The following is a 54,770-nucleotide window of genomic DNA, read 5'->3' on the forward strand; positions in this document are numbered from 1 at the left end:
CGATTCTCCTGCCTCAGCCTCCCTAGTAGCTGGGATTACAGGCACCCCCCACCGTGCCCAGCTAATTTTTGTATTTTTAGTAGAGATGGGCTTTTACCATGTTGGCCAGGCTGGTCTTGAACTTCTGACCTCAGGTGATCCACCCGCCTTGGCCTCCCAAAGTGCTAGGATTACAGGCTTCAGCCACCACGCCCGGCCTAATTTTTTTTTTTTTTTTTTTGAGACAGTTTCGCTCTTGTCACCCAGGTTGGAGTGCAATGGCACGATCTCGGCTCACCTCAAACTCCACCTCCCAGATTCAAGCTATTCTCCTGTCTCAGCCTCCCGAGTAGCTGGGATTGCAGGAGTGCGCCACCACACCCAGATAATTTTTGTATTTTTAGTAGAGACGGGGTTTCCCCATGTTGGTCAGACTGGTCTTGAACTCCCGACCTCAGGTGACCAGCCCTCCTCGGCCTCCCAAAGTGCTGGGATTACAGGCATGAGCCACCACACCTGGCCCTCTTTAAAGTTCTAAAATGCTTCTAAGCTTTAAGCTGTCCTTGTTCATTCCTGGGCTTAGGCCAAACTAACTTTGGGAAGGAATTCAGTTCATGGTTTGACTCTGAAACAAAACTGATAACAGCCCTTTCCCTAAAAGACCTACTTCTTGCCTGGGGACCAGTCTGCCTTTGCAGGACTAATAAATTAGCTACAAGATTAGAAATTACAGTTTAGGAGTCATGCAGCCTCTGGGTCCAAGAGTCTGAACGTCCCCAAATTGCTCCCAGAGGTAGCATCACTATTGTAAAACCTAAAATCAGTGCTTGAGATAGTTTGCAGACCCTGCACTCAATGGATCAGCTGACACCACCCAGACCATCAGACCAGACCACTCAAGATCATGCCATTGCACTCCAGCCTGGGCAACAAGAGTGAAACCCCATCTCAGGAAAAAGAAAAAAAAAAAAAAAAAAAGAAGGAAAAGAAAGAAACTCTACACTTCCTGTCCTTATTCCTGGGAATTTATTTAACAATTTAATTTCTCACCATACCCGAGGGAAGGCACAGCCTATTGCAAAGTCATTTTGCACGAAAGCAAACTGGAGCCCAGAGATCCAGGCCTCCAGTCAGTGCTGGTGTCATGGACAACCAGGCTGAGGGCCCATGGCAGAACCTGTTGTATGACATGGCTGCTCTCCCTGAAGCCAGTGAGGCACAAAGCCTAGGGGAGTGGACAAGGGACAGGAAGGCGTGGTTTCCATCCTGCTGTGTGACCTTGGGGAAGTCACCTAACCTCTCTGAGCCTCGGTTTTCTTTCTTTTTTATTTATTTATTTATTTTGAGACAGAGTCTCGCTCTGTCGCCCAGGCCGGAGTGCAGTGGCGCGATCTCAGCTCACTGCAAGCTCCGTCTCCCGGGTTCAAGTGATTCTCCTGCCTCAGCCTCCCGAGTAGCTGGGATTATACGCGCATGCCACCTCCCCCCGGCTAATTTTTGTATTTTTAATAGAGATGGGGTTTCTCCATGTTGGTCAGGATGGTCTCGAACTCCTGACCTCATGATTCGCCTGTGTCAGCTTCCCAAAGTGCTGGGATTATAGGCATGAGCCACCGTGCCCAGCCTTCTTGTTTTTTTTTTTTTTAAATTAAAAAAAATGTATTATTATGGCCGGGCACGGTGGCTCACGCCTGTAATCCCAGCACTTTGGGAGGCCAAGGTGGGTGGATCACCTGAGGTCAGGAGTTGGAGACCAGCCTGACCAACATGGCAAAACTTCATCTCTACTATAAATACAAAAATTAGCTGGGCATGGTGGCGCGTGTGTGTAATCCCAGCTACTTGGGAGGCTGAGGCAGGAGAATCGCTTGAACCCGGGAGGCAGAAGTTGCAGTGAGCTGAGATTGTGCCACTGTACCCCAGACTGGGCAACAGAGACAGACTCTGTCTCAAAAACAAAACAAAACAAAAACCAGAAGAGATGTGTGGTGCATGTAAAATACACACGAGATGAGATTTTGAAGGCTGATTTTGAAAAAAAGAATGCAAAATATCTTGGCCATAATTTTCATCAGAATTACTTGATTTGTATTTAAATATCATGGCATTTAGTTTATGGGGGATTTTTTTGTTTTAATTTACCTTTTTTCTTTTTTTCGAGCAAATGCTTAACATCCAAAGTTTATGGTTATATGTTTGAGATGAGATCTCATTCTGTTGCCCAGGCTGGGGTGCAGTGGCTCACTGCAGCCTCTACCTCCTGGGTTCAAGCTATCCTCCCACCTCAGCCTCCTGAGTAGCTGGGACTATATAGGTATGCGCCATCACGTTTGACTAATTTTTAAATTTTTTTGTAGAAGCCAGGCGCAGTGGCAGACGCCTGTAATCCCAGCACTTTGGGAGGCCAAGCCGGGCAGATCACTTGAAGTCAGGAGTTTGAGACCAGCCTGGCCGACGTGGTGAAGCTCCATCTCTACTAAAAATACAAAAATTAGCTGGGGGTGGTGGCACGCGCCTGTAATCTCAGCTACTTGGGAGGCTGAGACAGGAAAATCTCTTGAACCTGGGAGACAGAGATTGCAATGAGCCAAGGTTGTGCCACTGCACTCCAGCCTGGGTGACAAAGTGAGACTCTGTCTAAAAAAAAAAAAAAAAAGTGTTTTGTAGACACCGAATCTCACTATATATGTTCCCCAGGATGAACTTGAACTCTTGGGCTCAAGTGATCCTCCCATCTCAGCCTCCCAAAGTGCTGGGATTACAGGTGTGAGCCACTGTGCCCAACCCATAGATGCTTGTTAAGGGAAAATCCCAGCACTTTGGGAGGCCAAGAAGGGTGGATCACCTGAGGTCAGGAGTTCGAGACCAGCCTGGCCAATATGGTGAAACCCCATGTCTACAAAAAATACAAAAATTAGCTGGGCTTTTTGGCTGGTGCTTGCAATCCTTGAGAGGCTGAGGCAGGAAAATCACTTGCCTGTAGTCTTAGCTACTTGGGAGGCTGAGATGGGAGGATTTGCTTGAACCCAGGAGTTCGAGGCTGCAGTCAGCTATGATAGCGCCACTGTAATTCAGCCTGGGCAACAGAGGGAGACCTGGTCCCTTAAAAAAAAAAAAAGACATTTCTCAAGAGGGCCTTCTACCTTCCTTCCTTCCCTTTGAAAAACCTAGGAGGGAGTTACAGATGTTATTGTTCACCAGCTGTATCCTAAGGAATTCAGGTTCTGTCCTAAAGGAAAATGCCTTTTCCCCTTTCCTCACCTCATTTTAGATACTCTCTGGAGGATTTTCCTTAGATTCTCGCTGAAACCTGACTCTCTCCTGATAATGCAAACATTCCTGGGCTCTCTATGGGGAAGCTGCGGCCCTGTGCCTGACCCCAAGGCACTGGGAGAGAAAGCCTTTCCTGACCCCAAGGTGTTACAGGAAAGGGGTCCCAATCCAAACCCCAAAAGAGGTCTCTTGGATCTCAGGCAAGTCCGTAAAGTGAAAGCAAGTTTTTAGGAAAGTAAAGGAATAAAAAAATGGCTACTCCATAGACAGAGCAGCCCCAAGGGCTGCTGGTTGCCCATTTTTATGGTTATTTCTTGATGATATGCTAAAAAAGGGGTGGATTATTCATGCCTCACCTTTTTAGAGCATCTGAGGTAACTTCCTGATGTCGCCATGGCATTTGTAAACTGTCATGGTGTTACCGGTAGAAGATGTCCAGGTTCTTGGCATCCTAAACAAAGAATTGGACAAAACACACCAACAAAGCAAAAGCAAGGAAGGCAGAAGCAGGGATTTTTTTTTTTTTTTTGGACGTAGTCTTCCTCCATCATCCAGGCTGGAGTGCGATGGCGCGATCTTGGCTCACCGCAACCTCCGCCTCCCGGGTTCAAGTGATTCTCCTGCCTCAGTCTCCCGAGCAGCTGGGATTACAGGCATGCACCCCCATGTCCAACTAATTTTGTATTTTTTTTAGTAGAGTTGGGGTTTCTCCATGTTGGTTAGGCTGGTCTTGAACTCCCGACCTCAGGTGAACTCCCGACCTCAGGTGATCCGCCCGCCTCGGCCTCCCAAAGTGCTGGGATTACAGGTGTGAGCCACCGCGCCCCAGCCAGAGGCAGGGATTTATTGAGGATGAAAGTACACTCCACAGTGTGGAAGTGGGCTGGAGCGTAGGGGCTCAAAGGCCCCATTACAGAATTTTTCGGAGTTTAAATACCCTCTACTTGGGGTATGCCCTATGTAAATGGAGAGGATGAAGTAAGGTTACAAAGTCGTTGACTTGGCTTCCGCCCTTCCTGTCATAGCTGAAGTGTGAATCGGCCTTATGTTCTTGGCCTCCAGACCCTATTTTCCTGCCTTGATGACACTGATGGGAGTGTAGCAGTGAGGACGACCAGAGGTCACTACTGGGGCCATCTTGGTTTTGGTGGGTTTTGACTGGCTTCTTTTTGCAACCTGTTTTATCAGCAAGGTCTTTATGACCTGTATCTTGTGCTGACCTCCTATCTCATCCTGTGACTTAGAATGCCTTAATCGTCTGGGAACACAGCCCAGCAGGTCTTGGCCTTATTTTACCCAGCCCCTACTCAAGATGGAGTCGCTCTGGTTTAAACATCTCTGACAAAGGCATTCAGAGAGAAAGTCTGTCCATGTGAACATTGTCTCCTAAGCTTGCGGGGTGCTCCAATCACAGCCATGGGCAGGACATGTGACAGCTGGTCTCCCCCTCCAAGACTCCCAGACTAGAAGGCAAATCTGACATTCCAGAAATCCTTAAATAGTTCATGGGTGACACCTGAAACCTGCATTCTGCTGGGGGAGGCGGGGACGTGTCTTGGCCATGTCTGGGAAGCAAGATTTTTAAAGCTCAGGCCTGAGCTGGAAGAAAAGACTGGAGGAAGAGGGGAGGGGATGGGCAGGATTCCAACTCCCCGGGGGGAGTTCCAGGCTGGGGCAGCACCGGTTTCACTTTCTGAAGTGGAGGGAGGTCTCTGTCCATCTCCTGCTGACACCCACCCCACCTGGGCCTGGCTGCTACCCGAGGGTAACATCTGCACCCAGCCACGCACTGCACCGCCGTTCCCACTGCCCATGACTCACTCGGCCCCCTGTGCGTTCTTTGTTCTTCCCCTCCTTCCCCCACCTCCCTGCAGATTTACGCTTTGCAGGCCTAGGTCTTAGTCATCTCTGGGAACGGCTCCAATTTTCTTACAATGATAAGCAAATGGATCATTCTTTAGCTCGACTAGAATGTCCCCATCTTTATTCTCAGAGCAATTCCTTGCACATAGCTGCATGCCCTCATCGTAGGGATTTTGCCCTGGTGCCACCTTGCCCTCTTTCTGGTCCCCTGTTTCATTTTTGAAGGTCTTTCTTCTTTGAGACAGGGTCTCGCTCTGTCCCCCAGGTGAAGGGCAGTGATGCGATCATAGTTTACTGTAGCCTCCAACTCCTGGGCTCAATTGATCCTCCAACCTTGGCCTCCTGAGTAGCTGGGACCATAGGCACCCGGCTAATTTTTAAAAATTATTTTCAGAGACAGGGTCTTGGCCGGGCACGGTGGCTCATTCCTGTAGTCTCTGTACTTTAGGAGGCTGAGGTGGGTGGATCACTTGAGGTCAGGAGTTCCAGACCAGTCTGGCCAAAATGGTGAAACCCCGTCTGTACTAAAAATACAAAAAAAAAGGCCGGGCGCGGTGGCTCACGCCTGTAATCCCAGCACTTTGGGAGGCTGAGGTGGGTGGATCACAAGGTCAGGAGATTGAGACCATCCTGGCTAACATGGTGAAACCCCGTCTCTACTAAAAATACAAAAAATTAGCTGAGTGTGGTAGCAGGCACCTGTAATCCCAGCTACTCAGGAGGCTGAGGTGGGAGAATGGCATGAACCCAGGAAGCAGAGCTTGCAGTGAGCTGAGATCATGCCACTGCACTCCAGCCTGGGTGACAAAGCGAGACTCCATCTCAAAAAAAAAAAATACAAAAAAATTAGCCAGGCGTAGTGGTGCATGCTTGTAGTCTCGGCTACTCAGGAGACTGACGCAGGAGAATCACTTGAACCCAGGAGGCGGAGGTTGCAGTGAGCCGAAATTATGCCATTGCACTCCAGCCTGGGAGACAAGAACAAAACTCTATCTCAAAAACCAACCAACCAAACAAACAAAAAAACTCAAAAGAGACAGGTTCTTGCTGTGTTGACCAGGCTGGTCTCGAACTCCTGACCTCAAGTGATCCTCCTGCATTGGCCTCCCAAAGTGCTGAGATTACAGTCGTGAGCCACCACACCTGGCCTCGTTTTGAAGGTCTTGAATCGTATATTACCTTTTCCTTGAGGCCTCCCTAAACCTCCCTATTTAAAAGTGTAATCGTCTGCACAAAAAGACACACAAATGGCCAGGCGCAGTGGTTCATGCCTGTAATCCAGCACTTTGGGAGGCCAAGGTGGGCGGATCACGAGGTCAGCAGATCGAGACCATCCTGGCTAACAGGGTGAAACCCCGTCTCTACTAAAAATACAAAAAATTAGCCGGCCGTGGTGGCGGGCGCCTGTAGTCCCAGCTACTCAGGAGGCTGAGGCAAGAGAATGGCGTGAGCTTGGGAGGCGGAGCTTGCAGTGAGCCGAGATCATGCCACTGCACTCCAGCCTGGGCTACAAAGCGAGACTCTGTCTCAAAAAACAAACAAACAAACAAACAAACACACACAAATGTTCATAGGGGCATTATTTATAACAGCCAGGAAGTAGAGGCCTGGCACGGTGGCTCACGCCTGTAATCCCAGCATTTTGGGAGGCCAAGGCGGGTGGAGCACGAGGTCAGGAGTTCGAGACCAGCCTGGCCAACTTGGTGAAACCCCGTCTCTACTAAAAGTACAAAAATTAGCCAGGCATGGTGGCTCGCGCCTGTAGTCCCAGCTACTCGGGAGGCTGAGGCAGGAGAATCACTTGATCCTGGGAGGTGGAGGCTGCAGTGAGCCAAGATTGCACCATTGTACTCCAGCCTGGGCAACAGAGCAAGACTCTGTCTCAAAAAAAAAAAAAGAAAGAAAGAAAACAGGCCAAGTGTCGTGGCTCATGCCTGTAATCGCAGAACTTTGGGAGACTGAGGTGGGAGGATCACTTAAGCCCAGGAGTTTGAGACCAGCCTGGGCAACATAATAAGACCTCATCTCTACTGAAAAAAGAAAAAAAAAAAAACCTAACAGGGCTTAATGGCGTGTGCCTGTGGCCCCAGCTACTGAGGAGGCTGAGGCAGGAGGGTAGCTTGAGCCCAGAAGTCGAGGCTGTAGTGAGTTATTGTAGCAGGACAAGCTGCAGACAAAACCCCTCAGACACCAAGTTAAAGAAAAGGGCTTTATTTGGCTGGGAGCTTTGGCAAGATTCACGTCTCCAATAACGGAGCTCCCCGAGTGAGCAATTCCTGTCCCTTTTAAGGGCTCACAACTCTAAGGGGGTCTGTGTGAGAGGGTCGTGATCTATTGAGCAAGCAGTGGGTACATGACTGGGGGCTGAATGCACCGGTAATCAGAACGGAACAGAACAGGATAGGGATTTTCACAATGCTTTTCCATACAATGTCTGGAATATATAGGTAACAACCGGTTAGGTCAGGGGTCGATCTTTAACCAGGCCCAGTGTGCGCTGCCGGGCTGTCTGCCTGTGGATTTCATTTCTGCCTTTTAGTTTGTACTTCTTCTTTCTTTGGAGGCAGAAATTGGGCATAATATGAGGGGTGGTCTCTTCCCTTACTATGATTGTGCCCCTGCACTCCAGGCTGGTCAACACAGCAAGACCCTGTCTCAAAAAGAAAAGGGATCTAACATCTTTTTAAATTTACTTATTTATTATACCTTTAGACTCTTAAAATTAGAATGTCAGGGATTTTTGCATGTTGGTTCATTCACTGATCCTTTGTATTCTCAGACCTGGGGCTTGTCAAGCACACAGGCACTGAATGAACATCTGTTAAGGAAATGCTGAGTGAGCCAAGCATGGAATTTGTAAGGCTCTTGTGTCGGTTCGAACCCCGAGAGCAAGCCAACGAACAACATGAGCTGGTGTGGAGCAACACACTGTTTTAATGTGCACCTGGGTGCAGACAGACGTCTGAGGCCTAAAATGGCGTCAGCCCCAAGTGAGGACGGGGCAGGGGTTTTATAGTCTCCTGTAAACAGCAAGTGTCCCAGTCTGATGTAATTGCTACGTGGTATCCGGATGGCCTCTCTCTTGATCTTCAGGGGTACGTGTCTTCCGGCCAGGGTAGTGTCTTCCAGCCAGGGTAGGTGTCTTCCGGCCAGGGTAGGTGTCTGCCGGCCAGGATAGGTGTCTTCCGGGCCAGGGTAGGTGTCTTCCGGCCAGGGTAGGTGTCTTCCGGCCAGGGTAGGTGTCTTCCGGGCCAGGGTACACATCTTCCGGCCAGGGTAGGTGTCTTCCGGCCAGGGTAGGTGTCTTCCGGGCCAGGGTACACATCTTCCGGCCAGGGTACACGTCTTCCGGCCATCTCTCTTCCTGCTTCTGCTATCTTGCTGGCGCATGCTGCTGGGGCAAGTGGCCTCGCACCTTGGGACTGGGCCTGAGAAGGGAGGAGTTATTCATCCCCCCAAGTTTTCAGGCCTCGGGGAGAATCTTTCAGAATTATTCTGTCAATATTGTTTCTTCCCCCTTACCCTGGCTCTCTTCTCCCAGTCCTGCCCTGGTCCCCACTCTGCAGATGAGTAGACCCACCTTGTCCTGTGGGTGCCTGAGACTTGACTCCATCAGTGCTTGTGGCTGCTGTAGTTTTATTTGTTTTTGAGACAGAGTCTCACTCTGTTGCCCAGGCTGGAGTGCAGGGGCACTATCTCAGCTCACCGCAACCTCTGCCTCCTGGGTTCAAGTGATTCTTCTGCCTCAACCTCCCGAGTAGCTGGGATTATATAGGCGTGCACCACCATGCCCAGCTATTGTACTTTTAGTAGAGACAGGGTTTCACCATGTTGGCCAGGCTGGTATCAAACTCCTGACCTCAGGTGATCCCCCCACCTCGGCCTACCAAAGTGCTGGGATTACAGGTGCGAGCCACTGCGCCTGGCTTGTAGTTTAATTTTTATTTTTTTTGTTTTTGTTTTTTTTTTTTTTGAGACAGAGTCTTGCTCTGTCAACCAGTCTGGAGTACAGTGGCACAATCTCGGCTCACTGCAATCCCCACCTCTCAGGTTCAAGTGATTCCCCTGCCTCAGCCTCCCAAGTAGCTGGGATTACAGGCGTGCACCACCATGCCTGGTTAATTTTTGTATTTTTAGTAGAGATGGGGTTTCGCCGTGTTGGCCAAGTTGGTCTTGAACTCCTGGCCTTAAGTGATCTGTCTGCCTTGGCCTCCCAAACTGCTGGGATTACAGGCTTGAGCCACTGCACCAGGCCAATTAACTTCTCCTAATCTACAACTAAGGTCTGAGTCCTGAAGACCTTCCTCTGGAGCCTCAGTAAATTTACTTAATCTAGATGGGTCCAGGTGCCAGGGGTAGTTACCGTTATCTTGTCTCCTGCTAAATCTTAGAGTCTGGGGAGTTTCTTCAGACTCCCAATAAAACTTGTTTAATCCTAAACAAGTCCATTAAGAATTCCTTCATTATCTTGTCATGCTTCAAGGCCCAGGAAAGGCCTGGGCAAAACTCTTGATGTGCTTTTGTTACATTCCAGCCTTTGTCTAAGGGCACTGGCTCTATCATCTTTAAATATTTAACTTAACCACGCAGTCAGTGCTGAAACAGTTGTTAAGAGAGGCCTGTGTTAGTGAGACCTGGCCTGCCACAGCGTCTCTCTGTCTCTCTTTCCCTCCCTCTCTCTTATACTTGCATAACTGCAGTATCTCTCTGTCTCTGTGTGTGTGTGTCTCCCTTTCCCTCTCTCTCTCTTTTTCTTGCATAACTGCAGTATCTCTCTCTACAGCTCTCTCTCTGTCTCTTTTACTCCCTCTCTCTTTTTCTTGCATAACTGCAGTATCTCTCTGTCTCTGTCTCTCTCTCTCTTTGTCGCTCTCTCTCTGTCTCTCTCTTTCATTTTTCTTTTTTCTTTTTATTTTTTTTGAGACAGAGTTTTGCTTTTGTCGCCCAGGCTGGAGTGCAATGTGATCTCGGCTCACTACAATCTCCACCTCCCGGGTTCAAGCAATTCTCCTGCCTCAGCCTCCCAAATAGCTGGCATTACAGTCACACACCACCATATCCGGCTAATTTTTTTTTTTTTTTTTTGAGGCGGAGTCTCGCTCTGTCGCCCAGGCTGGAGTGTAGTGGTGTAATCTCGGCTCACTGCAACCTCCGCCTCCCAGATTCAAGTGATTCTCCTGCCTCAGCCTGCCGAGTAGCTGGGATTACAGGCGTGCACCACCATGCCCGGCTAATTTTTGTATTTTTAGTAGGGACAGGGTTTCACCATGTTGGTCAGGCTCGTCTCGAACTCCTGACCTCGTGAACTGCCCCCCTCGGCCTCCCAAAGTGCTGGGATTACAGGTATGAGCCACCGGGCGCCTGGACTAATTTTTGTATTTTTAGTAGAGACGGGGTTTCGTCATGTTGGCCAGGCTGGTCTTGAACGCCTGCCTTCAGGTGATCCACCTGCCTCGGACTCCCAAAGTGCTGGGATTACAGGCGTGAACCACCAGGTCCGGTCTTCTCTCTCTCTTTTTCTTGCATAACTTCAGTATCTCTCTGTGGACAACAGAAACCAGATGGCCCCAGTCCTGGGTTAGGTGGGAAGAGATTCACCGAGCCCAGGGGCTGGGGTGGGAAATTTGGAAAACGTAAGGCCACTTTCAACCCTTTCCCAGTGTGCCTTAACTTGGGAAGCCCCTGGGCTGTAGGCTTCTGGCTCCCCAGTGGCCAAAGGCACTGAGGTCAGGTGGGGAAAGGTACCAGGATTAAGCAAAATGTCTGCGCTAGGCGGGAGATGCTGTCTGTGAAAAGTGCCCAAGGGACTGGAGCACCTGAGACGTCCTCGCTGCGTGTTTCTTCTGCCCTCGTGTGTCTCCATTGGAAACTGCAGTAACCCAAGTCTAGGTTTTTGTTGTTGTTTTTTGAGATGGAGTCTCTCTCTGTCGCCCAGGCTGGAGTGCAATGGCATAATCTTGGCTCATTGTAACCTCCACCTCCTGGGTTCAAGCGATTCTCCTGCCTCAGCCTCCCGAGTAGCTGGGATTAACAGGCGCCCACCACCACGCCCAGCGAATTTTTGTATTTTTAGTAGAGGTGGGGTTTTGCCATGTTGGCCAGGCTGGTCCCAAACTCCTGACCTCAGGTGATCCGCCTGCCTCAGCCTCCCAAAGTGCTGGGATTACAGGTGTGAACCACCGCACCTGGCCTTAAATTTATTATTATTATTATTTTAGACAGCATCTTTCTCTGTCACCCAGGCTGGAGTGCAGTGGTGCAATTATGTCTCATTGCAGCCTGGACCTCCCAGCCTCTGGTGATCCTACCTCCTCACCCTCACAGGTAGCTGAGACTACAGGTGTGCGCCACCAGGCCTGGCTAATTTTTTTTTTTTTTTTGGTAGAGATAGGGGTCTCACTATGTTGCCCAGGCTGGTCTTAACCTCCTGGGCTCAAGCAATCTACCCACCTCTGCTGGGCACGGTGGCTCATGCCTGTAGAACCAGCGCTTTAGGAAACCTTTATCTCTTAACACAGAGCAAGTTGGAGATCTTTTTGTTAGGCTGACAGAATCTTAGGAGATTTATTGGCACCTGAGGCATTTCTCATTTCACAGGGGAGGGAGGGGTCTAAATAAATGCTTCAGCTCAAGCTGGATACAGAGGGAGGGATTTTCCCAAATTTCTGGCAGCCTCCAGGTTGTAACAACTTCCCAAGTCTCTGGCAATTCCAGCCTTCTGCCAATCAGCATGTAATCACCTGCGTGCCTATGGCAGGAGGGTGTAGGGAACTTGCAAGGAGAGAGCTGTAGTTTCACTTTCCTATGGTTTCTGGTTACTCCAAAAAGGCCCTGACCAGAATCATGGACTCTCCATGGCAAACTCTCATCTTATTTTATTTTTATTTATTTATTTGTTTATTTATTTTTGAGGTGGAGTTTTGCTCTTGTTGCCCAGGCTGGAGCGCAATGGCATGATCTCGGCTCATCGCAACCTCCGCCTCCCGGGTTCAAGCAGTTTTCCTGCCTCAGCCTCCTGAGTAGCTGGGACTATAAGCATGCACTACCATGCCCTGCTAATTTTGTATTTTTGGTAGAGATGGGGTTTCCCCATGTTGGTCATGGCTGGTCTCGAACTCCCAACCTCAGGTGATCCACCTGCCTCGGCCTACCAAACTGCTGGGATTACAGGCGTGAGCCACTGCACCTGGCCTATTTTATTTTTTGTGTATTTTATTTTTTGAGATGGAGTCTCGCTCTGTTGCCCAGGCTGGAGTGCAGTGACATGATCTTGGCTCACTGCAACCTCTGCCTCCTAGGTTCAAGCGATTCTCCTGCCTCAGCCTCCCAAGTAGCTGGGACTACAGGTGGGCGCCAGCATGTCTGGCTAATTTTTTTGTATTTTTAGTAGAGACAGGGTTTCACCATCTTGGCCAGGCTGCTCTTGAACTCCTGACCTCGTGATCCAGCCGCCTCGGCCTCCCAAACTGCTGGGATTACAGGCATGAGCCATCGCACCCAGGCTTACTTTTTTTTTTAGTTTAATTTTTTTTTTGAGACAAGGGTCTTGCTATGTTGCCCAGCCTGGAGCACAGTGTTTATTCACAAGCACAATCATTGCACACTACAGCCTTGAACTTGGGTTCAAGCAATCCTCCCACCTTCCAATTATCTTAAATTCTGTTTTTGTTTTTGTTTTTGAAATGGAGTCTCTCTCTGTAGCCCAGGCTGGAGTGCAGTGGTGGGATCTTGGCTCCCTGCAACCTCCGCCTCCCGGGTTCAAGCGATTCTCCTGCCTCAGCCTCCCAAGTAAGTGGGATTATAGGTGCACGCCACCTCGCCTGGCTAATTTTTGTATTTTTAGTAGAGACCGGGTTTCGCCATGTTGGCCAGGCTGGTCTGAAACTCCTGATCTCAGGTGATCCACCTGCCTCTGCCTCCCAAAGTGCTGGGATTACAGGTGTTAGCCACCGTGCCACCTGGCCATTCTTTTTTTTTTTTTTTTTGCCAGAGTCCTGCTCTGTCACCCAAGCTGGAGTGTGGTGGCACCATCTCAGCTCACTGCAACCTTCGACTCCCGGGTTCAAGTGATTCTCTTGCCTCAGCCTCCCAAGTAACTGGGATTACAGATGCCCGCCACCACACCCAGTTAATTTTTGTATTTTAGTAGAGATGTGGTTTTACCATGTTGGCCAGTCTGGTCTTGAATTCCCGACCTCAAATGATCCACCTGCCTTGGCCTCCCAAAGTTCTGGGATTGCGGGCATGAGCCACCATCCCCGGCCAAATTCTGTGTTTCATTCACCAGAATAGTCACCAGAAAGTAGATTTTCTTCGTCTTTCCAACCTATGTACCTACTTATAGAAATCTACAGCAGGGCCACATCTGGAGGTCTGTTTGTTCACCTGAGAAATTCAAATTTAATTATCTTGGAAGAAAAGTAACACAAATAAATCAGAGGTTTGATTATTCAAAGCCATTCTGCTTAATATCATGTCAGCTTGAGGCCGGGCACTGTGGCTCATGCCTGCTTTTGCTTTTGCTTTGTTGTTGTGTTTTGTCCAATTCTTTGTTTGGGATGCCAAGAACCTGGACACCTTCTACTGGTAACACCATGACAGTTCACAGATGCCATGGCGACATCAGGAAGTTACCCCAGATGCTCAAAAAAGGTGAGGCATGAATAATCCTCCCCTTGTTTAGCATATCATCAAGAAATAACCATAAAAATGGGCAACCAGCAGCCCTTGGGGCTGCTCTGTCTATGGAGTAGCCATTCTTTTATTCCCTTACTTTCCTAAAAACTTGTCTTCACTTTACGGACTTGCCTGAGATCCGAGAGCCCTTTCTTGGGGTTTGGATTGGGACCCCTTTCCTGTAACACCTTGGGGTCAGGAAAGGCTTTCTTTCCCAGTGCCTTGGGGTCAGGCAGAGGGCCGCAGCTTCCCCATAGAGAACCCAGGAATGTTTGCATTATCAGGGATAAGAGATGGCCTTTCTCCCGGTTTGAAGGCTCACCAGCATCTTGGGGATGGTGTTGGCGTCCAGACAGAAATCAATCAGGGACAGGTTAGCCAGGAAGAAGTACATGGGGGTGTGGAGGTGGGAGTCTATGCTGATGGCCAGGATGATGAGCAGGTTCCCCAGGACTGTACCAGGTACATGCAGAGGAACAGAGAAAAGAGAAGCGTCTCTTGCTCCAGCTTTTCTGAGAGTCCCAGGAGGATGAATTGAGATGCACTGGTTTGGTTTCTTGGTTCCATGGGTGTGATTCCTCTGGAAGTATGGAAAGGGGAGGTTATAGGAATGCCAGGGAGATGGTTTTGCAAGGTTAGATGAGCTCTAACCTTTAATTTTAACCTTTAACTTTAGAGACCCTGTCTCTGAAATATAAATATTGTATATGCTATAATATATATATTATTTTTCAGAGACAAGATCTTGCTCTGTCACCCAGGATGGAGTGCAGTGGTGCAATCATAGCTCATCGCAACCCTGAACTCCTGGACTCAAGCCATCCTCCTGCCACAGCCTCTCTAGTAGCGGGGTCTACAGTCACACATCACCATGCCCGGCTTATTTATCTTCTTTTTTTGGGGGTGGAGACAGGGTTTTGCTATGTTGTCCAGGCTGGCCTTGAACTCCTGGGCTCAAGTGATCCTCCCATCTGGGACTTCCAAAGCGCTGCGATTGCAGGTGTGAGCCACCACACTTGGCCTGACAACAGCTTATATATAGGTTGCACCTTAAACCATGGATGAAATGTTTATAGCAACTCATCTTCTTCTTTTTTTATTAATTAAAAAATTTTAGGCTGGACGTGGTGGCTCACGGCTGTAATCCCAGCACTTTGGGAGGCCAAGGCGGGCGGATCACTTGAGGTCAGGAGTTTGAGAGCAGCCTGGCCAACATGGCGAAACACCGTCTCTACTGAAAATACAAAAATTAGCTGGGCATGGTGGCGGGTGCCTGTAATTCCAGCTACTTGGGAGGCAGAGACAGGAGGATCGCTTGAACCCAGGAGGCAGAGGTTGCACTGAGCTGAGATCATGCCGTTGCACTCCAGCCTGGGCAACAAGAGTGAAACTCCATCTCAAAAAAATAAAAAAGTAATATAACCATTAATATTGATGCTACTGTCAACTATTGACTCTCCAAACAAACCCAGCAAGTGCTTGTAAGCCAAAAATAACCACCCCCATCCATCTGAATGGACCCCTCCTCTTGGCCAAAGGCATTCTAAAGTTAACCTGAAAAACTGCTTCAGGACTGTGTGTGGTGGCTCATGCCTGTAAACCCAGCACTATGGTAGATGGGCGAATCACTAGAGGCCAGGAGTTCAAGACCAGACTCTCCAACATAGTCAAATCCTGTCTCTACTAAAAATACAAAAAAATCAGCTGCGTGTGGTGGCATACACAGGTAATCCTAGCTACCTAGGAGGCTGAGGCACGTGAATTGCTTGAACCCAGTAGGCAGAGGTTGCAGTGAGCCAAGATCATGCCATTGCACTCCAGCCTGGGCGACAAGAGTGAAACTCTGTCTCAAAGAAAAAAAATGTTAAAAGAAGTAATTTATAGAGAAGAAATATAATATAGGTCAGAAACTCAGATCTACATAAATAAAGGAAAAGCATTAAAGAAGTAATAGGTAAAAGAGAAACAAGAGCTCTTGGCTGGATGTGGCAGCTGACACCTGTAATTTCAGCACTTCAGAATTTTTAATCATGAAAGGTTTTTATTTCATGAGTGTTTATTGAGTGAGCACATTACCCAATAATCTGGGCATGGCCCCATAAAACCAAATTTCTAAAAATTTAGGAGGCTGAGGCAGGAGAATCCCTTGAGGCCAAGAATTTGAGACCAGCCTAGGAAACATAGTGAGACCCCATCTCTATAAAACATTAAAAATTTTTTAAAAATTAGCCAGGATTGATGGCACACACCTGTAGTCCCAGTTACTCAGGAGGCTGAAGAGGGAGGATTACGTAAGCCTAGGAATTGGAGGCTGCAGTGGGTTATGACCAGACCACTGCACTCCAACCTGGGTGACAGAATGAGACCCTGTTCAAAAATAAGAAAGGAAAACAGAAAAACCTATAGATTAAAAGGACTTAAAACAGTAATCAACCAATTGCAATCTATGGACATTATATGAATTCTGATGTAAAAAACTAAAAATGTATGAGGCAATTTGGGTAATTTGAATAATAATTGGCTATTTGAAAATGTTATATAATTATCATTAATATTTTGAATCAAAATAATTGCTAGGCGCAGTGGCTCACATCTGTAATCCCAGCACTTTGGGAGGCTGAGGTGGGTGGATAGCTTGAGGTCAGGAGTCCAAGACTAGCCTGGCCAACACGGTGAAATCCTGTCTCTACTAAAAATACAACTTGGGAGCATCCCTACTCAGGAGGCTGAGGCAGGAGAATCGCTTGAACCCGGGAAGCGGAGGTTGCGGTGAGCCAAGATTGCACCATTCCACTCCAGCCTGGATCACAGAGCGAGACTCCATCTCAAAATAATGATAATAATGGTATTGTGGCTATGCTTTCAAAAAGAGCTTTTTGTTTTTTAAAGACATACCAAAATCATTATATATATGGAATTTGCTCTGAAATTATCTCTGGGAAGAGAGAGGTCAAAGCAGGTAGGACACAGATTCAACAGAGGCTTGACTTGGTAGTTGTGGAAGCTGAGTGATTGGGCACACAGGATTTCATTATATGAAGCTGAGGCATACCAAAAAAAAAATGCCAATTTTGTTGATCAAAAATGGTAGAATATTGACAATTGCATATGGCCCAACCTAGTACTTTGCTCTTTACTTTGTCTGTATTTGGGTATTTACATAGCTAAAGGCTTTGAAAAACTGAGCCTTCATGTATCCATCAGTTTCATGAGTGTTTACCGAGTAGACACAACCCAATAATCTGGGCATGACTTTATAAAACCAAATTCCTGAATATTCCCAGTAATGCCACCATGATCCCAATACTCAGTGAGAATCTGGCTGCAGACTTAGTCAGCCAACCACTCTCTCCATGTACATCCATTAGGGTAGATTCTAGTTTCTCCTTTTGCAGAACTGAATGAAAGCCATGATCCCTTTATAGAGAGTTGTTCTGTTGAGGTTGAGTGATGAAAGCAGGCAGCCCTGGGTCTTGGTGACAGATCACTGGGTGGACGTGGGAAAATGTTTGGAGTGTTTCTTAGTTCTTTTCTTTTCTTTCCTTTTTTTTTGAGATGGAGTTTCGCTCTTGTTGCCCAGGCTGGAGTACAATGGTGCAATCATGGCTCACCACAGTCTCTGCCTCCCCGATTCAAGCGATTCTCCTGCCTCAGCCTCCCGAGTAGCTGGGACTACAGGTATGCACCACCATGCCAACTAATTTTTGTATTTTTAGTAGAGACAGGGTTTCACCATGTTGGCCAGGATGGTCTCAATGTCTTGACCTCATGATCCGCCTGCCTCAGCCTCCCAAAGTGCTGGGATTACAGGCATGAACCACCGCACCCGGCCATTTCTTAGTTCTTTAAGTGATGAGGAACACTGGCTTCCAATAAGAATGGAACCTTCTGATATAAGAAGTCCTAGGCATTGGAAAGGCTGAGTTTAGAAGACAAGGAGAGTTTGTTCCTGGAAGAGAGAGTGCAGAGAAAGTTAGGAATCATGCAACTTACCCCTGAGTTGCCTCATGAAGACATAAAATGGTTCTTACTGCCACGTCCCAGCCCCCATAGGAAACAGAACTATTCAGGGACTAGAGAAGAAATTGGACAATTTGTGTAACAAGGAGCTTGGGGAATTGACTTCTTATTGGCCCAGAAATTATAAATATTCCCTCAGTTCCTACAACTTATCCCCCACCCTAGCTTTTCTTCTTTGGACCAGGAGGACAACTTCCCAGTATTTCTGTGTAGCATCTGCTGGCCCAAACATCTAACTTCATCATCTAGTACCTGCTGGGAGGACACTGAGCCAGTTTAACTCATGCCTGGGTGATGGTGTCAAGAAGAGGAAAGATAGCCCAGTGAGTGAGCTGAGAGAGAGAGAGAGACTGAACAAATGTTGGTAAAATTAATGATGGCCAAGCTCAATGATCTCAGATACACTGGAAGATTCTTTTTTATTATTTATTGATTTACTGATTTATTTATTTTAGAGACAGAATCTTGCTCTGTTATCCAGGCTGGAGTGCAGTGGCACAATCACAGCTCACTGCAGCTTCTGCCTCCTGGGCTTAAGCAAACCTCCTGCCTCAGCCTCTAGAGTAGCTGGGACTACAGGCATGTGCCACCACACCCGGCTGATTTTTTTGAACACTTTTTTCCCCCAAGACGGAGTTTTGCTCTTGTTGCCCAGGCTGGAGTGCAATGGCACAATCTCAGCTCACTGCAACCTCCGCCTCCTGGGTTTAAGCGATTCTCCTGCCTTAGCCTCCCAAGTAGCCAGGATTACAGGCGCCCACCACTACGCCCGGCTAATTTTTTGTATTTTTAGTAGAGACGGGGTTTCGCCATGTCGGCCAGCCTGTTCTCGAACTCCTGACCTCAGGCAATTCACCTGCCTCAGCCTCCCAAAGTGCTGGGATTACAGGTGTGAGCCACCGTGCCCTGCCTAATGCCAACACATTTTCCAAAAATCCCTGGCTGCCTCAACAGTTTTCGGAGTGCTCTTACAATCCAGGGGTGGTGTGTGTGTGGGGTGTGATTCTTTATTAATGCAAGCTCCTCATAATCTGATAAATGCTGCCTGGAGTTCGTCTCCCTCACTAAACTGTGAATTCATGAATCCATGCGTGCTTCATGAATTACAGAGATTAAGAGTACATGCTCTAAGTTTAGAATGTTTGGGCTAATCCAGCCACCTGCTCTCAGTTAAACCCCATTTGATTTTATTAATCTTCTGTGCTTCCATTTCTTCCTGCATGAAACAGCACTAACATCATTCTGTTGTCATGCGTAGCAAATTAGCAGAGACCTTTGATCAGTGCCTGGCAATACAGGATAATCATCACTGATTCATGCGTGTATGGAACAATTATGTTTATGCCTTCTGTATCCCAGACAAGATGCTGGTCACAAAAATGAACAAAGACAAACAATTTCTGATTTCAAATGTCTTGAGGACAGGGTCTGTGTATTTTCATATATCTGTCCCCACAACTCAGCCCGGATCCTGTCACTGTACATTGCAATTACCAATAATTTTTTACAGAATGAATGAACGAATGCATAAGTGAATAAAAGTGACACGTGCAAGGTGTTCATTAGAAATCACAAAAATAAAAAATAAAAATATAAAAGTGACATGATCAGAACTGTAATGCAGGAAGATTAATTTAGTGACTTCAGGATTGTTTCTTTTTTTTGAGATGGAGTTTCGCTCTTGTTGCCCAGGCGGGAGTGCAATGGTGCAATCTGGGCTCACTGCAACCTCTGCCTCCTGGGTTCAAGCAATTCTCCTGCCTCCAAGCAATTCTCCTGCCTCAGCCTCCCGAGTAGCTGGGATTACAGGCATGTGCCACTATGCACAGCTAATTTTGTATTTTTAGTAGAGACAGGGTTTCTCCATGTTGGTCAGGCTGGACTCGAACTCCCGACCTCATGTGATCTGCCTGCCTCGGCCTCCCAAAGTGTTAGGATGACAGGCATGAGCCACCGCGCCCAGCCGACTTCAGGATTGTTTCAAAGGAAGATAATTGGATGCATGAGGCTAGCTAAAGATTAGTGAACTTGGCAACTCAGAATTAATAAGAGCCTTTCATTTAGGGTGTCTGGAAGAGGAGATGACTGGAAATGACTATAAAAATAAAAAGTTCAGGACAGGCACGGTGGCTCATGCCTGTAATCCCAGCACTTTGGGAGGCCAAGGCGGGCGGACCACGAGGTCAGGAGATCGAGACCATCCTGGCTAACATGGTGAAACCCCGTCTCTACTAAAAAGTACAAAAAATTAGCCAGGCGTGGTGGCGGGCGCCTGTAGTCCCAGCTACTAGGGAGTCTGAGGCAGGAGAATGGCGTGAACCTGGGAGGTGGAGCTTGCAGTGAGCCGAGATCGTGCCACTGCACTCCAGCCTGGGTGACAGAGCGAGACTCCATCTCAAAAACATAAATAAATAAAATAAAAAATAGAAAGTTCAGGCCGGGAGCAATGGCTTACACCCGTAATCCCAGCACTTTGGGAGGCCAAGTGGGGACAGATCACCTGATGTCAGGCGTTCGAGACCAGCCTGGCCAACAAGGTTAAACCCCATTTTTTTTTTTTTTTTTTTTTTTTTTTTTTAGTATTTGCACCACAGGTGCTATTGTTTATTTTCATTCCAATTAATCAAGAATTGCTACACATGCTAAGGATAAAGCTGTTGGACGTGAACTAAGGAGCATGTTGCTATTTTATTTTAGTGTCCAGACACTCAGCTGGGTTAAACCCCATTTCTACTAAAGATACAAAAGTGAGCTGGGCATGATGGCGTGCTCCTGTAATCCTAGCTACTCAGGAGGGTGAGGCAGGAGAATTGCTTGAGCCTGGGAAGCAGAGATTACAGTGAGCCAAGATCGTGCCACTGCACTCCAGCATAGGCAACAGAGCAAGACCCTGTATCAAAAGGTAAAAAAAAAAAAAACAAAGGAAGGAAGTTCGACTTGTAGAGGATGTAACACTCATTGATGGATGGGCTTTGGTGGTGGAGGTAGAAAGGGAGGAAGACTGAAAATTTCAAACACAGGTATCTGGAAGGATGGTGATTCCATTCATGGACATACTGGCTCTGGGAGAAAATAGACTTTTTTTTTTTATATGTTGAGTTTGCCATGTCAGGAAGAAAGAAAAGAGGGAAAGAATGCTTTGTATAACCCTATTATTATTATTGTTGTTGTTGTTATTGAGACGGAGTCTTGCTCTGTCACCAGGCTGGAGTACCGTGGCATGATCTTGGCTCACTGCAACCTCTGCTCCAAGGGTCAAGCAATCTTCCCACCTCAGCCTCCTGAGTACTTGGGACTATAGGAATCCACCATCACACCTGGCTATTTTTTTTTTTTTTTTTTTTTTTGTAGAGATGGGGTTTTGCCATGTTGCTCAGGCTGCTCTTGAACACTTGCATTCAAGCAGTCTGCCTGCCTTGGCCTCCCAAAGTGCTGGGATTACAGATGGGACCCATTGTGCCCGGCCCTAACATTTTTTAATTAATAAAAAAAGAAGAAGAGTTGCTATAAATACTTCATCCATGGTTTAAGGTGCAACTTATATATAAGCTGTTGTCAGGCCAAGTGTGGTAGCTCACACCTGCAACTGCAGCGCTTTGGAAGGCCTAGATGGGAGGATCACTTGAGCTCAGGAATTCAAGACCAGCCTGGACAACATAGCAAGACCCCGTCTCCATCACACACAAAAAAAGATAAATAAGCCAGGCTTGGTGGTGTGTGCCTGTAGACCCCGCTACTAGAAAGGATGTGGCAGGAGGATGGCTTGAGCCCACGAGTTCAAGGTTGCAATGAGCTATGATTGTACCACTGCACTCCCTCCTGGGTGACACAGCAAGACCCTGTCTCTAAAAAATAATATCTTTAGCCTGGCGCAGTGGCTCACACTTGTAATCCCAGCATTTTGGGAGGCCAAGGTGGGCGGATCACGAGGTCAGGAGTTCGAGACCAGCCTGGCCAATATGGTGAGACCCCGTTTCTACTAAAAATACAAAAAATTAGCCGGGCATGGTGGTGGGCACCTGTAGTCCCAGCTACTCAGGAGGCTGAGGCAGGAGAATCACTTGAACCCGGGAGGTGGAGATTGCAGTGAGCAGAGATTGCACCACTGCACTGCAACCTGGGTGACAAAGCAAGACTCTGTCTCAAAAAAATATATATATATGTATATATATAAAATATGTAATAATATATATAATATTTCTATTTTAGAGACAGGGTCTCTAAAGTTACAACACCATACATGTGTGGAATATATTTACATATATTCTCTCTCTCTCTCTATATATATATATATACACACATATATATTCTATATATATACACACATATATATTCTATATATATACACACATATATATACACATATATACACATATATATATATACATATATGTGTATATATATATATGGTGTCATAATTAGCCCAGATGAGAACTGGGATGTGATCTCATCTAACTTTCCAAAACCATCTCCCTTCATTCCTATAATCTCCCCTTTCCGTACTTCCAGAGGAATCACACCCATGGAACCAACAAACCAAACCAGTGCATCTCAATTCATCCTCCTGGGACTCTCAGAAAAGCTGGAGCAGGAGACGTTTCTCTTTTCCCTGTTCTTCTGCATGTACCTGGTCACGGTCGTGGGGAACCTGCTCATCATCCTGGTCATCAGCATAGACTCCCACCTCTACACCCCCATGTACTTCTTCCTGGCCAACCTGTCCCTGGTTGATTTCTGTCTGGCCACCAACACCATCCCCAAGATGCTGGTGAGCCTTCAAACCGGGAGCAGGGCCATCTCTTATCCCTGCTGCCTGATCCAGATGTACTTCTTTCATTTCTTTGGCATTGTGGACAGCGTCTTAATCGCCGTGATGGCTTATGACCGGTTTGTGGCCATCTGCCACCCGTTGCACTACGCCAAGATCATGAGCCCACGCCTCTGTGGCCTGCTGGTCGGCGCCCCCTGGGTGTTTTCCTGCTTCATCTCACTCACTCACATCCTCCTGATGGCCCGTCTCATTTTCTGTGGCAGCCACGAGGTGCCTCACTACTTCTGCGACCTCACTCCCATCCTCCGACTTTCGTGCACAGACGCCTCTGTGAATAGGATCTTCATCCTCATTGTGGCAGGGATGGTGATAGCCACGCCCTTTGTCTGCATCCTGTCCTCCTATGCTCGCATCCTTGAGGCCATCATGAAGGTCCCCTCTGCAGGCGGCAGAAAGAAAGCCTTCTCCACCTGCAGCTCCCACCTGTCTGTGGTTGCTCTCTTCTATGGGACCACCATTGGTGTCTATCTGTGTCCCTCCTCGGTCCGCACCGCTGTGAAGGAGAAAGCTTCTGCGGTGATGTACACAGCAGTCACCCCCATGCTGAACCCCTTCATCTACAGCTTAAGGAACAGAGACCTGAAAGGGGCTCTCAGGAAGCTGGTCAACAGAAAGATCGCCTCATCTTCCTAACCACCAGGACTCGAGAACTTCTGGGGGGTAGAATATATACATCTGGGGGTCTTGGGCTAACATCTGGAATTGCATGAGTTGAAGAGTAGGCACTTTGAATTTTATTATCATTATTATTTAGAGATGGGGTCTCACTATGTTGCCCGTGCTGGAGTGCAGTGGCGTGATCATAGCTCACTGCAGCTTCAAACTTCTCTCGTTTCTGCGTTGTTTTACTAGAGACAGGGTCTCACTAATTTGGCCAGGCTGGTCTGGAACTCCTGGGCTCAAGCAATACTTCCCCCTCAGCCTCCTAACGTCCTAGGATTACGGGTGTGAGCTACCATGCCGAGCCTCACTTTGAATTTTTTGTTTGTTTTTGTTTTTGTTCCAGGCTGGAGTGCAGTGGCATGATCACGGCTCGTTGCAGGCTTGACCTCCCTGGCTCAAGCGATCCTCCCACCTTAGCCTTCCAAGTAGCTAGGACCATAGGCACGTACCACTGTGCTCGGCTAATTTTTGTATTTTTTGTACAGACAGGGTTTTGCCATACTACCCAGCCTGCAGAAGTTTCATGGGAAATCTCAGGTTGGTCTGGTAACTGTTTTTCTTTTTGTTTTCTTTTTTGTTTTTGAGGCAGAGTCTCATTCTGTCACCCAGGCTGGAGTGCAATGGCATGATCTCTGCTCACTGCAACCTCCGCCTCCGGGTTCAAGCGATTCTCCTGCCTCACCCTCCAGAGTAGCTGGGACTACAGGTACCCATCACCATACCCGGCTAATTTTTGTATTTTTAGTGGAGACAGGGTTTTACCATGTGGGCCAGGCTGGTCTCGAACTCCTGACCTCAAATGATCCACCCACCTTGGCCTCCCAAAGTGCTGGGATTACAGGCGTGAGCCACCACGCCTGGCTGGAAAGGCCATTTGAGGACACAGTGAAAGGGGGTCTATCTGCCACGGAAGAAAGACTTCACCAAAAACCAATCCCAACAGCACGTCGATCTTGGGCTTCTGACCTTCAGAACCATGAGACAATCCACTTTGCTTATTTAGCCACCCAGTCCGCAGTGTTTTGTTATAACCAGCCCTGGCCAAATAACACAGTGACCATTAGGGCAGGAGTCTTAGGAAGATGTCAACACGTGAAGGAGTGAAATGCTGCCATGTGGTTCTGTGGCTGGACCTACTCTGTCTCCAAACTCTGTTAGGAAAGATAATCATTCTGGGCTCTGTTGCCTGGGCTGGAGTGCAGCGGCGTGATTATAGAGCTCACTGCGGTCTTGACCTCCTGGGCTCAAGCAATCCTCCCACCTCAGCCTCCCAAGTAGTTGGGACCAGAGGCAAGCAGCACTATGCCTGGCTAATTTATTTTTATTTTTATATATTTTTAGTAGAGACGGGGTCTCACTATGTTGTCCAGGCTGCTCTCAAACTCCTGGGCTCAAGCCATCCTCCCACCTCAGCCTCTCAAAATGCTGGGATTACAGGTATCAGCCACCACACCTGGCCGATCTTTTTTTTTTTTTTTTTTTTTTTAATACGGAGTCTCACTTTGTTGCCCAAGCTGGAGTGCAATGGCACGATCTCAGCTCACTGCAACCTTCACCTCCCAGGTTCATGCAATTCTCCTGTCTCAGCCTCCCGAGTAGCTGGGACTACAGGTGTGTGCCACCACGCCCAGCTAGTTTTTTTGTATTTTTAGTAGAGACATGGTTTCACCATGTTGGCCAGGCTGGTCTTGAACTCCTGACCTCAGGTGATCCACCTGCCTTGGCCTCCTAAAATGTTGGGATTACAGACGTCAGCCACCACGCCTGGCCCAATCATTGTTTTTACCCCTTGTCTTTATATGAGTCACTAATAAAGTAGAAGTGTCCCGGGTATGGTGGCTTACACCCGTAATCCCAGCACTTTGGAGGCCAAGGCAGGCAGATCACCTGAGGTCAGGAGTTCAAGACCAGCCTGGCCAACATGGCAAAACCCCATCTCTATTAAAAATACAAAAATTAGCCAGGCATGGTGGTGCGTGCCTGTAATCCCAGCTACTTGGGAGGCTGAGGCAGGAGAATCACTTGAACCTGGGAGGCGGAGGTTGCAGTGGGCCGAGATGGCACCACTGCACTTCAGCCTGGGGGATGGAATGAGACTGTCTCTAAATAAATAAATAAATAAATAAATACATACATACATAAAAAAGTCGAAGTGTCTCAAGTTGATATAATGTGGATGTTTGTCTCCTCCAGATCTTATGTTGAAATGTGATCCCCAGCATTGGAGGCGAGGCCTAGGCAGAGGTGTTTGGTTATCGGGGCAGAATCATCATGAGGACTTCAGTGCCCTCCCCATAGTAATGAGGAAGTTCTTGTTCTACTACTTCACAAGACCCTGGCACTCCTCCCCTCTCTCTCTTCCTCTCTCACCATTTGACACGCCAGCTCCCCGTTCCTTTCCACCATGATTGGAAGCTTCCTGAGGTCTGCACCAGAAGTAAATGATGGCACCACCCTTCTTGTACAGTCTGCAGAACTGTGAGCCAAATAAACCTCTTTTCTTTATAAATTACCCAGACTCTAGGCCGGGCTCGGAGGCTCACGCCTGTAATCCCAGCACTTTGGGAGGCCGAGGCAGACAGATCACTTGAGGTCAGGAGCTCGAGAGCAGCCTGGCCTACATGGTGAAACCCTGTCTCTACCAAAAATACAAAAATTAGCTGGGCATGGTGGCGCACTCCTGTAATCCCAGCTTCTGGAGAGGCTGAGGCAGGAGAATCGCTTGAACCCAGGAGACAGAGGTTGCAGTGAGCTGAGACTGCGCCACTGCACTCCAGCCTGGGAGACAAGAGCGACACTCTATCTCAAAATAAATAAATAAATAAATAACCCAGACTCAGGTATTCTTTGCAGCAACACTAACACTGATATAGAAGTCTTCCTAAATATGTAAATAAATACGATAATGCTAACTTAAAAAATTTTTTTTTGAGAAGGAGTTTCACTGTGTCACCCAGGCTGGAGTGTCACGCCATCTCGGCTCATTGCAACCTCTACCTCCCCGGTTCAACTGATTCTCCTGCTTCAGCCTCCCAAGTAGCTGGGATTACAGCTGTGTGCCACCACGCCTGGCTACTTTTTTGTATTTTTAGTAGAGACGGCATTTCACCATGTTGCCCAGGCTGGTCTCGAACTCCTGACCTCAGGTGATCCACCTGCCTCGGCCTCCCAAAGTGCTGGGATTACAGGTGTGAGCCACTTTTGGCCGATAATGCTAACTTTATAGAGGAGCAAATAGAGCTTGGAGCAGTGAAATAAAGTGTCAACAATTATACGGTTATTTACAAAGCACAGGTGGGATTCAAAGCCAGTTGTTCTGATTCCAAATTCTCACCCTTAAGCATGATGATCTTCTCTTGTATTCAAAGACCTTAATCAGGTTTTCTGGATCATTCATTATGAATTTCTCTTTTATATGTTTCACAGCTTAAAGTCCAAAGTAGCTGGCATGTTAGTGGAACGATGACACTCTAGAAATGGGTTTCTGAGAGGTGAGACCCACAGGGAGAAAAGGCCGGGTGCAGTGGCTCATGCCTGTAATCCTGGCACTTTGGAAGCTGAGGCAGGTGGACTGCACGAGCCCAGGAGTTTGAGACTACCCTGTGCAACATAGTGAAACCCCTTCTCTACAAAAAATACAAAAATTAGCCAGATGTGGTGGTGTGAACCTGTAGTCTCAGCTACTCCAGAGGCTGAGGTGAGAGGATGCATCACCTGAGCCTGGGGTGGTTGAGGCTGCCATGAGCCATGATCACACCACTGTACTCCAGCCTGGGCAACAGAGTGAGATCCTGCTAAAAAAAAAAAAATACAAATTGCCTAGTAGGAAACTCTCACCCTTATTTATTTTATTTTATTTTTTATTTGTTTGTTTGTTTGTTTATTTATTTATTTATTTATTTTGAGATGAAGTTTTGCTCTTGTCATCCAGGCTGTAGTGCAGTGGCAAGATCTCAGCTCACTGCAACCTCCGCCTCCTGGGTTCAAGCAATTCTCCTGCCTCAGCCTCCGGAGTAGCTGGGACTACAGGCATGCGCCACCACGCCCGGCTAATTTTTGTATTTTTAGTAGAGACAGGGTTTCACCATGTTGGCCAGGCTGGTCTTGAACTCCTGACCTCAGGTGATCCGCCCGCCTTGGCCTCCCAAAGTGCTGGGATTTCAGGCATGAGCCACAGCGCCCGTCCTCTTCTTCCTTCTGTACTGGATTCAACACCTCTTTCTCTACATACCTTTAAAGGCATCCTCACTTTAGCAAACAATATCAGAAAGATTAATACTACATTTCAGCTTAAAAATAAAATTAATTCATAAGGATATGTGTGTGTATATTTTTAAAAATTTTATATTCCTGCATAAGAATATGTGGTATTACTTTCTCTTACATTCAAATTGTCTCCTTCATTCTGATGAAGGAGTATGACACCTGATGAAAAGTATGACACCTTTTTTTTTTTCAGATGGAGTCTTGCTGTGTTGCCCAGGCTGGAGTGCAGTGGTATGATCTTAGCTCATTGCAACCTCCGTCTCCCAGGTTCAAACGATTCTTCTGCCTCAGCCTCCCAAGTAGCTGGGACAAAGTCCAGCTGATTTTTTACATTTCTAATAGTGGTGTGTACCTATGGTCCCATCTACTTGGGAGGCTGAGGCAGGAGGAGCACTTGAGCCCAGGAGGTTGAGGCTGAAGTGAGCTATGATCATACCCCTGCCCTCCAGCCTGCGTGAGAGGAAGACCCTTCTCAAAAAAAATAAAAAAGGAAACAACAATCAGGGCACAAAATTCGTTCATGAAGTTTCAACTTTAACAATGTCAAAAAGAGTAAAATTTGTTTAATAAATTGTATAGGGCTATAAACACCATGCATATTAAAAGGACAGATTTGTAGGGCAAAAATGTACAAGACTGTCAATCAAATACTAATCAGTAAAAAAATCACTAATCAAATACAGCATCAATAAAATTCCTGTCTCCATGGTTACATTACTTCTTCCTTTTCTTTGTGTTTTCTCCACTTCTGTCTTTTGTTTTCTTTTTTCCTTTTTTTATTCGAGATTGAATCTCACTCTGTTGCCCAGGCTGGAGTGCAATGGTGCAATCATAGCTCACTGCAGTCTCCAACTCCTGGGATCAAGCGATCCTCCCATTTCAGCCTCCCGAGTAATTGGGACTACAGGTACACACCACCATGCCAAGCTTATTTTTTAAATTTTTTTGTAACAGGGTCTGACTTTGTTGCCCAGCTGGGTTCAAACTCCTGGCCTCAAGCAATTCTCTTGCCTCAGCCTCCCAACGTGTTGGAATTACAAGGATGAACCACTGTGCCTGGCCTCCACCTCTGCCTATCTTATAAGAAAACATGTGGTTACATTTAGAGCCTGCCCAGGTAATCTAGGGTAAGCTGCTTCTCTGCAAAGACCCTTTTCCCAAATAAGTCACATTCACCCTTTTGTCATATGATTCAAGGCCAGGTGCGGTGGCTCACGTCTGTAATACCAGCACTTTGGGAGGCTGGGGCAGGTGTATTACTTGAGTCCAGGAGTTCAAGACCAGTCTGGCCAACATAGCAAAAACCCATCTCTACTAAAAATACAAAAATTAGCAGGCTGTGGTGGCAGGCGCCTGTAATCCCAGCTACTCAGGAGGCAGAGGAAGGAGGATTTCTTGAACCCGGGAAGCGGAGGTTGCAGTGAGCCAAGATCACGCCACTGCACTCCAGCCTGGGCGACAGGGCAAGACTCCATCTCAGACAAATAAATAAATAAATAAATAAATAAATAAATAAATAAAAGCTCAGATTAACAAGCAAGAGGATTAGAATGTGGATATAGTCTTCTGAGGGCCATGAGCCAACTCATGACAGAAATGTCTTCTGGTTGACTCCATGAAAGTTATCTATTATCAATGGACCCAGGGAAGGGTTCTCTGGTTTCTGTCTCTGGGAATCAGGTCTAGATATGGCTCCTGCATTGACTGCAACTACCTCTTGCAGTCGGAGGAAAACCAGTGCTAGCGGGAGGGCACCTCGTGAAGGACTCAATGAAGCCCTCTCCTATTCCTGCACATTCCTGAATTCTGAGGTCCTTGTAATGAAAGAGAACTGTCTTTATTGTTTGAGCATATTAGAGTTAGGGTTGCTATTTATTTATTTATTTATTTATTGAGTCTTGCTCTGTCTCCCAGGCTGGAGTGCAGTGGTGCAATCTTGGCTCACTGCAACCTCCGCCTCCCGGGCTCAAGCAATTCTCCTGCCTCAGCCTCCTGAGTAGCTGGGATTACAGGCTCCAGCCACCAAACCCAGCTAATTTTTGTATTTTTAGTAGAGATGGGGTTTCACCATGTTGGCCAGGCCAGTTTTGAACTCCTGACCTCCAGTGATCCAACCACCTTGGCCTCCCAAAGTGCTGGGATTATAGACGTGAGCCACCATGCCTGGCCAGGGCTCCTATTTTTTTTTTGGGACGGAGTCTCGCTCTGTTGCCCAGGCTGGAGTGCAGTGGCCTGATCTCGGCTCACTGCAAGCTCCACCTCCCAGGTTCACACCATTCTCCTGCCTCAGCCTCCCAAGTAGCTGGGACTACTGGTGCCTGCCACCACGCCCGGCTAATTTTTTGTATTTTTTAGTAGAGATGGGGTTTCACCATGTTAGCCAGGATGGTCTCGATCTCCTGAGCTCGTGATCCACCTGCCTCAGCCTCCCAAAGTGCTGGGATTACAGGTGTGAGCCACTGTGCCTGGCCCAGGGCTCCTATTTTTTAAATTGGAACCTAAGGTGTCCTCACTTATGAAGTTCAAATATCTCACAATAATCTCAAATCACTAAGATAATCTAATTATGCTAATTTTTTGATGATAAAACTGAGTATAATAGATGCTAATGTTGTCTAGGGAGAATACAGTTTACCAGTGACTGGTCCCACTAGTTACTAAATCGGGTATGAAAACTTTGCTCCCTTGACCCACTATAGGTCTACACTGGGGTGCAACTGACATGACCCTAAATATGCAATAAGGTGGAAGCTTGTCTCCAGATATAACAACAACCTCACTTAAATCCTTTTCCTGGCAGGGCACAGTGACTTCACCTCTAATCTCAGATCTTTGGGAGGCCATGGCAGGAGGATCACTTGAACCTAGGTTTTGAGACCAACCTGGGCAACATAGCCAGAGTCCATCTCTACATCACACCCCACACTGGACGTGGTGGTGCATGCCTGGAGTCCTAGCTTCCTAGGAGGCTGAGGTAGGAGGGTCCCTGGAGTTTGAGCGCTGGAGTCCTGGAGTTTGAGGCTGCAGGGAGCTATGATTGTGTCATTGCATTCCAGCCTAGGTGACAAAGCAAGACCCTGTCTGTGAAAAAAAAACAAACAAAAAACAAAACTACCCAGCTATTTGGGAGCCTGAGGCAGGAGAATCACTTGAACCCGGAAGATGGAGGTTGCAGTGAGCCGAGATCATGCTATTGCACTCCAGCCTTGGGGACAGAGCAAGACTCTGTCTTAGGAAAAAAAAACAAAACAAAAAAACAAACCTAAACTAAACAAAAAACCAAAAACACATTTTCCTGACCTATCCTGAACTATCTACCTTCCACAACTTTTCTTCTTCTGAGACTAATCCATTAAAAAAAAAATCACTTAGCCAGGAGCAGTGGCTCACGCCTGTAATCCCAGTAATCCCAGAACTTTGGGAGGCTGAGGTGATTGGATCACAAGGTCAGGAGATCGAGACCACCCTGGCCAGCATGGTGAAACCTCATCTCTACTAAAAATACAAAAATTAGCCGAGTGTCGTGTCGTGCACCTGTAGTCCCAGCTACTCAGTAGGCTGAGGTGGGAGAATCACTTGAACCTGGGAGGCGGAGATTACAGTGAGCCGAGATCACACCACTACCCTCCAGCCTGGCCGACAGAGCGAGACTCCGTCTCTAAATAAATAAATAAATAACTTGGGCTCAGCCTCTGAGTCTATGGCCTGAGCAAAGAAATTGAGTCTAGAGAATTAAAATTACATGTCCATCATCACAGATCCAGACAAAAAAAGCAAAGTCAGATTTCAAGCCCGAGTGGAAATGTAGTTAGTTTTTATGTCATCTAGACATTTTAGAAGAACTTGGTGATCAAAGAGTCAGGCAGGCTGGGCGCGGTGGCTCATGCCTGTAATCCCAGCACTTTGTTGGGCCAAGGCAGGTGGATCACCTGACGTCAGGAGTTCAAGACCAGCCTGGCCAACTTGGTGAAACTCCATCTCTACTAAAAATACAAAAATTAGCCAGGCATGGTGGCAGGCGCCTGTAATCCCCGCTACACGGGAGGCTGAGGCAGGAGAATGGCTTGAACCTGGAGGTGGAAGTTGCAGTGAGCCAAGGTCGTGCCATTGCACTCCAGCCTGGGAGACAGAGCAAGACTCCATCTCAGAGGGAAAAAAAAAATAAACAAAGAGTCAGGCATTCTAGCTCACCAGGAATCCTGTCACTTTGACTTACTCTAGAAACTTGAATCCAAAGCAAATGGCACACCACAGAAGAGAAGGTATCCTCCCTATGAACTTCCTCAAGGTTCCCTTCATGTCCTTATTCCTCAGACTATAGATAAAGGGGTTCACCATTTGAGGGACCACAGAATACATCACTGAAGCCACTGCAGTCTTCCTAGATGAGTCAGTAACTGCAGAACTAATGTACACCCCCAAACCTGCCCCATAGAACAAGAGCACAATGGAGAGGTGAGACCCACAGGTGGAAAATTCTTTGTGCTTTCCACTTGCTGATGGCATTCTCAAAACAGAGGAGGCGATCTGAGTGTAAGAGAAAATGATTCCAGACAGAGGAACACCACCAAATATGCAAGCTGCAAAATATATCAGGATGTTATTGATGAGGGTGTCCGAACAGGCGAGTTGGATGACCTGAGCCAGTTCACAGAAGAAGAGCGGGATTTCCAGGTCTGTGCAGAAAGACAGCCTCAACACCATCAGGCTGAGAAGAAGGGCATTCACAACGCTAGTCAACAGAGAGAGAAGAATCAGCAGGCCACAGAGGTGGGGGTTCATGATGACTGTGTATCTAAGGGGGTGACAAATGGCCACATAGCGGTCATAGGCCATTGCTGCAAGGAGACAATTTTCCAAGCCAGCAAAAACCAAGACAAAGCAGATCTGGGTGAGGCAGCCTGTGTATGTGATGCTCTGATTCTGAGCTTGGATGTTCACCAGCATCTTTGGGATCGTGGTTGTGCTGAAACAAATGTCTGAAAAGGAGAGATTGGAGAGGAAGAAGTACATGGGGGTGTGGAGGTGGGAGTCAGACATGACAGCCAGGAGGATGAGCAGGTTCCCCAGGATGGTGACCAGGTACATGGACAGGAACAGGCTGAAGAGGACAGGCTGCAGTTCTGGATCCTCTATCAGTCCCAGGAGAAGGAATTCTGAAACAGCTGTTTGGTTTCTCTCTTCCATGCTGTTGATGATGAATCTGATGGAAAAGATAATAAAATATGTAAGCAGCAGCTGCATCAGCATCACTCAAGAACATGACAGAAATGCAAAATCTTGCTCTCCTCCCCAGACTTCTTGCTGATAAACTCTGGGGATGAGAACCAACAGACTATTCTTTCACAAGCCTAGTAGATGTTTTTGATAGATGCTGAATTTTGAGAGCCAGTTCAAAACATTTACTTAGGAGTGGAGTTTTCTTAATCAAAAAATGTGGAAATCTTTTTTTTTTTTTTTTTGAGACAGGGTCTCACTCTGTCCACCAGGCCGCAGTGCAGTAATGTAATCTTAGCTTATTGCAAGCTCCACCTCCATGTTCAAGTGATTCTCCGGCCTCAGCCTCCCAAGTAGCTGTGGTTACAGGTGCACACCACTATTCCTGGCTAATTTGTGTGTGTGTGTGTGTTTTTAGTAGAGACGGGGGGGGTCTCACCATGTTAGTCAGGCTGATCTCGAACTCCTGACCTCAAGTGATTCACCTGTCTCAGCCTCCCAAAGTGCTGGGATTACAGGCGTGAGCCACCATGCCTGGCCCAGGAGTGGAGTTTTCTTAATCAAAAAATGTGGAAATCTTTTTTTGGTGGGGGAGATAGGGTCTCACTCTGTCGCCCAGGCTGGAGTGCAGTGGTGTGATCTTAGCTCACTGCAAGCTCCGCCTCCCAGGTTCAAGTGTTTCGCGCGCCTCAGCCTCTCAGGTAGCTGGGGTTACAGGTGCACACCACCATGCTTGGCTAATTAAAAAAAAAATTTTTTTTTTGTATGTTTAGTGGAGATGGGGGTCTCACCATGTAGGTCAGGCCGGTCTCGAACTCCTGACTTCAAGTGATCCGCCTGCCTCAGCCTCCCAAAGTGCTGGGATTACAGGTGTGAGTCACCACGCTTGGCCAAAGAATGTGGAAATCTTTTATCTTTATTCTTTCTGCTGTTCCCTGACTCATGGCAGACACTTCTAGTCTAGTCTAGTGCTCTTTCCTGCTAAGACCACATGTGCCTTCAGGATTCTTATCAGCATAGAGCTCCAAACAGTACTAGAGATAGACAGAAAGTCAGAGTTAGCATGCTAAATATTACCTATTTGTCATCTTTCACATGTGATTTTCTAAAACAATCATCCAATTTTCAATGTTACCCAAAACAAATGTATATAGAAACATACTGCAACATTGCTAACATTTTGTCAGTTTGTGTCATTCTTAAACTTTTAAAAATGATAAAACTTAACATTTAAAAAATTTTTAAATTCTTGGCCGGGCGCGGTGGCTCACGCCTGTAACCCCAGCACTTTGGGAGGCCGAGGCGGGCAGATCACAGGGTCAGGCGATCGAGACCATCCTGGCTAACACGGTGAAACCCCATCTCCACTAAAAATACAAAAAATTAGCCAGGCGTGGTGGCTGGCACCTGTAGTCCCAGCTACTCGGGAGGCTGAGGCAGGAGAATAGTGTGAACCTGGGAGGCGGAGCTTGCAGTGAGCTGAGATCGCGCCACTGCACTCCAGCCTGGGCGACAGAGCGAGACTCCATCTCAAAAAACAAACAAACAAACAAAAAAATTTTAAATTCTCTAGTGTGCACTGTGAACCCAAGTGAATATTCAAATCCTTCCCCTTGCTTACTTTCTTCCTACATTTCTTTTCTCTCTCCTCCTGTTCCCTCCATTTTCTTTTCTTTTTCTTTTTCTTTTTTTTTGAGATGGAGTCTTGCTCTGTCACCCAGGTTAGAATACAGTGGCGCGATCTCAGCTCACTACAACCTCTGCCTCCCGGGTTCAAGCTATTCTCTTGCCTCAGCCTCCAGAGTAGCTGGGATTACAGGTGTGTGCCACCACGCCCGGCTAATTTTTGTATTTTTAGTAGAGACAGGGTTTCACCATCTTAGCCAGACTGGTATCGAACTCCTAACTTTGTGATCCACCTGCCTTGGCCTCCCAAAGTGCTGGGATTACAGACGTGAGCCACTGTGTCTGGCCCCTCCATTTTCTTTATTGGAACAAATTATTATAAGACACTAACTCAATTTCATTTATTCTTCTACATGCTGAGAATAAAACAAGGTATAAAACATGATTATCCATATCAAAAAACTTATCCACCACTATCAAATAGACTTTAATCCCTCTGATGCAAGATTGGTTCAACATACAGAAATCAATAAATGTGATTAATCACATAAAAAGAACTAAAACCAAAAACCACATTATCTCAACAGATGCAAAAAAGGCTTTTAATAAAATTCAACATTGCTTTATGTTAAAAACCCTCAACAGGCCATGCGCGGTGGTTCACACCTGTAATCCCAGCACTTTGGGAGGCTGAGGCAGGTGGATTATGAGGTCAGGAGTTCGAGATCAGCCTAGCCAACATGGTGAAACCCCATGTCTATTAAAATTACAAAAATTAGCCAGGCGTGGTGGCACACACCTGCAATCTCAGCTACTTGGGAGGCTGAGGCAGGAGAATCTCTTGAACTCAGGAAATGGAGGTTGCAGTGTGCCAAGATTGTGCCATTGCACTCCAGCCTGGGTGACAGAGTGACACTCTGTCTCAAAAAAAAAAAAAAAAAAGATTTAGCTTGTTTTTTAACAACTGATGTATGATTCACAAAAAAAAGAGAAGGAAAGAGAGAGAGAAAGACAGAGAGAAAAAGAAAAGGAGAAGGAAAGGGACGACGAAAGGAAGAAAATTTTTGTATGATAAACAGTGTACAGTATGAGAAAAATCCTAAACATTTTTGAACCTGCACAAATATATTCATTTTTATTATAGATTATTCATGTGTGAATTATTCAGAAAGTACAGAGAATAATGAAGGGCTGGCTACCCATCAGTCAACAATATAAAATTCACACAAGGCCAGGCGCAGTGGCTCAAGCTTATAATCCCAGCACTTTGGGAGGCCGAGGCGGGTGGATCACCTGAGGTCAAGAGTTCGAGATCAGCCTGGCCAATATGGTGAAACCCCGTCTCTACTAAAAATACAAAAAAAAAAAAAATTAGCTGGATATGGTGGTGTGGTGTGCGCCTGTAACCCCAGATACTTGGGAGGCTGAGGCAGGAGAATCACTTGCACCTGCGAGGCGGAGGTTGCAGTGAGCCGAGATCGTGCCACTGTACTCCAGCCTGGGTGACAGAGGGAGACTGTGTCTCAAAAAAAAAAAACAAAAAAATTCACACAATTCACTATCCTTTCTTTAGGTCTTTTTATTACAAAAAGTAATACATATTTTATTGCAACAAAGTGTGTATTTGAGGTTGGGCATGGTGGCTCACGCCTGTAATCCCAGCATTTTGGGAGGCTGAGGCAGGTGGATCACCTGAGGTCAGGAGTTCGAGACCAGCCTGACCAATATGGTGAAACCCCGTCTCTACTAGAAATACAAAACAATTAGCTGGGTGCGGTGATGTGCATCTGTAATCCTAGCTACTCAGGGAATTGAGACAGGAGAATTGCTTGAACCCGGGAGGTGGAGGTTGCAGTGAGCCGAGATCGTGCCACAGCACTCCAGCCTGGGTGACAGAGAGAGATTCCATCTCAAAAAAAAAAAAAAAAAAAAAAGTGCGTATCTGAAAACCCCACTTCGTGTACAAGCACATTCTTGATTTTTTTTTTCCTTCCCTAGGGGAACCAGTACACACACTTGGTCTATATTATTCTCCTATACCTTTCATTATATTTGGTATTATTCTTCCAAATAATAACAATGGCATTGTGTTGCATTTTACAAGCTTTATATAGCCAGGCACTGTGGCTCACATCTATAATCCGGGTCCTTTGGGAGGCTGAGGCGGGAGTACCAGAGGCCAGGAGTGTAAGACCAGCCTGAGCAATGTAGTGAGAACCTGTGTCTACAAAACAAATTTAAAAATTTGCAAAGTGTAATGGCATGCACCTGTAGTCCCAGCTACTCAGGAGGCTGAGGCCAAAGGATTGATTGATACCAGGAATTCGAGACTGCAGTGAGCTATGATCGGGTCACCGCACTCCTGCTAGGCAACAGAGTGAGACCTTGTCTCTAAAAAAAACCCAAAAAACAAAACCACCTACCCTCATTTCCAAAGCATTAATTAACTAAAGGACTTTGGGTTATCTGATTGGCTTCAACAAAAATGATGCTCAACAACTCACATGGATATTGCAGAGGATGATCTATCCTCAGGAAGTGCAGACAGACTTGAGTCCTGGTCAAAAAGGATCATGTCTGGAAGGAGGTTCTGATGCAGCTTCTGAGCTGGGTAAGAGATGTTCAGTGAGGTGCTTACAGCCTGACTTGTTGCGGTGTCTATATCCCTGGGACCTCAATATCTAACGCTCCTCATTACACTGGCTATTTTACCATCGTTCTGATCCCAGGAGTGCACATCCTTAAAGACCAAGACTAGAGGAGTGAGGAATTCAGAATGGCTGAGTCCCTGTCCCCTGAGGCCACGTGTACACCATCCACATCGCTCCATTGTTTCTGCTCACCTCCACTTCACGAACCTTGCTCCCAGAACACATACCATTCGTCTAGTAAAAAAAGGATTTTGATCTGAGGAATGTGAGTTCTCTTCATTGTCAGGCCCAGAAAGACATTAAAATGAGACAGCAAACACAGCCCTCCTCCCCTCCTTTGAACTATGCATTCATCTCATAAAACTGCTTGCTGTTGCCACAAGTAGCTATAAATTAACCTAATAATAACACGGGAATTAAAAAGAAATTATTTAGGCAGTTAGTGAGGGTACAGAAGCCCTGGGAAACGTTTTTCTTTTTAATAAAAAGCAGCCCCCAAATCATTTCTTTTCAGACAAAAAGTAGCCTGAAAAGTCAAGCTGCAAGCATAGGTAAGCAAGCTGCAAGCCTGCATAGGTGAATGCCAGCAGCAGTGCCAGAAGACAGGTATAACCAACATGAAGGTTTTCTTTTTTCTTCTTTCTTTCTTTCTTATTCTTTTTTTTTTTTTTTTTTTTTTTGAGACAGTCTCACTCTATCACCCAGGCTGAAATGCAGTGGCGCCATCTCAGCTGACTGCAACCTCTGCCTCTGGGTTCAAGTGATTCTTGTGCCTCAACCTCCAGAGTAGCTGGGATTACAGGCGAGTGCCACCACACCTGGCTAATTTTTGTATTTTTAGTAGAGATGAGATTTGATGCCGGGCGTGGTGGCTCATGCATGTAATCCCAGCACTTTGGGAGGCTGAGGTGGGTGGATCACCTGAGGTCAGGAGTTCGAGACCAGCCTGGCCAACATGGTGAAACCTTATCTCTACTAAAAATACAAAAATTAGCCAGGCGTGGTGATGGGCGCCTGTAGTCCCAGCTACTCGGGAGGCTGAAGCAGGAGAATTGCTTGAACCCGGGAGGCGGAGGTTGCAGTGAGCTGAGATCGTGTCCCTGCACTCCAGCCTGGGTGACAGACCAAGACTCTGTCTCCAGAAAAAAAAAAAACAAAAAAACCTTAACCTGTAAGCCATCTGCAAGTTTGGGTCTTACGTGTAAGCTAGCTGGGTGCAGTGGCTCATGCCTATAATCCCAGCACTTTGAGAGGCTGAGGTGGACAGATCATGAGGTCAGGAGTTTGAGACCAGCCTGACCAACATGGTGAAACCCTGTCTCTACTAAAAATACAAAAATTAGCCAGGCATGGTGGCGAACACCTGTAATCCCAGCTACTCAGAAGGCTGAGGCAGGAGAATCACTCGAACCCAGAAGGTGGAGGTTGCAGTGAGCTGAGATTCTGCCACTGCACTCCAGCCTGGGTGACAGAGCAAGACTCTGTCTTAAAAAAAAAAAAAAGTGTAAGCTGCTGCAATTTTCCTTGCTTGGTTACCTGTCTTTTAAGGTTCTTCAATCTCTGACCACACAGGTAGTATCTGGCAAGAGACAGTATTCAACCTGAAATTTCAAGATGTTGTGTCCATTATGTCAATAATAATAATCTGTGTTCCCCCAATTGATCTGTCAACCTAAAATAATCAAAAGGGTCAGAATCTAGTTTGTTTTATTATTTTTAGAGACAGGATCTGGCTCTGTTGCCCTGGCTGGAGTGCAGTGGTGCAATCATAGCTCACTGCAGCCTCAACTTCTTGAGCCCAAGCAATCCTCCCACTTCAGCCTCCCATGTAGCTGGGACTACAGATGTGCACCAAGCACATCTGAGTAATTTTTTATTTTTTTTTCAGAGAGATGGGGTCTCTCTATGTTGCCCAAGCTGGCCTCGAACTCCTGGGTTCAAGCGATTTTCCCACCTCGGCCTCTCGAAGTGCTGGGATTACAAGAGCCACCACACCCAGCCAGAATCTAGTCTCAAGAGAGTTTATTCAAGCACAATGTCTGAGACAAGTCACCAGGGAAGCACAGCTTCCAAAGAAGGGGAGTGAGTGTTTCAAGGTGCAAAAGTTTGAGATTGTTTATGTAGGCAAAGTTCAGGAAAGTTTAACAGAATTTCTTTTTTCTATTTTTTTTTTTTTTTTTTTTTTGAGACACAGTCTTGCTCTGTCGCCCAGGGCTGGAGTACAGTGGTGTGATCTTAGCTCACTGCAGCCTCCGCCTTCCAGGTTCCAGTGATTCTCGTGCCTCAGCCTCCCAAGTAGCTGGGATTACAGGCACCCGCCACCACGCCTGGCTAATTTTTGTATTTTTAGTAGAGATGGGGTTTTGCCATGTTGGTCAGGCTGGTCTCAAACTCCTGACCTCAAGTGATCCACCTGCCTCTGCCTCCTAAAGCACTGGGATTACAGGTGTGAACCACTGCACGAAGCTCAGTTTAACAGAATTTCAACATCTTTAAGGCTTACTGCATAGTTACAATATTTGGTATTATTCTTCCAAACAATAACAATTGCATTGTGTTGCATTTTAATACAACTAATTAGTCTGGGTGGTCTTTTTCTTTTAGGAAAGGTGTATTTAACATTTTACACTGAAGGCATAACAGTCGTGGGGTCCTGTGTGCCATCCGGTCTGAGTTAGGTACAAGACAGTAAAGGAGGCAGTTAATCTATAACAAAGGTCAGTGACTGGAAGCAGGGATATCTGGTATCTCGTCTCTCCCAGTCCTTTATAGAACAAGAACCACAAAGAAGAGCCATTATGGAAAACAGTATAGAGGTTCCTCAGAAAACTAAAAATGGAATTACGATGTGATCCAGTAATCCCACCACGGGGAATGTCTCCAAATGACTGAAAATAGGATTCACAACAGAAGAATCAACTGGACACAGAACAAGGCAGTAATCGAGGAAACAGAAAACTAAAACGTATAAAACACACAGAACACAGCAATGGCAGAATTAAGTCTCTCCTAATCAGTAATCACTTTAAAAGATAAAAGGATTGGCCGGGTGCAGTTGCTCACGCCTGCAATCCCAGCACTTTGGGAGGTCGAGGTGGGTGAATCACAAGGTCAGGAGATGGAGACCAATCTGGCTAACACGGTGAAACCCCATCTCTACTAAAAATACAAAAAAAATCCAGGTGTGGTGGTGTGTGCCCGGGAGGCGGAGTTTGCAGCGAGCCGAGATCGTGCCACAGCACTCCAGCCTGGGTGACAGAGCAAGATTCCGCCTTGAAAAAAAAAAAAAAAAAAAAAGTAAATCTTGATGCAAGAGTCAGGCACTCTGGCTTACCAAGGAATCCTGTCATGATGATTTATTTTAGAAGCTCCAGTTCAAAGCAGAGGACAAAGATTGCTAAAAAGGAAATAGCCTACCAATAAGTTTCCTCAAGGCTTTCTTCATCTCCTTATTTCTCAGGCTGTAGATGAAGGGATTCATCATTTGAGGGACCACAATGTACATCACTGAAGCCACAGCAGTAATTCGGGAAGACTCAGCAACAGCAGAACTAATGTACACCCCAAAAGCTGTCCCATAGAACAAGGAAAAAACAGAGAGGTGAGAGCCACAGGTGAAAAATGCTTTATACTTTCCTCTTGCTGATGGCATTCTCAGAACAGAGGTGACTATAAGAGAATAAGAGAATATATTCTCTTATAAGAGAATAAGAGAAAATTATTCCAGAGAGAGGAATTGCACCAAATATGCTACTTGCAAAATATATGAGGATGTTGTTGATGAGGGTGTCAGAACAGGCGAGCTTGATGACCTGAACAACTTCACAGAAGAACAAAGGGATTTCAACGTTTTTGCAGAAGGACAGCTGCAATACCATCAGACTCTGAACCAGGGCATCCACAGTGCTCATGAACACGGAGAGAAGAATCAGCAAGCCACAGAAATGGATGTTCATGAGGACTGTGTACCTCAGTGGCGGTCATAGGCCATGACTGCAAGAAAGCAACTTTCCAAGCCAGCAAAAACCAAGACAAGACAGATCTAGGTGAGGCAGCCTGTGTAAGTGATACTCTGATTCTGAGCTTGGATGTTCGCTAGGATCTTTGGGACTGTGGTTGTGGTTAAACAGATGTCAGTAAAGGAGAGATTAAAGAGAAAGAAGTACATGGGGGTGTGGAGGTGGGAGTCAGAGATGACAGCCAGGAGGATGAGCAAGTTCCCCAGGATGGTGACCAGGTACATGGACAGGAACAGGCTGAAAGGGATTAACTTCAGTTCTAGGTCCTCTGTCACTTTCATGAGAAGAAATTCTGAAACAGCTGTTTGGTTTCTGGGTCCCATGTTTTAGATGATCAAAAAATGGGATGATTGGACAATCAAATGTGTTTTCTAGACTGCAGGAGCAACATCACCAGAGGCAAACACCATCTTGAAAAGGGGTGGATTCTAAGGGAAGAAAATAAATAATTGTTGCCTTTTGTATTGATACGACTTTATTGTTTTTACAAAACTTGAAGCTTATACAGCACAGCATCGATAATTGTTAATTCTGGAAATGGTTAAGGGGTGATCATTTTTTATTTTTATTTATTTATTTTTAAAATTTATTTTTTATTTTTGAGACAGAGTCTTGCTGTCGCCAGGCTGGAGTGCAGTGGCATGATCCTGGCTCACTGCAACCTCTGCCTCCTGGTTTCAAGCAGTTCTCCTGCCTGAGCCTCCCAAGTAGCTGGGATTACAGGCACTTGCCACCACACCTGGCTAATTTTTGCATTTTTAGTAGAGACGGGGTTTTGCCATGTTGGCCAGGCTGCTCTCAATTGCCTGGCCTCAAGTGATCTGCCCTCCTTGGCTTCCCAAAATGCTGGGTTTACAAGTGTGAGCCACTGCGCCCAGCCTCATCATTTTTTTTTTTTTTTTTTGAGACAGAGTTTTGCTCTTGTTGCCCAAGCTGGAGTGCAGTGGCACAATCTTGGTTCACTGCAACCTCCGCCTCCTGGGTTCAAGCGATTCTCCTGCCTCAGCCTCCTGAGTAGCTGGGATTACAGGCATGTGCCACCACTCTGCTGTTCTGATTATTAAAAATATTTGGTAATAAAAAAACAAAAAATAAATAAAATAAATCAAAGTACATACCAGGAAAACAGCTGGAAGACTCTGCCTGGACCCCCAGAGACTTCATGCCAGCCAACAGAAATAATACAAAGGTGTGTCAAGAACCAGGAAAGGAGAGTCGCTTGAACCCAGGGGGCGGAGGTTGCAGTGAGCCAAGATCATGCCATTATACTCCAGCCTGGGCAACAGAGCAAAACTCCATCAAAAAAAACAAAAACAAAAACACCACCATAGGAAAGTGAAGATAAGGTGAAGTTTAGCAAGCTGCTCACCTCCTCTCCCCGACAAGATCGCAAGTAAATTACAGAGAATTTTATAACAGTCATTTTGTTTTCAAAGAAAATGGTAACTACAGAATTCAGGATAGTTCATTTGTTGCTGGAAGGAAACAAGGTGATCTGAGTAGAAAATCCTGCAGGTGGGTTCTATGGTGATGACATTAACTTATTTTTAACCCCAGATAGGTATATGCGAATTTATCATGTTACTATTCTCTCAGAACTACAGATAGATTTTTTTTTTTTTCCTGAGACAGTGTCTCACCCTGTCGCCCAGGTTGGAGTGCAGTGGCACGATCTCGGCTCACTGCAAGCTCCGCCTCCCAGGTTCACGCCATTCTCCTGCCTCAGCCTCCTGAGTAGCTGGGACTACAGGCGCCTGCCACCAAGCCCGGCTAATTTTTTGTATTTTTAGTAGAGATGGGGTTTCACTGTGTTGGTCAGGGTGGTCTCCATCTCCTGACCTTGTGATCTGCCTGCCTCTACCTCCCAAAGTGCCGGGATTACAGGAGTGAGCCACTGTGCTCTACACTACCTACAGATAGATAGATTTTATGCATTACTTTGTATATGGTAATGTAACAAGTATGATTAAAGAAAGACCCTTCATATTTCTAACCCTAAATATGTTTTCTCATGTTCTCCTAATATTAAAGTTATGAGTATCAGGCTTCAGAGGTTATCAGCATCTCTCAAAGTGCTTATTAAAAATTCTCATACCTGACACATTTCTCAGAGATTTAACACCAGTAGTTCTTGGGCAAGGCCAAGAACCTTCTCTATGAGGAAAGGTCTCGGGTGGTTCCCCTCTGTGTCTGTTCTGTGGACACTAACAGAGGAATCTCAGTCCTAGGAGACTCTATGAGTGCCAGAATAGGAGCTGCGTTCCAGATATGTAAGAGCTTTTTGTTTTGTTTTGGGGGTTTTTTAGAGACAGGATCTTGCCATGTTGCCCAGGCTGCTCTCGAACTCCTGGCCTCAAACAATCCTCCTGCCTCAGCCTCCCAAGTAGCTGGGACTACGGCCATGAGCCACCATGCCTGGCTTCCCAGATATTTTCGTGAAAATAAAGCCACCTCCTCAAGCTCCAAAGACAGCTGCAACAGAAGACTCTCCACCCACTCCTTTGATTCTCTTTTGACACCTCCACTGTTTGCTCCTCACACTCACGAGAGAGAATTCTGACTGATGATCCTGCTGTGTATGTGTGTGTGTGTGCTTATAGAAAAAAATTATGCCCCAAAATCTTGCCAACTTCCATTTTCTCCTGTCTTGTCTTACACTCGACATCTTCTCAAATGAAAGTAGTTCTCTACAGAGTAATCTTCCTGGTGAGGACACATTAAACAGTTTTGCACAGGAGCACTGAGACTGCAGCTAATCCTACAAATATACAATTATAATACATTTGTGTAATATATGTATAATTATATATATATAGGATTATATATATGTATATCTCCAGGTGTGGTGGCACTCACTTATTTGTAGTTCCAGCTACTCAGGGTCGCTGAGGCCCAGGAGTTCAAGGCTGCAGTGAGCCATGATCGTGGCACTGCACTCCAGCCTGAGTGACAGAGTGAGACCTTGTCTCTAATAAACAAGTAAATAAAAATAAAATTTAAAAAGAAAGTTTCTATTACAAATAGACTCTCTTCACAGCAGACCTACAGAAGGACAGTCGGTTTTCTCTGAGCACCATGTCTGAATATGATGCCCACATTTGTGCAGACATCTGGTTGCAAGAGGAAAATCAGCACAGACACGGAGCCGTCTTCCTGAGGCTTGCATGAATCCCCACACTGCTGCTCCCATGCATTCCTTACCCCTGAAGTTCTTGTAATAAAAAATAACTCTCTTTCTTATTCATGCAAATTATAGTCAGAGTTTCTCTCTCTTATAAGAAATAAAAGCTTCCGGCTGGGCACATTGGCTCATGAATGCAGTGGTCACTGGTACATTGTAGTTTCTGCCTCCCTAGAGGCTCAATTGCCAAAGCTCCTCATTAGCCAAGGAGTTTGTGTTGGCACTGTAATCCCAGGGTGCTTAAATCCTTCCAGAACAAGGGAGAAATTCAGGATGGCTGCTGTCCTGACCCTAGAGGCCAGAGGCCAGGTGTACATCATCCACTTTTCTTTTTTTTTTTTTTTTTTGAGATGGAGTCTCGATCTTTCACCCAGCCTAGAGTGCAGTGGCGCGATCTCGGCTCACTGCAACCTCTGCCTCCTGGGTTCAAGCGATTCCCCTGCCTCAGCCTCCCGAGTAGCTGAGATTACAGGCGCCTGCCACCACTCCCAGCTAATTTTTGTATTTTTAGTAGAGATGGGATTTCACCATGTTTGTTAGGCTGGTCTGGAACTCCTGACCTCAGGAGATCCACTCACCTCTGCCTCCCAAAGTGTTGGGATTATAGGTGTGAGCCACCATGCCCGGTCTATTTTATTTTTTTAATTTTTATTTTAACTCGGGGGCACATATGCAGGTTTGTACGTAGGCAAACTTGTGTCATGGGAGTTTGTTGTACCAATTATTTCATTACCCAGGTATTGAGCCTAGTACCCATTAGTTATTTTTCCTGATTTCTGCCTCCTTCTACCCTTTTCCCTTCAACAGGCCCCAGTGTGTGTTTTTCCCCTCTATGTGTCCACATGTTCTCATTATTTAGCTCCCACTTATAAGTGAGAACATGTGGTCTTCGGTTTTCTGTTCCTACGCTAGTTTGCTAAGGATAATGGCATCCAGCTCCATCCATTTTCTTGCAAAGAACATGATCTCATTTTTTTTATGGCTGCATAGTATTCTATGGTGTATATGTATCACATTTTCTTTATCCATTCTATCAATGATGGGCATTTAGATTGATTCCATGTCTTTGCTATTGTGAATAGTGCTGCAATGAACATAATGTGTGCATGTGTCTTTATAGTAGAATGATTCACATTCCTTTGGGTATATACCCAGTAATGGGATTGCTGGGTCTAATGGTATTCTGTCTTTAGGTCTCTGAGGAATTCCCACACTGCCTTTCACAATGGTTGAACTAATTTACACTCCCACTGACAGTGTATAAGTGTTCCTTTTTCTCCACAGCCTTGCCAGCATCTGTTATTTTTTGGCTTTTTAGTAATAGCCATTCTGATTGATGTGAGATGGTATCTAACTGTGGTTTTGATTTGCATTTCCCTAATGATCAGTGATATTGAGCTTTTTTTGTATGACTGTTGGCTGCCTGTATGTCTTCTTTTGAAAAATGTCTGTTCATGTTCTTTGCCCACTTTTTAAATGTTTTTTTTTTCTTGTAAATTTGTTTAAGTTCCTTATAGATGCTAGATATTAGACCTTTGTCAGATGGATAGATTGCAAAAATTTTCTCCCATTTTGTAGGTTGTTTGTTCACTGTGATGATAGTTTCTTTCGCTGTGCAGAAGCTCTCTAGTTTAATTAGATCCCATTTGCCAACTTTTGCTTTTGTTGCAATTGCTTTTGGTGTCTTCATCATGGAATCTTTGCTCGTGCCTATGTTCTGAATGGTATTATCAGGTTGTCTTCTGGGGTATTTATAGTTTTGGGTTTTACATTTAAGTCTTTAGTCTATCTTAAGTTAATTTTTGTATATAATTTAAGGAAGGGGTGCAGTTTCAATCTTCTGCATATGGCTAGCCAGTTATCTCAGCACCATTGATTGAGTAGGGAATCCTTTTCTCATTGCTTGTTTTGGTCAGGTTTGTCAAAGATCAGATAGTTGAAGGTGTGCGGTCTTATTTCTGGGTTCTCTATTCCATTCCATTGGTTTATTTGTCTGTTCTTGTACATGTACCATGCTGTTTTGATTGCTGTAGCCCTGTAGTATAATTTGGAGTCAGACAGTGTGATGCCTCCAGCTTTGTTCCTTTTGCATAGGGTTTTCTTGGCTATTCAGGATTTTTTAAAAAGAATTATTTCTAGAAACCATTTTAAAAGAGAGTAAAATCTTTTTCTGGAGGTGTGTAAGCTACTTCCGTTGCTTCTTGGACATGAGCCTTTGGTTGTAGCTATTTTTTGATAAATTTTCTCTGTTTTTTTCTTGGTTGTTACTGGCACTACTATTACATGAATATTTATGATTATGTCACACTAAAATATGTCTTTGAACCAGAAATTAATAAAAGTTCTCTCATCTTATTGCTTTATCACATTGAAAGTCACAAAAATTAGTTTTATTTCTATTTCTCGTTCTCCAGCCTGGGCAACAGAGCAAGATAGTGTCTCTAAAACCAAAATAAAGAAAAAAGTAGAAATGTTCAGAGACTCAGAAAGGGAAAAGTCATGAGGCAAGTGTTCAGATACCACCTTGGGGAAAGTTTGCTGACTGTGGAAAGTGAGCAGGAAATGAAGTAGCGTTAAGAGTAGAATGTGTTGTCCCAGGGTTGATAAGAAATGTGGTGGTGGTCGGCCTGGTGACTCAGGCCTGTAATCCCAGCACGTTGGGAGGCCGAGGCGGGTGGACCCCTTGAGCCCAGGAGTTCGAGATCACCCTGACCAACATGGCGAAACCCCGTCTCTGCTAAAAATAGAAAAAAATTAGCTGGGCGTGGGGATGCTTGCCTGTAATCCTTGCTGCTCCGGAGACTGAAGCATGAGAATTGCTTGAACCTAGGAGGCAGAGGCTACAGTGAGCTGAGACTGCACTACTGCACTCCAGCCTGGGTGACAGAACGAGACTCTGTCTCAAAAAAAAAAGAAAAGAAAAGAGAAACACTGAGCTTGGAGAATGGAACTAATTTTTTTATTATTTATTTTTAATTTTTATTTATTTATCTATGTATGCATGTATGTATGTATGTATGTATGTATGTATGTATGTATGTATTTTGAGACGGAGTCTCACTCTGTCACCCAAGCTGGGGTGCAGTGGCGCATCTCGGCTCACTGCAAGCTCCGCCTCCCGGGTTCACGCCATTCACCCGCCTCAGCCTCCCAAGTAGCTGGGACTACAGGCGCCCGCCACCACGCCCGGCTGATTTTTTGTATTTTTATTAGAGACGGAGTTTCACCGTGTTAGCCAGGATGGTCTCGATCTCTGGACCTCGTGATCCTCCCACCTCGGCCTCCCAAAGTGCTGGGATTACAGGCGTGAGCCACCGCACCCGGCCGTGGAACTCATTTTCGTAAAATCACAGAGCTGCACACAAAGAACAAGTGATGTTTCAACCCCAAGTTAAAATGTACTTACCCACTATGTTATCTGATCATTTTAGAAAACTCAGTGATAGATCAGTCAGGCATTCTGGCTCGCCAGCATTTCTGTGTCTTTGACTCATTTTGAATCCCAAGTCCAAAGTGGACAACACAATCAGGAAGAGAAGTTATCCTACCAATGCGTTTCCCTGAGGCTCTCTTCATATCTCTGTTTCTCAGGCTGTAGATAAAGGGGTTCATAATAGGTGTGACCACTGTGTACATCACTGAAGCCACCACAGTCCTCCTTGAAGAGTCAGAAATGGCAGAACTAATGTACACCCCCCGACCTGCCCTGTAGAATCAGAAACAAATGGGAGGTGAGACTCTCAGGTGAAAAAAGCTTTATGTTTTCCACTTGCTGACAGCATTCTCAAAACAGACAAGGCTATGTGAGAATAAGAAAACATGACCCCGGAGAGAAGAATATCACCAAATATGCAAGTTGCAAAATAGACCAGAAAGTTATTTTTATTTATTTATTTTTATTGTTTTTTTTTTTTTGAGACAGAGTCTCCCTCTGTCGCCCAGGCTGGAGTGCAGTGGCACGATCTCGGCTCACTGCAACCTCTGCCTCCCAGGTTCAAGTGATTCTCCTGCCTCTGCCTCCTGAGTAGCTGGGGCTACAAGCAAGTGCCAGCACACCCGGCTAATTTTTGTATTTTTAGTAGAGACAGTGTTTCACCATGCTGGGCAGGCTGGTCTCAAACTCCTAACCTCGTGATCCACCCGCCTTGGCCTCCCAAAGTGCTGGGATTACAGGCATCAGCCACCGCGCCTGACCGCAGTAGCCATTATTTTATTCTGATTTTATGAGATCAGTTCTTTTGGATTCTACACATGGTTGAGATCATGCAGTATTTGTCTTTCTGTACCTGGCTTATTTCACTTAGCATAATGTTCTCCAGGTTCTTCCATGTTGTGGCGAATGACAGAATTTCCTTCTTTTTAAAGGGTGTATAGTACTCTATCATATATCACATTTTCTTTTTCTTTTCCAGACGAAGTCTCACTCTGTTGCCCAGGCTAGAGTGCAGTGGTGCCATCTTGGCTCACTGCAACCTCCGCCTCCTGGGTTCAAGTGATTCTCTTGCCTCAGCCTCCTGAGTAGCTGGGATTACAGGCATACGTCATCACGCCTGGCTAATTTTTGTATTTTTAGTGGAGACACGGTTTCACCATGTTGGCCAGGCTGGTCTTGAACTCCTGACCTCAAGTAATCTACCTACCTCAGGCTCCCAAAGTGCTGGGATTACTGGCGTGAGCCACCGTGCCCACCATACCACATTTTCTTTATCCACTTATATGTTGATGGACGTTCATGTTGATTACATATCCTGGCTATTGTGATTAATACTGCTCTGAACATGAGAGTGCAGGTATCTCTTCAGCATATTGATTTCAATTCCTTTGAAATTCAACAGCACAAACATAAATCAATATAACTATACATAGTCAACCTAAATAACAGAGAGAGGCTATCTAAAAGAAAATGATGTTTATTGCCAAAGAAAGCATTGCAATAGCGATATGCGTGCCATCATAAACTATTTATGCATTCAAGGAGGCAAAGCAAGACAGTTTTTTAATGTAAAAATGAGGAAGGTTACATAATTGTTTTGAAATAATTATCCTTCACAGTAATAACTAATAACTAGGGTGATGCCAGTCTGAAGTTGGACAGGCAGTTGCTGGGCAGATGTACTTGCAGAAATATTTTTTGTGTAAGGTTGCAACAGCCTTTTGTGCAAGGTTGTGGTTTTTGTAGTCTTGTGATAGTTCTTGTTATTCGGCATGCAAGTAGATAAATCTCTTCATGGCCTTCCCTAGCTTTACTTGTCAGGGTGTTTTTTTGTGTGTGTTTGTTTGTTTCTTTGTTTGTTTGTTTGTTTGTTTGTTTTGCATGAGACGGAGTTTTGCTCTGTCGCCCAGGCTGGAATGCAGTGGTGCGATCTTGGATCACTGCAATCTTTGCCTCCCAGGTTCAAGTGATTCTCATGTCTCAGCCTCCTGAGTAGCTGGGATTACAGATACGCACCACAATGCCTGGCTAATTTTTGTATTTTTTGTAGAGTTGGGGTTTCACCATGTTGGCCAGGCTGGTCTCGAACACCTGACCTTGTGATCCACCCACCTCAGCCTATCAAAGTGCAGTCTTTTTTGATAGCTACTGCACCCAGTCTTTTTTTTTTTTTAAATAACTGACTCCATTTTGACTCTGACAACTTTAACAATATACATATACAAGTACAGTCAGCCTTCCATATACTGCCAGTACCACATTCATGGATTCAACCAACTGTGGATCAAAAATATTAAAAATATTAAATAAAATATTTAAAAATATTAAATAAGAATATTCCAAAAATACAATATTAAGTAATATAACTATTTACATAGGATTAACATTATACTAGGGTAATATAAGTAATCTAGGGATGATTTAAAGTATAGGGGACCTGGGCACAGTGGCTTACACTGCATAATCCCAGCACTTTGGGAAGCTGAGGTAAGAGGATTGTTTGAGGCCAGGAGTTTGAGGCTGCAGTGAGCTATAATCACACCACTGTAGTTCAACCTGGGCAACAAAGCAAGGCTCTCTCTAAAAAAGAAATTAATCATTTAATATTAAAAATAAAAATTAATTACTTAATTTTTAAATTGAAAATAAATTACTTAATTTTTAAATTAAAAATAAATTAGTTAGCTGGGCATGGTGGCTCATGCCTGTAATCCCAGCACTTTGGGAGGCTAAGGCAGGCGGATTACCTGAGGTCAGGAGTTCAAGGCCAGGCTGGCCAACGTGGTGAAACTCTGTCTCTACTAAAAATACAAAAATGAGCCAGGCACGGTAGCAGGCGCCTGTAATCCCAGCTACTCAGGAGGCTGAGGCAGGAGAATCGCTTGAGCCCCAGAGGTGGAGGTTGCAGTAAGCTGAAATCACGCCACTGCACTCTAGACTGGGTGACAGAGCAAGACTCTGTCTCAATAAATAAATAAATAAATAAGTTTTTAAATTTTTAATTAAATTTAATTTTTTTTTAAAAAAAGACCTAGTATTGGATAGACCAGTAGGGTGACTATAGTTCAAAATAACCCATTGTGTATTTCAAAATACCTAGAAGAGAACAATTGGAATGGTGGGAGTATAAAGACAAGACAAATATTTAAGGTGATGGATATCTAAAGTAACAAATCCTTACACATTATACAAATGTATTACACTATCACATGTATCCTGAAACAATGTACATCTATTATGCATTGATACAAAAATAAAAAAATAGCCAGGCATGGTGGCATGCACCTGCAGTCTCAGCTACTCGGCAGGCTGAGTCCAGAGGATCACTTGAGCCCAGGAATTCGAGGCGGCAGTGAGCTGTGATCACACCACTGCACTCCAGCCTGGGCAACAAAGTGAGAGACTATCTCAAAAATCAATTAGTCAGTCAATCAATCCAAAAAGAATTCAAGTCCAGGTGGTCCGATTCCAAAACTATCACCCTGAACCATCTGATCTCTGGTCTCATGTATTCAAAGACATTGGTCAGGCTGAGCACAGTGGCTCATGCCTGTAATCCCAGCACTTTGGGAGGCTGAGATGGGCAGATCACCTGAGGTCAGGAGTTCGAGACCACCCTGGCCAACATGGTGAAACCCCGTCTCTACTAAAAATAGAAAAATTAGCGGGGCTTGGTGGCATGTGCCTGTAATCCCAGCTACTCGGGAGGCTGAGGCAGGAGAATCGCTTGAACCCAGGAGGCGGAGGTTGCAGTGAGCCAAGATTGTGCCACTACACTCCAGTCTGGTCAACAGAGCAAGACTCCATCTCAAAAAACAAACAAACAACAAAAAAACAAAACAAAACAAAACAAAAACGAAAACAGAAAACCCCAAAGACATAGTCAGGCTTTCAAGACTTCTCATTACTTCTTTCTCCCTGACATATCCCAGCAGTGTAAGCCCAAAGCAGCTGAGACATCAGCGGAAAGATGGTATCCTAGATATTAGTTTCCTCAAAGCCTTGAACACGTCCTTGTTTCTCAGGCTGTAGATGAACGGGTTCAGCATGGGGGTGACCACGGTATACATTACTGATGCTATTGCACCCTTCCTGGAGGAGTGGGTAGCCCCAGAACTAAGGTACACCCCAAACCCTGTTCCATAGAACAAGGGAACAATGTGACCCGCAGATGGAAAAAGCTTTATACTTTCCACCAGCTGATGGAATTTTCATGACAGAGGAGACAATTCGTGTGTAAGAGAAAATGATCCCAGAGAGAGGAACACCACCTAACAGGCTGGTCACCAAATACACCAGGATGTTATTGATGAGGACATCAGAACAGGCGAGCTTGAGAATAAGAGCTAGTTCACAGAAAAAGTGGGGAATTTCCAGGTCTGTGCAGAAGGTCAGCCGTAGCACCATCAACATGTGCAGCAGAGCGTCCAGGACACTAATGAAGGACAGCAGAAGCAGTAGCCCACGGAGCTTGGGGTTCATGATGACATTGTACCTCAGTGGGTGACAGATGGCCACAAATCGATCATAGGCCATCATGACCAGAATTCCATTTTCCAATCCAACAAAAACCAGGACAAAGCAGATTTGGGTGAGGCAGCCTGTGTAACTGATGGATTGAGTCTGTGCCTGGATGTTCACCAGCATCTTGGGCACCGTGGTGGAGGTGAAACAGATGTCGACCAAGGACAAGATGCAGAGGAAGAAGTACATGGGGGTGTGGAGGTGGGAGTCAGAGTTGACGGCCAGGATGATGACCAGGTTCCCCAGCAATGTGGCCAGGTACATGGACAGGAGCAGCATGAAGAGGATGGGCTGCAGCTCCTGATCCCCTGACAATCCCAAGAGAAGGAATTCTGGAGTGTCTGAGAAGTTTCCTGCTTTCATGTTGTTGATGAGTCTTGATCTTGTCTATATTATTAAAACCAAACCAGTTATAAGTTATAGACCTTTTTCCTTCCTTTCTTTTTCTTTCTTTTGTTCTTTCTTTCTTTCCTTCTTTCTTTCTTTTCCTTTCTCTCTCTCTCCCTCCCTCCCTCTCTCTTTCTTTCTTTTGTTCTTTCTTTCTTTCTCTCTCTCTCTCTCCCTCCCTCTCGCTCTCTCTTTCTTTCTCTCTCTCCCTCCCTCCCTCTTTCTATTTTTCTTTCTTTCTCTTTCTTTCTTTCTTTCTTTCTTCTTTCTTTTTTTCTTTCCCTCCCTCTCTTTCTCTCCCTCCCTCTCTCCCTCCTCTTTCTTTTTCTCTTTCTCTTTCTTTCTTTTCTCTTTCTTTCTCCTTTTTCTTTCTTTCTTTCTTCTTTTCCTTTCTTTCTCTTTCTTTCTCTCTCCCTCCCTCCTTTCCTCCCTCTCTCCCTCCTCTTTTTCTCCTTCCTTCCTTCCCTCCTTCCCCCCCTTTCTTTCTCTCTCTCTTTTCCTTCCTTCCTTCCTTTCTCTCTGTCTCTCTCTTTCCTTCCTTCCTTCCTTCCTTCCTCCCTTCCTTCCCTCCTTGCTTTCCTTCTTTCTTCTTTGCAGGGTCTCTCTCTTTGTCATCCATGCTGGAGTGCAGTGGCATGATCATAGCTCACTATAGCCTCATCCCCCTGGGCTCAAGCAATCCTCCTCTCTCAGCCTCCCAAATAGCTGGGATGACAGGCATGAACCCCCATGCCCAGCCTGTTCTTTACTTCCTTTCTAGGTACCCTATCAGTGTCTTTCTCACCCACCAATTTGCCTTTCTCATTACAGTTTGTGAAAATAAAAATTAAGCTCTCTTTATCTAGCAGCATAAGCCCCTCCCACTATTTTTATTTGCCTTCATCTGTCTTTAATTTGTATCACAGATAATGTTAATAAAGAAAATTTTAACAGTAAGCCATGCATCAGACCCTCTTTCCATTATTTTTTTCTTTTCTTCCTTTTTGAGATGGAGTCTCACTCTGCTACCCAGGCTGGAGTGCAGTGGTGTGATCTCAGCTCACTGCAACCTCTTCCTCCCGGGTTTGAGCGATCCTCCTGCCTCAGCCTCCCAAGTAGCTGGAACTACAGGTGTGTGCCAACACACCTGGCTAATTTTTATACTTTTAACAGAGACAGGGTTTCACCATGTTGGCCAGGCTGGTCTTGAACTCCTGACTTTAAGTGATCCACCCGCCTCAGCCTCCTAAAGTGCTGAGATTACAGGTTTGAGCCACTGCACCCACCCTTCCTATTATTACTGGTACAGCCCCTGGTTCAGGCAACCCCTGAGCCTTGGCACTGATTCCTGGAGAAGTCCTGTGTGAGTCAGTGCCAAACCTTTCCTATTCCTTCTGGCTTATCCACATTCTTGAGAAATTGATCCTGGGGCCCCCAAAGCAGGAAGTAAAGAATTGATGTATGCCGGCAACGTCAAAATATCAGCGTGCTGTTCTCATAAACCCATAACTTAAGGAAATTCTGTATGATGACTCAGGAGTTGGGGCAAACATTATAGAATCACAGCATGTGAACAGTTGAATGGTGCGGTGAGCCCATCTCAGCCCTTTGCTTCACAAATTGAGTTCCTGGCCAGACACAGTGACCCACACCTATAATCCCAGCACTTTGGGAGGCTAAGGCAGAAGGGTCGCTTGAGGCCAGGAGTTTGAGACCAGCCTGAACAAAGTAGCAAGACCCATCTATACTAAACATTTTTTAAAAATTAAATTAAATTAAAAATTAGCCAGGCACAGTGGTACGTGTCTGTAGTCCCAGCAACTTGGGAGGCTGAGTTGGGAGGATCACTTGAACCCAGGAGTTGGAGGCTGCAGTGAGCTTTCATAGGGTCACTGCATGCCAGCCTGGGCAACAGAGCAAGACTCTGCCTCTTAAAACAAATACACAAACAAGATGGGTGCGGTGGCTCAAGCCTGTAATCCCAGCACTTTGGGAGGCTGAGGCAGGAGGTTCACGAGGTCAGGAGATCAAAACCATCTGGCTAACATGGTGAAACCCCATCTCTACTAAAAATACAAAAAATTAGCCGGGCGTGGTCACGGGTGCCTGTAGTCCCAGCTACTCGGGAGGCTGAGGCAGGAGAACGGCGTGAACCTGGGAGGCGGAGCTTGCAGTGAGCCGA

General features: G+C 45.8%; 4 protein-coding genes across 4 annotated transcripts; 1 reads left to right on the forward strand and 3 right to left on the reverse strand.

The window, feature by feature from the left end:
• Positions 1-18,037: 18,037 nt before the first annotated feature.
• LOC100447281 (olfactory receptor 1M1) lies at positions 18,038-24,733 on the forward strand. The gene is made up of 2 exons (XM_054541324.2): positions 18,038-18,134; positions 22,321-24,733. The coding sequence occupies exons 1-2, from the start codon at positions 18,106-18,108 to the stop codon at positions 23,273-23,275; spliced, it is 984 nt and encodes a 327-aa protein (XP_054397299.1). The 5' UTR covers positions 18,038-18,105; the 3' UTR covers positions 23,276-24,733.
• A 5,186-nt stretch (positions 24,734-29,919) lies between these two features.
• LOC100447658 (olfactory receptor 7G2) lies at positions 29,920-37,081 on the reverse strand. The gene is made up of 2 exons (XM_054541323.2): positions 36,919-37,081; positions 29,920-32,774 (listed from the first exon to the last, which is right to left on the reverse strand). The coding sequence occupies exons 1-2, from the start codon at positions 36,987-36,989 to the stop codon at positions 31,784-31,786; spliced, it is 1,062 nt and encodes a 353-aa protein (XP_054397298.2). The 5' UTR covers positions 36,990-37,081; the 3' UTR covers positions 29,920-31,783.
• A 3,381-nt stretch (positions 37,082-40,462) lies between these two features.
• LOC100452292 (olfactory receptor 7G1) lies at positions 40,463-41,407 on the reverse strand. The gene is given in 3 exon segments (XM_024236452.1): positions 40,463-40,756; positions 40,758-41,044; positions 41,047-41,407. Coding segments are annotated over 3 exon segments (942 nt in total).
• Positions 41,408-51,395: 9,988 nt separating this feature from the next.
• LOC100936464 (olfactory receptor 7G3) lies at positions 51,396-52,718 on the reverse strand. Its single transcript, XM_009252741.3, is given in 3 exon segments — positions 51,396-51,481; positions 51,657-51,850; positions 51,852-52,718. Coding segments are annotated over 3 exon segments (1,014 nt in total). The 5' UTR covers positions 52,586-52,718.
• Between the last annotated feature and the right edge of the window lie 2,052 nt (positions 52,719-54,770).

The sequence above is a fragment of the Pongo abelii genome, chromosome 20 (assembly GCF_028885655.2).
Source record: "Pongo abelii isolate AG06213 chromosome 20, NHGRI_mPonAbe1-v2.0_pri, whole genome shotgun sequence".
Classification (NCBI taxonomy): domain Eukaryota; kingdom Metazoa; phylum Chordata; class Mammalia; order Primates; family Hominidae; genus Pongo; species Pongo abelii.

Bases quoted from the DNA above. Each gene is read 5' to 3' on its own strand.
- LOC100447658 (XM_054541323.2), bottom strand. From the start codon at position 36,989: ATGATCCTTTTTGACCAGGACTCAAGTCTGTCTGCACTTCCTGAGGAT. The intron at 32,775-36,918 runs GTGAGTTGTTGA...CTTTTCCATCAG, and splicing joins TCATCCTCTGCAATATCCAT to ATTCATCATCAACAGCATGG.
- LOC100447281 (XM_054541324.2), top strand. From the start codon at position 18,106: ATGGTGTCAAGAAGAGGAAAGATAGCCCA. The intron at 18,135-22,320 runs GTGAGTGAGCTG...CCGTACTTCCAG, and splicing joins AGAAGAGGAAAGATAGCCCA to AGGAATCACACCCATGGAAC.